Source organism: Acomys minous (genome assembly GCF_964271855.1).
Source record: "Acomys minous genome assembly, chromosome: 12".
NCBI lineage: Eukaryota > Metazoa > Chordata > Mammalia > Rodentia > Muridae > Acomys > Acomys minous.
In genome coordinates, this window is record NC_140493.1 from 22348718 (window position 1) to 22419004 (window position 70287).

Consider the following 70287-nt stretch of genomic DNA (forward strand, 5'->3'; position numbering starts at 1 on the left):
GATTCCAAGGGTTTTTTTTTTTTGTTTTTTTAATTTTTATTTATTTTTTATGTATGAGTGCTCTATTTGCATATATACCTGTATATCAGAGTCCACTAAAAATGGTTGTGAGCCACCATGTGGTTGCTGGGAATTGAACTCAGGACCTCTAGAAGAGTAGACAGTGCTCTTATCTGCTGAGCCATCTCTCCAGCCCCCTGGATTCCAAGTTTGAGAACTTCCTGAGTGATATAGTTAGTTCCAGGCCAGTCTGGGATATGTACCTCCAGACTGCAAGACTCCATATCCCCAGAACCTCAGCCCCCAAATAAAAATGCCACGCATAGCGGCCGAGGCCTTTAATCCCAGCATTGGGAAGTAAAAGCAGGACTGAGATTTCAAAGGTCTTTTGGCTCCACAGTGAGTTAAATCCAGTCAGGGCTCCTTGAGACCCTGTCTCAAACCAACCAATCTTCCTAAGAAGGGAAATCAATCTTACTTCTTGAAAAACAACAACAAATCTTCAGGAAGGTATGATGGTAACACCACCACCACCACCCCCCCCTGCAATAAACACACACCTCCCCAGAGACAGAGTTTCTCTGTGTAGCAGCCCTGGCTGTCCTGTAACTAACTCTGTAGCCCAGGCTAGCCTCGAACTCACTGAGATCTACCTGCCTCTGCCTCCCTAGTGCTGGGATTAAAAATATGTGCCATGTGCCATCACTCCCCAGCATGGTGGTGAGTATCTTTAATCCCAGAACTGAGGACCTAAGGAGGCAGGGGCAGGGAGAGCTCTGTGTGTTCAAGACCAGCCTGGGCTACATAATAAGACTTTGTCTCCGAAAAGAAAAGAGAGGGGCTGGAGAGATGGCTCAGTGGTTAAGAGCACTGCCTGCTCTTCCAAAGGACCCGGGTTCAATTCCCAGCACCCGTATGGCAGCTCACAACTGTCTGTAACTCCAAGATCTGACACCCCCACACCAGCGCACATAAACTAAAATTAAATAAAATATTTTTAAAAAAAGAAAAGAGAGAAAGAAAAAGACTTTAGAGGCTGGAGAGATGACTCAGCAGTTAAGAGTGGCTACTGCTCTTGCAGAGGACCTGGGTTCAGTTCCCAGCACCCACATCAGGTGGCTAACACATGCCTTAATCCCAGTTGCAAGGAATCTGATGCCTGATGCCTCGGACCTTCAAGGGCATGGACATTCAAAGACACACACACACACACACACACACACACACACACACACTACACATCTTTAAAAAGGGCTCCATTTACTTGTTTATTCGCTGCACGTCCAAGGGAAAGTACAGAGACTAACCATCCATAAAAGTTGAGGGTGGACACACAGTGGTAGAGGTGTGTTTTCCTCTTTGCCCTCTGGCATAGGCAGGGCTTAGGCTGCACTTTGTCAGAGCTGCCGGAGGCCTTGCTGTCCTCACCTGGGAGAACACCCTGCTCTTGCAGACGACACAGTGCACCCTAAACGAGTGACTGCACAGAGCAGTCAGGGCAAGCTGCCTGCTGAGCACTGGGCGCCTTCGATGAGAAGCTGGTGACTTCTGTGTCGTAGCAAATTTCCTGCTCTTTTCACAGGCCCATCACAGTTACAAATAGTTCTGTCAAGCAAGCTGGTACCCCACGAGAGGGGCCACCTGCTACCTCCTTGTGCCATTGCCTCCTGCCCCGTCCCTTCCAGAGTGCTCAGAACATGGCTGAATGCAACTGACTTACCCATCCCCAGAACACAGCTTTTCTCTGGGTGCCTCTCTCCAGCAAGTGACTCCCTGCCCTAGGTGAGGTGGGTCCTGGGGTACTCTGAATCCTTGGCCTTTCACTTCCAGCTCCCTCCATGGAGCTCATGATTTCTGTAACACCCCCCCCCCACACACACACACACACCACACCGAAGCTGGGCCGCTCTGATCCAGGCAACTTGGGAGGCACAGAAGAACAGGGAGACTGCAAAGGAAGAGGCCTTGGGTCAGGCTGGCTGGTACGTGCTTGCTGGGTGATGCTGGGCAAGCTGCAAGCCTCTCTCTCTGAGCGTTAGTGTCCTCTTTCCTATGACTGAAGTCAGTCTGCAGCCTTCCGAGGGGCTCAGGGAGGATGCAGCCATCTCCTTGTCCTTGCTTCCAAAGGGTGTGACTGTCCTGTTCCTGCAGTGGGCTCAGGCAAGACAGTTTGCCCAGGAAGTACCTCCAGGCTGACCTGAGCCTGGCGAGAGTGCTGTCGGGAGCAGTCTTCTTCAGAAGGACCCTTTACACAGTCCCAGTGGCAGTGGGCGGATCCCCACCCGGCCATCTGGCCCAGCTCTGTGACACACTGAGGACTCCTTCCAGCCGTTTCCAGGTAGGTTGATCCGAGTTGCTGGTCCAAACATCCACATCCTCTTCCTTGCCTGGAGCCTGGAGGATCTAAAAATGTTTGGGCTTTGCCTGGTGGGGTAAACAAACACCGGCTTCCCTCGCCCTGTGTTCCTGACAGGCCTAAGGCAGCAGAGTGGGCGCCTGTGGGTAGCCTAGACTCATGGTTCGTCTGTTTGGTTTTCCCGGGCTCTCCCTAAGGCTTACAGCACTGGGGCCAGCCAGGTGTGGTGGCGCACGCCTTTAATCCCAGTACTCTGGAGGTAGAGGCAGGCCGATCAATGGGAGTTCGAGGCCAGCCTGGTCTACAAAGCGAGTCCAGGACAGTCAGGGCTACACAGAGAAATCCTGTCTGAATAAACCAGCACTGGGGCCAGAGCCTCATGGAGGAATTGGTTCTGTCTCCAAAAGGCTTAACAGGAGGAAAAGCCACTCCCAGTACAGAAGGCTTAGGATCCTTCCAGCCTCCTGGGTTTGGAGGTGGGTGTGTGCACACACGTACCTTGTAGTATTATAAAGGCCAGCATTTGCATAGCGCTCCTGCTGCACATGTGTGAAGTCATTCAAACCGGGGAGGGGGTTACTACCTTACCACTGATACAGCTACAGATGAGCTAATCAAGGCTCAGAAAGGTTAAGTAATTTCCCCAAGGTCACACAGCTACTAAGTCTTTAGATCCAGGCAGTCTTTCACTCTGTGTGTGTGTGTGTGTGTGTGTGTATGAGAGAGAGAGAGAGAGAGAGAGAGAGAGAGAGAGAGAGAGAGAGAGAGAGACTGACTGACTGACTGACTTACTTTCTGGCCTCTCTGGTCTGTGAAACGAGTGTGTGATGGCATTCTCTCTCCATCTGGCAGATCTGAGGTGAAGGAGGAGGCCTGATACGCCTACCACAGGTTTCCTCCCCAACGAGGTAGGGGATGACTGCCCCACACAGCAGGAAGCTCATGGGCATGGCTGTTACACGGCCCAGGGCTTGAGTGCAAGATCACTTGTGGCAGGGGAAAGCAAGCTTGCTAACGGTAGAGATACCAGGATGGTCCCCAGGAAGGAACCATCTCTAGCTCCAGCCAGGCCCTTGGCAACCACACCCAGGTGAAGATGGTGTGCTGGTTGTTTTTGTTTGTTTGTTTGGTCAACATGATATTAGGTGGGGTCATGAGGGAAGGTAGACTATGGAGCATAGTCTTGGTTCATGTTTCATGTGGGAGGGTCTAGCCCACTGTGGGTGGCGCTACCCTAGAGCAGGTGGGCCTGGGTTCTATAAGAAAGCAGGTTGAGCAAGACATAGGGGAGCAAGGCAGTGAGCAGCACGCCTCCGTGGCCTCTGCTTCAGTTTCTGCCTCCAGGTTCCTGCTTTGACGTCCTCTCTTTGATGGGCCGTGATCGGGATGTGTAGGCCAGACAAACCTTTCCTCCCCATAATCCTTTTGACCACGGTGCTTCATCACAGCAATAGAAACCAATCGCTTTGTAGACCAGGCTGGCCTTGAACTCACAGCAATCCACTCTGCCTCCCCAGTGCTGGGATTAAAGGCGTGCGCCACCACACCTGGCTCACAGCCCCTTCTTATAGGTCAGAGTGTGGGGTGGAGAGCTGTCGGGGAAGAGGTCCTCACTCCAAAGCCACATGCCATTTCTAGCCTGACCTCATAGGGAGACTCGGATTCCTTCCTGTCCCTGATGCAGAATTCAGGCCCGACCTTGCCAGGTCCTCCACTGTAACAGTGGGAGGGCAGGATGCACCCTGTGCTTGGCTTTTGTATCAAGCCACCTTTTAGGAAAGATCTGATGTCTCGACACAAGCTGGCAAGCATTGAGAAGAAGAAACAGGCACGGTGTCTGCTCGTTTATTTACGGTACAAGCAAATAACTTACCAAGCAATTATTGCATGCTGGGAGCTGAGGCTTCCTTTCACTCTCAGCTCAGATACAAGAAAAATGTCAAGACAATTCTGTGGGGGTGCTCAGAGAGAGGGGGGGGGGAGGGGGAGAGAGGGGGGGAGGGAGGGAGGGAGGGAGAGAGAGACAGAGACAGACAGACAGAGAACAAGCCTGGATCAAGTAAGTACCAAGCCTGACAGGCTTCCGGGATGGCTGCACCGATCCTGGGGGGGGGGGGAGAAGAGTCCCCTGCAAGGAGGCGCAAGAGGGGGCTCTCCCAGCATGCATCCCAGCACCCGCAGTCCCCGCTGCCACTCCTGCCCCATCAGATTTTCAAAAATTTATTTTTACTCTGTAATTTGAGGGGCGGGGCAGTGCCTATGGAATGTCCTATCTCCTGGAGCTGGGGTGACAACATTAAACATTTTATTATGTGCACTGGTCCTTTTGCCTGCACGCATGTATGTCAGTGTGAGGGTATCAGGTCTTGGAGTTCCAGACAGTTGTGAGTTGCCATGTGGGTGTTGGGAATTGAACGTAGGTCCTTTGGAAGAACAGTCAGTGCTCTTAACAGTGGAGCCATCTCTCCAGCCCTAGAGTGACACTTTTGTGAGCTGTCCACTGTGGGTGGACTGAGAACTAAACTTGGTGAACCATCTCTTCAGTGGGCGTGTACACACATCCTGTTACTTTTTTGTATGGTTGGGGGTTTTTTTTTTTCTTTTTTCTTTTTTCTTTTTTTGAGAGAAGGATTTCTCTGTGTAGCCTTGGCTGTCCTGGAACTCACCCTGTAGACCAAACTAGCTTCAAACTCAGAGATCTGCCTATTTCTTCCTCCTGAGTGCTGGAATTAAAGGTGTGTGCCACCACCGCCTGGCTCGGCCTGTCACTTTTAACCTGCATACAGACATTAAGGTCTCTCATTCGGGTCCTGCAGTTGGGTCTCCTCATTCTATTTATTTAAGTGCTTTACCCACAGCCTGCACATAGTAGGTGCTCAAGGTATCTCTGTCCTGTGTGCTTCTCCAGGGTGTGGTACAGAAGGTGAATTCCTGAGGGAACACCATCTTTCAGAGCGCAGAGCACCTAGGTGTGTATTCATGGACCCACACAGAAGCACTGTGCAAAAAATGCCCTGACCTGGGGCTGGAGAGATAGGTCACTGGTTAAGAGAAGCTGCTGCTCTTCCAGAGGACTGGGGTTCAATTACCAGCACCTACATGGTGGCTTACAACCACTTGTAACTTCAGTCCCAATGAACGTGACGCCCCCTTCTGGCCTCTATTGGCACTGCATGCACATGATGCACAGACACACAAGGTGCCACTGTTGTCATCATCCTTATTACCTGCAGAAAATAGTAGAGCATGGTGGGTTAAGCATGCGGGCTCTGTAGCCGGATCCCTGGAGCCCAAGTCGTAGCCCCATCACTTACTGGAACTGTGTGACCTGGTCCAAGTTGTTCTCTGCCCCTCTGTGCTCCAGTCTCCACGCTGGTAATACAAGACTAACATACCTTACAGAACACTGACAGGGTGCCCGGGGTCAGCACGATGGTGATTCCATCACGTACTCACAGATAAGAAAATAGGGCAAGAGTTAGGCCAAGCTTACCCAGCTGCCTGGAGAAGTCCTTTTAAATCTCAGAGCCTTTTATTTTTTGGTTTGTAGACCAAGCTGGCCTTGAACTTACAGCGATCCTCCTGTCTCTGCTTCTAGAGTTCTGGGATTAAAGGTGGCTCTCTAAGCTTTTCAGCACGGGGGTGGGGTGGGCGGGGCTTAGTATGTTAGATTATCTCCACACCATCAGGCTTGCTGTCTTGTCTTCCAACACATCTGTCTGTCCCGGATGGTGCTCCTAAGGAGTAGTATCTTTTGTGAACTTCCCGCCACTCTGCGTCACAAGGAGAGCTGCACTGAGGCACAACCAACCTCATGCATGCATCAGTGAAAAACAAAGTCAATGTGTGTGTGTGCGCGCGCGTGCGCGCGTGTGCGCACATGTGCAGGTGACTGGAGAACCTTGGGTATCATCCTTAGAAACACTGTCACCTCCTTTGAGACAAAGTCTCTCATTGGGCCTGGCGTGGTGGTGCACGCCTTTAATCCCAGCACTCGGGAGGCAGAGGCAGGTGGATCGCTGTGAGTTCGAGGCCAGCCTGGTCTACAAAGGGAGTCCAGGACAGCCAAGGCTACACAGAGAAACCCTGTCTCAAAACACCCAAAACAAAAAACCCAAAGTCTCTCATTGGACTGAAGCTCGCAGATTGGTCTAGTCTCCACCTCACTGACACTGGGATCACAGCGTATGCCACTACACCTGGCTGTTTAGATGGATACTGGGGATTGGACTCAGGCCCTGACCTAGCTCCCCAGACATGACACCCCTCCCCCAACCCCAACCCAACCTATGAACCCCATGGTCACAAAGATGGCAAATATGTCCGAAGCCCTAGGATTTTCCTAAGTTCCTCCGAAATTCCTCGTCTTCCAACTGTGTCTCCAAGTTTCAGGAGAGGAGATTAAGGTACCACTGGAAGGCTTAAATAAGCTTCCTAGAGGCCACCTGCCCGAGGCTACCTCCCAGCCACTAGGCCACTCTGCTAGCTGGAAAAGTGGGTACCTGGGGCCACGTGTAAAGAGGCCTGGGAGGTTCTCTCTCATCCAGCACGACCTTGTCCAGGTCCATGAGAGGCACCAGCACCACTGAGTGTACATGGGGTTGCAGGCTGCCATGGAGACCAAGGGTAGATGACAGGCAGCACAAGTGACTGAGGCCAAGGTGCCTTAAAGGCAGGAGGCAATGTAGCGAGGAGTGAGCCTGTCGGTCTTGTGGTGGGTGCTGGGCCAGCAAGCGTGTGTGCGTGTGACTGTGTCACTGTGACAGTGTGACTGCTGAAGGCAGGGACACAGCAGCTCCCTGAGCTGGGGGTGGAAGGCGTTAACTGTGAGAGTGCTGGTGTGGGTGGGTAGCCTCTGGGCCTTGAACTGGGGGTGCACAGGGAGGTAGTAAACACCCTGGGGATGGCAGCATCTTGGTGGCAGCCTTGGGAGGATGCTGCCGGGCTGGGGGGTGGGGTGGGGGCTGTGTGACTTTGCATTTCAACAAATTCAAATTCAGCCCATGCTGGTGCATGGCAGCGCTTGCTGTGTGCCAGGCAACCAGCAAGGAGAGGCAGACTCAGCTTGTAGCTGAAGAGCTCCTACTGTGGATTTAGTAGCTTCAACCTTGGGGCTGGCCTATATGGCTGGATGCTTCCTGATCGTTCTGACGTTTAATCCACACAGTACTCCGTCCCCCACTTAGAGAATGTATGGTTAAGCACAAAGGAAAGTGACTTGCCCAAGGTGACCCAACTACTCCATTAGACAGGGACTGAATCTACGCTGCCAGGCTGCAGAGCCTCAGGCTTTCAGCCTCATGCCTTTGCCAGGCTGCAGATGTCCGGTTGTGGGGTTCAGGGGCCACACTCCTGATCTTGGTCCTGACTCTGCAGACATGCCCCTAAATACAGGTCACTAGGCTATAGTTCCCCTCCAGTTCTTGCCAAGGAGCTAAATTCGCAGCCAGAGGGGGTGCCTGGTTCTCAGAGACCCCTAAAGCTGCAGCCCTTCCCCAAGGACCTCCCTTGGTTCCTGACCCCCCCCCCTCCCGGCGCTGACTCGGGGCCAGGAGAGGAAAGGCTGTCTCCACCCACCTCTTGCACTCTCCCTTCTCCTTTATAAAGGCCGGAACAGCTGAAGGGTGGCAACTTCTCCTGCAGCCGGGAGCAGCCTGCCTGCCTCCCCCGCTGCCTCCTTGAGGGCTCCCCTCCGGCCGCCAGCGCCCATCTTTCTTTCTCCAGAGAAATATTTTGCGCACACACATAGACACACACGCGCAAAAGGGAAAGGAGGAAAAAAAAAAGCCCACCCTCTATCCTCGTTGCAACAAGAAAACCGGAGCAGCCGCAGCTCGAAACCCGCAGAGGACGCCCAGAGCGGCGAGCGGGTGGGCGGATAGACCGACTGACCCGCGCCGCGTCCACCTGTCGGCCCGGGCCGGCCCAGAGTGCAGTGGGCGCGCCGCGCGCTCGGAGCAGCCGTGCCCGCCGCTCGGGCCCCGCGCCAGGGCGCACACGCTCCCGCCCCGCCACCCGGCCCGGGCGGGAGTTTGCACCTCTCCCTGCCCCGGTATTCGGGCCGCTGCTGCAAAGACAACTTTGGAAAAAGTTTTTTTGCGGGGAGACTTGGGCTTGGAGGTGCCCGGCCCTGCGTCTTCTGATCTGGGGGTCCTTTCCAGAAAATGTTGCAAAAAAGCTAAGCCAGCGGGCACAGGAACACGCCTTTAGCGGGCGAGTGAAGAACCACCATCGACTGCCGTGTTCCTTTTCCTCTCGGAGGTTGGAGTCCCCTGCGCGCCCCCACACGGCTAGACGCCTTGGCTGGTTCGCGACGCAGCCCCCAGGTCGTGGATGCTCGCGTGGGTTCGGGATCCGCCCAGGTAGCGGCCTCGGACCCTGGTCCCGTGTCCAGGTCCTCCCCAGCCCCCCAGCGACGGAGCCGGGGCCGGGGGCGGCGGCGCCCGGGGGCCATGCGGGTGAGCCGTGGCGGCGGCTGCAACGGCCTGAGCGCCTGATCGCGGCAGACCCGAGCGGAGCCCACCCTCCTCCCCAGCCCCCCACCCTGGCCGCGGGGGCGGCGCGCTCGGTCTACGCGTCCGGGGCCCCGCGGGGCCGGGCCCGGAGTCGGCATGAATCGCTGCTGGGCGCTCTTCCTGCCTCTCTGCTGCTACCTGCGTCTGGTCAGCGCCGAGGTGAGTTGCGACGGCGGCTGGGGCTGGGCTGGATCCTTCCCTCGTTGCCCCAGCCCCCACTCCTGGCTGCCCCCTCCTTTCCCTGCAGTGAACTTTGGAGCCCCGCAGCGCGTGAGCCAGGCTCTGGGCAATGGGTGGCCCCAAGGGCTGGGAGGCCAGGTCCGGGGTGCTGTGCTCTATGGCGAGGCGGCAGCGGTAGGTTCTGTTTCCAGTGGACCAACCCAGATCTCTAAATCTTTTAGCGTCCTGGGTGGTGTGTGTGTTGCCCTGCCCCCTGCCTCAGAAGCCAGAGCTCTTAAGCCCTTCCAGGTCAGGGGAGAAAGTGTGAGGTGGTATCCAAGGTGCTTAAGGCATTGAGACCTCCTAAGTCCACTTCGGAACCAGCCTGGGCTTTGGTTCTGCCTAGGAACCTGGCTTGTCCTAGAAGTGTGTGCCCTAGAACTCAGAATATCCAGAGATCTTTGGAGAGGGTTCTGGTCCCACCCTAGCTTTTGCTCTGGGCTGGGGTGGGCACCTGGAGGTCGTGCTGGGCGGTCCAAAAGCACCTTGTATCTTGGCGCAGGGAGCCCAGAGACAGGCAGACAGACATACGGTAGGTTCAGACGCTTGAAGTAGAGACAAGACTGGAGGGGAGGGGGCGGGCGGTTCAAAGAATCCAGCCCCTCGGGGGGTGTATGTCTAAGGCCGGGCCATACCTGCGTCCGCGCCCTGCGAGAGGAAGTACCTCTCTCCCGCGCAAGCTGGGTGCGGAGCGCGCGCCTGCAGAAGCCTAGCTGCAAGGGCGGTAGGGTATGGAAAAGTCTGCGGGAACGATCAGGTCGGATCGGTGCCCCTACCCCTCCCAGCCTCACGTAGCAGTGAGTTGGCAAGTCTACCGGGAATCCAGGTGGGAAGGGGGCGGGGCAGGAGGAGGCGCAAGCTGGAGCTAGGCAAGGGCCGGGAGAGCGGTGTGCCCTGGTCCTGTCCTGCCTCCACCCGCTGAGGTCCAGAGCCCACACCTAGTCGACTGCGGGCAGGGCCAGCCGGGTCGCCGGTAGCCTAGCGCAGGGGAGAGGTGGCGGCAGGGAAGGGGTTAAAGCCGAGGGCTCCGAGGCCGCGGCCCGACCTTGGGCCGCCGCCAGCGCAGGTTGTTTTGACCACGAAGGAGCCGTCGCCGTCTCCTTTTGTTCTTGGGGCTCCTCGAGGGCCGCCGACCGCCCGCCCTGGGGGCCCCGCCCTTCCGCGGCTGCCCCCCATGGCCGGAGCCCGAAAGAGAACAAGCTAGGCTTGGCCAGGCCGCTGCAGGCCCCTTGCGACGCCCCCTCCCCGCCTCGCCTGCAGCCCCCCGGGCCGCGGCCAGCTGTTGGGAAGGGGGACGCCGAGAAGCCCCAGCTGCCACCTCCCCGCGCCGCGGGGACCTGGAGGCTGGCCCGGTGCCAGGGCGTCCTGAGAACGGCGGCACCCCGCGGCTGCTCTCTGCAGCCCACCCCGCCCGGCCCCCGACTCGCTCACTCACCCCACGCATGCACACTCCTGGCCGGAGGCGATGCTGCGCTCCCGCGGGCGGGCGCGCAGAGCGACGGGCACGCACTAAGGCGACCAGGTCGCGCGCCCGCCGCCACGCCCGTGCACACGCGGGACACACGCGCACGCGGCCCGAGTACACGTGCGCTCACACCCACGCACGCACACAGGCACGCACAATCCCTCTGTACACTCAGTGCCAGGTGCCCGCCCCCACGCAACAGGTGGGCCCTGGCACCTCACCGCCTCTATAGCGACCCTATTTCCTTCCTGGGGTTGTCTGAGAAGGGAAGGACAACCTAGGATCCTGATCTGGACTCTGCAGCACCCATTTTTGGCCTGGCTAGAGTAGCTAGGCCCCCCTCAAACTTTACCTCTCTGTAATGGTTTTTCAATAACCCCACCCCCGCGTCCCCACTGGCCTGGCCAGTGGTGATGTTGGAGTGACCCCAGAGTGCAGGCTAGCCTGACATTTTCTCTTTCAAATAAACACACATTTGACCATCAAGACATCGGAATGTTGCCTACCTCATGAGGGTGTCCCCTGTACCCGCCCCTTACTTGGTTAATCGTGGCAGGAGTGTGAAGCCCTGCGTTCTGCTGGGCGCTGCTGGGTACGGTACTGCACATCTGGGTGAGGTTTCCTAGGCCTTCTCTGAACCATTCCGGCTTCCTCCAGCAGCACCCCACCACTCTCATGAGTATTTTCATTGAGGGCTGAGGCTCTCGTTCCTCAGGAGGGAGGAGCCTTGTTCCTCCATAGACTATTCTGGGACCCCCGCTTACACTGTGTTTTGCATGTTGATGGAGGTCTTTCCTGATAAGCTTGGGAGTTATTATTACACTGAAATCATGCAGACATGTCCCCATGGAGGCCAGGCCAGGCAAGCTCCAAATCACCAGCGCAGTGAGACTCAAGTAGGACTTGTTCTTGGGGAGACCCCGAAGCTGCCTGTGTTTGGATGGAGGCTTAGGGTTTGGAAGCACACTGGAAACTTTGCCACATACTGGCGGAGAGGCTGAACAGGCTGCTAAGGCCCCATCTCCATCAGCTGAGCTGGCTTCCCAGAAGGTGACTGTCATGTGACTATCTGTCTGCCTCAGCACCCTTCTGCCGGGAAGGAGTGGAGCCCCCACCCCCACCCCCAGCCACCAACCACCCAGTCTCCTTCTGGCTTGCTAATGGTCACAGGGGGTGGGGAAACCCACTTGCTGGAATCCCCCTGCCCGGAAGTGTGAAAGTCAAGGTCAGATAGATTCTGGAGGCCCTAGAACAAGAGTCAGGAAGTACAAGCGTGGAGAAATTACCTCAAGGTGTTTACTTGGGGCTCACGATGCCCTTCCTTGTTATTGATGCCCCCTGCCCCTCCCCCCCTTTTTTTGTTTGTTTGTTTTTCAAGACAGGGTTTCTTTCTTTTTTTTCTTTTGGGTTTTTCGAGACAGGGTCTCTCTGGGTAGTCTTGGCTGTCCTGGAATCACTTTGTAGAGCAGGCTGGCCTCGAACTCACAGCGATCCACCCACCTGCCTCTGCAGGTGTGCGCCACCACGCCCGCCTTCGCCAGGGTTTCTGTGTGTGACAGCCCTGGCTGTCCTGGATTAATGTGTGCTACCACTCCAGCTTTTTTTGTGATATATTTTCCTTTCAAATTTGAAAAGTTGTGACAGGGTCTTAACATAGTCCAGGGTGCCCTCCAACTAACTATGTATGTGGGGGTGGGCTTGAACCCTTGCTCTTCCTGCCACCGCCCCTAGAGTTACAGGTGCACACTGCTATGCCTGACTAGGACAACTTTTTAAGTTTGGATTTATTTAGCTGACTATTACCCGCTTTCTTCCACCAATCTCAAACTATACCAGAGAGACTTTTTGTCTTGTTTCTCACTGTGTTTAGGGTGGGTGCTCATAGCCTGATCGCCAAATAAATATGAGAAGAACTGTGAGTAGTGGGTTAGGCCCAGGCCAGGGGTGGTTTTTTTTGGTTTTCGTTTTTTTGTTTTCAAGTTGGGGGTCTCTCTGTGTAGCCTTGGCTGTCCTGAAACTCACTCTGTAGACCAGGCTGGCCTTGATCTCAGAGATCAGCTTGCCTCTGCCTCCCCAGTGCTGGGATCAAAGGCGTGTGTCACCACCGCCACCACCTAGCTCTGGGATGCTTCATTAGCATGGCCTCCTCCATGAACCCCGGCTGAGGGCAGCCAGCCACGATACAATCCTTTGTGAGCATCGGGCTTGTAAGCCTGCCTCTCCCCATGGTGAGATAGCAGCTTATACTCTCCTCTGTCTTGCGACCCAGACTGTAAATAGGGAAGAAAGAGGTGGAAAGTCAAAGAAGTAGCCCAGGGCTCCATTTCTCCTACCTAAAATATGGAGCAGATTGCTCAGTGCTACCAATAATGGGGACTCTGCATCTCTTGACTTGAGCAGGGTGGGGTGTGTGTGTGTGTGTGTTTGTGTGTGTGATTGCAGTGGGCCACCAGGATGACACACCTGGGAGACAGGTCCTTTCTTCCGGTTTTGACATTTTTCTCTTGCTGGGCTGGGCAGCAGCACGAGGGGGGAAGCTGAACAGGAGAGTCATCCCAGGAACCAGGAAGGGAAATGCTGGGTAGAAAAGCCGGCTCCAGGGGCCTCCGCCTTGTGCCCAGAGAGAGCTTCTTCAAAGAGCTTGTCTTTGCTATCTCATCTAAATAAGGCCTGAGACGCAACCAGGCAAGCAGGCAAGGATCTAGGAGGCCTCGTCAGCTTCTGCCTCTGCCAGCCACAGACAACGCCCTGGGTGCTGGGCAGAGAGCCCGTCTGCCTCATTGCAGTGGCAGCAGGCTGTGGAGTGTGTGTTTCTGTGTGTGTGTGTGCGCGTGATGTGCTGGGCCCAGGTGGAGGGTGGGGTTTGAGCCCTTTTGATCTGCTAGCCTAGCTGGGAGCAGGTAACTCACCTGGCCTCATGCTTGCTCGTGCCTCCCACAGCTGGCTTTGGGGGGCGGGGCAGGGAGGAGGCTGTTTCTCTTGGCTGCCAGGCTGGCTTGGGCCCAACTGCTTCCATGCCACACCCTTTGCCTACCAGGAGCCCAGGTCTGAGATCTGGGGCAGCTTCTTCAGGCTGCCAGGTGTCCTTTCCTACGTATGGGGGTAATCATCGGGTGTCCACCTAGAGGCTTCCAGAACATGGGGCAGAAAAATCAGACTTGAGCAGCTCCATATGTAAGGGGTAGGGGGTTAGGGGGAGGGGCTGTTACAGACAGACACATGGACTCTGTCTGCAAACAGGTGCTTCAGAGTCTCCCCAGAACACTGCATCCTGGAGTGGACCTTGGGCTAACTGTTCACGCCCCCGGACCCAGAAGAGACCCATCAGCCCACAGGGCACCAGGTGGTGTCAGTGTGGGGCTAGGTGCCATTTCCTGTGGCCCAGGGGACAGCAGCTCTCCACCCACCTGTCACCATCCTTGAAAATGTTCTGAGCCAGGGCATATGTGTCATTTGCTGCCTTTGTCGGAGCCATAGGAAAGAATTGGCAATAATGGCAACAACAGTTTGTTAAATGCCTTTATTTGGGGCTGCTCTGCTGTGTACAGTTACATTTACCAGGAACCCCTGGACCAGCTGTGGTTAACCCCATTTAAAGGATGAAGAAGACATCCCCCCCCCTTTTTGTTTTGTTTTGTTTTGTTTTGTTTTTCAAGACAGGATTTCTCTGTGTAGCCTTGGCTGCCCTGGACTCACTTTGTAGACCAGGCTGGCCTGGAACTCACATCGATCTGCCTGCCTCTGCCTCTCGAGTGCTGGGATTAAAGGTGTGTGCCACCACACCTGGCCAAAGAAGACACCCTTTGTTCCTTTTTCAGTGGTACTGAGGGCTGAACCTCACCAGTTCTGCCACTGAGCTACACACTCAAATCCTTCCACCTCCCCTTTTGTTTTTATTCTGTGACAGGGTATTGCTAAGTTTCCAAGGCTGGCCTTGCAATCCTTCTGTCTCAGCCTGCCCACTAGCCAGAGGGATAGGCCTGTGCTATTACGTCCAGCTGAAAGTAAGGTTTTGATGGTGACATTTATTTTGAGCACCCTAGTTCTCACTACATGGGGAGCCCTGGCTTTCTTCTGTTGTGGGTTCCTCACCTCTGACCTTGGGGTATTTGGGGCCGGTGATGTTGTATCCTGTGTGACATCCTGTATACTGTGGGATGGTGAATAGCATCTTTGTCTCCACCCACTGATGCCAGCAGCCAGTCCCTAACCATGACCCACCTCTGCCACTGGCTGGTCATATAGACCGGGGACTGTGCATTTCATTTCTCTTAAGCACACCAGTTTTCCCATCTGGAAGGTGGGACGAACGGTAACGTGTGCCTCAGCATTTCATTGCAGTGGCATGAGGGATCACCCCTGACAGGACCCCACAGGGAAAGGGACAGTCTCCTTCACGTGTTTTAACAGGTTGAGCTTTTCCCGCCTCCTCCACAGTCTGCATCTGGGGTCTTTCCCCACTCAGCCTAAGGCGTGAGATTGTTTCCGTTTGATGGTCTCCATTATTTTGTGGCTAAGGCTTCGGGTGTCTGTCCAGGGCTCTGCTTGCCTTGCCTCACTGGCAGCTCCGGCCGTCCTGCCACAGACATGTCCCGTTCCCTTCGGGCAAGCAAGCCACCGTACACATCCTGGCTCTGGCTACCCTCTGCTCCTTCTGCCACCCCTGGGAAGAGTTAGAACGGAACCAAATGTTCTCTGACATCCTCAGTCCGTAGATGTGAGCCAAGACCAGAGAGAGACAGTGACCAGCTAGCGGCCTCACAGCAGACGGTGGCACTGTGAGGCATGGAGTCTAAATCTCTTGAATACTGGTTCTGAGTCTGCGAACACTCAGGAGCAATGGCCTTCTCTAGACTTACTTGCTTCTAGACATTGTCATGCCATCTCTCTGCCCGTCTTTCCTAGTTCCTAGCTTGACCTTGGGCACCAGAGGTGGGCGTAGCTAAAACCCCTGAAGAGGTTTTCCCAAATATCACCTCAAGTGTCAAGGACCACAAAGTGTTTGGGTTTTTCCAGTTTTTTTTTTTGTTTTGTTTTGGGTGACACTGGGTCTCTCTCTGTTGCCCCAGGCTAGCCTGGGCCTCCTGGGCTCAAAAGATCTTCCTGCTATGCATGATGGTTCACATCTTTAATCTCAGCACTTTGTAATAGAGGCAGGTGGATCGATGAGTCCAAGGCTATCTTCGTCTGTATATCAAGTTCCGGGATAGCCGTCTCGGGACAACATAAGACCGTGTCTCAAAAAGACAAAACCACTGTCTTAGATTTTTCTGTTGCTGTGGTAAAACACCATGGCCAAAAGCAGTTTGCAGAAGAAAGATTCTATTTCAGCTTACGGTCCCACACCATGGTCCATCACTGAGGGAAGGCAGGGCAGGAACCTGAAAGCAGGAACTGAAATACAGGCCACGGAGAGGTGCTGCTTGGGGGTTGACAGCCTGCTTTCTTACACCACCTAGGTCCACTAGCCCAGGGGTGGCACCAGGCACAGTGATCTAGGCTTTCTCACATCAGTCAGTCAATCGAGAAAATGTACCCCAGGCTTGCCCACAGGCCAGTCTGATGGGTGTATTTTCTCAATTGAGATTCCCTCCTCACAGTTGACTAGTTTGTCTCAGGTTGACATAAAAACCAGCCAGCACACAAAGAGATCTGCCTGCCTCAGCCTTCAGAGTAGGGACTACAGGTGGGCACCTGGGCACTATGCACCTGGATCTCAACTAGTACCTGAGACAAACACACACACATACACACACACACACACACACACACACACACACACACACACACACACATCCCAGCTGGCCAGGGGCAGGAGCCTCTTTTCCACCTTAGACAGTGAGAGAGCAGCCCCCACCCCGTACACAAGCCTGTGCTCAGTTACTCAAAGCTCCTATCTCAGTCCAGGGAAACTGAGGCACAGAGTGGTGCAGGCCTCTCAACTTCTCTCAGGCTTTGTGGTCTTGTCATAAGCCTGAGTGTGTGCGCATGCATTCATGTGCATACTCACACTGACATATGTATGTACTACGTGTGTGCACACTCATCATGATGCCAGGCTTCAGAGGCGCTATGGCATCCTGCACCTTTCCTCTGCTAGGGTAATTTTCCAGTCCCCTCTGCCCTCACCTCTCCCCTGGGGCCTTTGGCACCAGGCCCCCTGAGACTCCTGGGTCTGTGGGGAATGTTGCAGCTGTGTGTGTGTGATTGTGGGACCTGTGGTTTCCCTGGAGGAAACTGGCTTATAGTGAAGCCTGTTAAGGTTCTAACTAAGTTTCAAGTGTTTGGTGACAGGCCAGAGGGGTTCTAAAAATAGAATTTGGTTGGGCATGGGGCATGGGTAAGCTTTCAGGTTTCCCGGTTGGGCCTGAGGATTCCCTTGCTTCCTCTTTGGCAGGGACTAAGTCAGTAGCACTGGGACACACGGCCTTCTGAGAGCATGCAACTCGGCAAGCGTTGAGCACCTCTTGGGTTAGGAGGCTGGACTCCACACCTCACTGTCACTGAGTGAAGCCTTTGCTCACATTGGGTTTGGGGGCTCTGGACAAAGGATGTTACCTATTTGAGCCTCCTTTTTTTTCTTTTAAAAAAGTCTGTGATGGATTGATAATTAGGTCAGAATGAGTGTGTGTGTGTGTGTGTGTGTGTGTGTGTGTGTGTGTGTCCATGTGGTGTGTGTACACACTTGCAAGAGTAAGTTTTTTTGTTTTTTAGGGGGAGGGTTTCAAGACAGGGTATCTCTGTGTAGCCCTGGCTGTCCTGGACTCACTCTGTAGAGCAGGCTGGCCTCGAACTCACAGAGATCCACCTGCTTCTGCCTCCCAAGTGCTGGGATTAAAAGCGTGTGCTACCACCACCTTGCACAAGAGTTAAGTCTTAGCTACCAGATGGGGAGGGAGCAGTAGTGAGAAACGAGGTTGTTAGAATTTCTTCAGGATCTGCGATCTGATGGGGGAGACAGATGGAGACAAGCAGGTGGAGCTGAGCACAAGCCTGGATACTGTGAAGGGTTAAAGTGGAGTGTCTCAGCCTGGTTTTGCGATTCAAGCCCTTGGGCCCCTGTGCTCCTGGTTCAGCCTTGAATCTCACCTACTCCCGCCTTACGGTCTTACTTGTTGGAACCAGGTTGGGTTGTAGGAGCTTTGTGCAAGAGAAAGCATGTGGATGGTAAGAGAGCCATGCCTGGTGAGACTTCGCCCCAGTTTACTCAGTCCCTGGTGTCTGCCCAACAGGGGGACCCCATCCCCGAGGAACTCTACGAAATGTTGAGTGACCGCTCCATCCGCTCCTTTGATGACCTTCAGCGCCTGCTGCACGGAGACTCCGTAGGTAAATCGGACCCTCCTCCAGAACCTCAGCCTCCACTGGTGCTTGGGAAAGTGGGATGGGGTGGGGAGCAGGCAGGGACACCCCTCTTGACATATAGGGAGCGAGATCCATGGCACATCCCAGTGAAGGCCTGGCCACGCCTACCCAGGGTAGACAGACGGGTTGGGGTTGGTACCTGGGACGTGGGGTGTGGCAGAAGCAGCCCCCACGTGCAGCCCTGGCTTGATGCAGAGGGTGGGGTTCCTGGGGCAGGGCGGGCTGGAGAAAGCACTCCAGGCATGCCCTGAGTACTTATCCAGGTGTGGGCCCAGCTGAAGAGGGTAGGGCCATAGGAGCTATCTCCCTGTCCTTCTGGCCCAGGGCCTGGTCTGCAAGGTCTCCTGGGGACACCTGGCTGGGACCAGCTGGCAGCCCTGCCCGTGCCCAAGAGTGCACTGGGCAAATGGGCACGTGCTTGGTGGCACACACGTGGCGGGGCCGGCAGGCTGGGCTGGGAATGTATTTATAAATGCTGTCTTCAGAGCAAATTCCATTCTATTCTAACCTCTGGCCTGGTCCCTGGGGCCCTGTTCAGCACCCCCACCCCCACCCCCCTGCACCCGCAGGCCCTTGTCCCTCTGGGGTCCTTGTCTCTTTGTCACTTTGTAATCCTTGCCCAGACGCTATCTACGGGGGAACAGCATTTCCTGCCTTTGTTTCCTCTCTCCGTTAGGCCCCTGGCTCCTTCTCAAAAGCATTCCCGGGCCCTTTCAATACCGCCAGGGCTGGGGGGTGGCAAGGCAGGCAGGAGGGGCCCCAGCTGGGCCCACCTATTGTTCACCAGGGCCCCCACCCGATGTCTCCCACCCGTGCCCGGCTGGCCAACCCTGGCCACACAATGGGGCAACTTCCAAATTTAGCTTTCTTGCTGTTTCTTTCCAAGGCGCTCTGCCGCCCAACTCAGGCAGCCCCCCACACCCCTGGTGGGGGTCGGGATCTTGGATGTGAGGTTTTCAATAGCAGGCCTGTTTCGAGCAACCAGTGTGGCTATTTTTTTCCTAATCAACTTAACCTTTCCACAAAGCACATCTCCCCATCCCCTCCCTTACCAGGGACATTCCAGAGACGGCAGAGCGAAAGGAAGGGAGTAGTAAGGGACAGACAGACAGACGACAGGCTGACGTGGTCGACGCTGTTGGGCTGGACGGAAGCAGACCAGTCAGTCAGTGGCTGATCTGCAGGACAAATTTCTCCAGCGGGATCCCTGGAATGTTAGATGGGGCAGCAGCTGGCAGAAGCCTTTGTCTTTGATGGGACCAGTGGCTTCAGGAAGACAAATGAGCCCTGAGGTGCCATAAGGAGGTGGCAGAGGCTCATTTCCCAGCATCCCTCAGTTCGTTTGTTTGTTGCTCCTCACTATTGAGAGACGAAAGGGGCTGTCCACCTTCAAGTCCAAAGCCTCCTTGCCACCCTAAGCTCCTAGTAACAGACTAGCAGCCAGCCCTGGCCACTGAGTGTCTTGGGGCTAGTGAAATGTGGGGTGGAGATGTCTGTCGCCAAGGAGAGCTGGTGGCACTGAAAGGAAAGGACTCTAGAAAAGGGACTTGTGGCTTCTGACAGGAAGAGGAGCGAATCTTGGAGAATGGGTAGAGAAGCCCGCAATGAGAAAGCCGACCTTGTGTGGCGCTGTAGCAGGTCCTCCCACCCCCATCCCTCTCCACCCTTTCTCTCCGGACCAGCAGGGCCATTGTCAGGGCTCCAGAAGGCTGTGCTGGAGCTACTGGCCCCAAGGGGATTCTGGGAATTTCTCCATTCAGCACTTCCTATGGGAACGCTTTGGAGGGCACTGGGAACTGGCCCTCCTGTGCTCTGGGTCCCTGCTCCACCCTGGAGGCTGAGGAGGGTTCGCTGACAGTAGCAAGGGGGACGGGTTATTTTTAACTCCATTGACATGAGTTCTGGCCAAAAATGGGGCTAAAATCCCAGAGTGAGGCTGGAGGCTCCCAAAGATGCAGTTAGGCCCCGCCAGCCCCACTGAGCCATGGGGCTGCCCAAGCCTTTGCCTGCTTGCCTCTTCAGAGCCTTTAGAGGATGCAAGGGGCGGGGCCTCAGACTGTAGAGAAGCCATCTTTGGCCCAGCTTGGGGCCAGCCCATCTGACCATGCTTTCTTTTGCAGATGAAGATGGAGCTGAGCTGGACCTGAACATGACCCGAGCACACTCTGGAGTTGAGCCAGAAAGCTCATCTCGAGGGAGGAGGAGCCTAGGTAAGACCCAAGGTCCATGTAACAATCCCTCAAAGGGGGGGGGGATCCAGGGAAGAAAAGCCAGGGCACAGCGCCATCCTGGATTGAGTCACCCCCAAAATCCCTTCCCCACTGTTATGGCTGAAAGAGAACGTGACTGTCTTTGACGTTGAGTTGCTGTGCCCTCTGGCCCGGGTTACACTTCGAGAATAGTAGTTTGGGTCTCTTTGTTTTGAAGCAGGGTTTTACTACATAGCCTTGACTAGCCTGGGCCTCACTAGGTAAAGCAGACTGGTCTGGAATTCACAGAGGTCTGCCTACCTCTCTACCTCTCCTTTTACACTCAAGGCTTTTTCGCTCCAGTTCTGGAATAGATGTGGTTAACCCCACGGCATAGGCCTGGAAAGCAGAGTGGAGAAACTGGAATGGAAGGACTGAGGTCACTGAACCCAAGGGCTTCTGAGTGGACCCTCTGTCCACTATGGCCCAGGGCTGCACTGGGGCCTAATTGCGAAGGCGCCAGGCTGAGCTCAGGATTGCTGGTTGCTCCTTGGCAGAAACCAAACCAGTAGACTTTAGGCCTTAGAAAAGCCTTCTGGAGTGAAGCAGATGGCCACTCGCAGTTTCCAAGCCACTGGAGATGTGGCTGGTAGAACCAACAAGATCTCCAAGCTCGCATCTCCACCTGTGAACCTTTCCCTGTAGGTGGCTGAGCACTTGCTGAAGGCTTCACCCACCCTCTTTCCCTTGGCTCAGATGAGAGGCATAGCTCTACAATGACTCCATTTCTTTGAAGGAAAGAGCCACATAAGAATAGACCAGTGCAGCCAGGTGTGGTAGCACACCTTTATTTATTTATTCTTTTTTTTTGGGGGGGGGGTGGTTCGAGAAAGAGTTTCTCCGTGTAGCCTTGGCTGTCCTGGACTCGCTTTGTAGACCAGGCTGTCCTTGGTTTCAGATGGGATAAACTGAGGCTCAGGGTGGTCCAGCCACCTACACAAGTTCAGGTTGTCTGTGGATGGGGCAGGTGCCAAAGAAAACACCTCCCAGGCCTCTCCAGAACAGGCCTCCTTTCCCCAGGTTCTCTGGCAGCCGCAGAGCCTGCCGTAATCGCCGAGTGCAAGACGCGCACAGAGGTATTCCAGATCTCGCGGAACCTCATCGATCGCACCAACGCCAACTTCCTGGTGTGGCCGCCCTGCGTGGAGGTGCAGCGGTGCTCGGGCTGCTGCAACAACCGCAACGTGCAGTGCCGGGCCTCGCAGGTGCAGATGCGGCCGGTTCAGGTGCGCAGACTCAGCCCCACCTCCTCCGCCCCGCCCCCGCCCCGCCCCCGCCCCACCCCGCCCCGCCCCAGCGGCCGACCCGCTGCTGATGGTTACAGAGCTTTGCTGGGTGTTGCTGGCTCCTTGTTCCTGGGGCGCTCCCTCCAAAGTCAGACGGAGCCCAGGATGTGGCTGGATGTGAAATGCTAAGCAATGAGTCCATGTCCATTGCTTTACAGGAACACAGTCCCACAGTGGCCCTGTCTTTAAACATCTGACTCTTAAAAATGTTCTGGACAGCTGCCCAGGTGCCCTCAGTGTTCCATCATACTCAGAGACCTCTATACTTTGGGACTTCATCTGTCTCTTTGGCAAGCTTTGTCTTTAGCGAAGGTGGCAAGCACTAATAGGAACTAGGGGCCCCATGGACAAATGGCCCTGCACTGTGGCCACCTCAGTTTTTGTTTTTTGTTTTGTTTTGTTTTGAGGAGGGGGAGACACAGATACTATTCTATAGGAGGGACCCACAGATCCAGGGAGGCCCTGATGTCTTCTAACTCAGAGGAACAAGACTCTGTATCCTGGTCAGCCTCCTCTTTTCACGTTCCCCTGGGCACATGGCACGGGAAGCTCAGTACCAGCTCCGCCCAGTACACTAGTGCAGCTATGCTCTTTCTGTGCCCTCTTGTCTGTGGCCTCAGGCCTGTCCCTGTGACCCAGAGGACAAATGCTATGCTAAGCTCCCCCCCACCCCCCACTGTCACGGTATCTTCTGTCCCCAGCTTTAGGGACGGACACCTGGCAGCTGCCTTCCCCCTTCCAGCCAGCCTCTCTTCTAGATAAGGCCTCTGTCACTTCCTCCCAGATAACCATCTCCCCTGGCCTTGGCCAGTGCTCCAGGAATGAGGACCGATAGGACTCAAGCTCTAAACCGGAAATGCCTTTCTCTCACTCTGGGGGGCCGGGAGGGGGCTGGGGGGAAGGTCAGGTGGCATCAGGGCTTGCTCTAGCAAAGCTGGAGGCCAGGTCAGCTAGGTCGAAGGGCTTGTTTTGATGGAAAAGCTCCCTGAGAGGACCAGAGGACAAAGCCTTGCTGTTGTTTGGTCGAAGAGCCGTCACTCTGCAGTCCAGGCTGGCTTTGGGCTTTCGAGGAAAGAGTCTTGGGCAGGAGCCTGCCAGGCGCGAGTCTGCTCCTGCACGGGGGCCTTCTACACAGGAGCTTTGCTCGCTCTGCCCTCCAGGTGCGAAAGATCGAGATCGTACGGAAGAAGCCAGTCTTCAAGAAGGCCACAGTGACCCTGGAGGACCACCTGGCCTGCAAGTGTGAGACAGTAGTGACCCCTCGGCCTGTGACTCGAAGTCCTGGGACATCCCGGGAGCAGCGAGGTAAACCACCTTCCTAGGGGCTGTTCTGTGGGGCTCAGCCTACAGCCTCTTTCCCTTGCCACAGCTGGGGGGGAAAAGGGTGTGTCTCTAAATAGGGGTCAGGAGGAAAGGGAGAGCACTCAGCGGGTAGAGTGTTTGCTGTGCAAGCAAGCATGAGGGACCTGAGTTCGAATCCCTGGCACCCACATAAAGACCAAAGAGTGGTTGCTGTGCCTGTCATCCTACTACTGGGAAGCTGTAGAGAGGGGACCCCAGGGGATCACTAGGCACGGGCCTAGCTGCTGGTGAACTCCTGGTTCAGCATTGGGCTCTGTCTTAGAAAATAAGGTGAGGAGCAATAGAGGAAGAGACTCGATGTCAACCCCTGACTTCACAGCTCCACATATGTGTGCACGCGCATGTGCGCACACACACAGGCATCTAAACCCACACAATGCACACACCACACATACACACAAAGACACACAGACACAGTTTAAATGGAGAGCAGATATGTCCCAGGTTAAATTTGTTCCAAACTTTTTTTTTTTGTTGTTGTTGTTTTGAGACAAGGTCTCTCTGTGTTAGCCTTGGCTGTCTTGGAGTCACTTTGTAGACCAGGCTGGCCTCGAACTCACAGCGATCCACCTGCCTCTGCCTCCCGAGTGCTGGGATTACAGGCGTGCGCCACCACGTCCAGCTTGTTCGAGACTTTTGATCTCACGGAAAACAAGTTCTCCCCAGCCCTAAATGAGGCTGTAGCCCTTGGCCTTGCCACTAACCAGTTCCCTTCACTCACGACATCCGCTGGAGATACACAGGTAAAGGCTGGACATCCCTATAGCTGGGATGTAGCAAGTGGGCCTAACGTTCAGGTACCCATCAGATGAATCAGGCTTGGATTCTGCAGGTGTCTGACAGGTAGGTTTGAGTTGGAAAAGTCTCAGAGGCAACCCTTTCTGTAGTGGAGGGACCTGCGGTCCAAAGATGTCAGGACTTGCTCCAGGTCACACAGCCCCTCCTGGGCCAGCAGTGCTCTGAAATTCTCTTCTCGGCTCTTCCCTCGTGCTGGCCTCTCTCCTAGGTAACGCTCTCTGGCTTTCACTCGCCTTTTCTATAGGAAGAATTTTAAATTATTTATTTATTTATTTGGGTTTTTTAGAGATAGGGTTTCTCTATGTAACAGCCCTGGCTTTCCTGGACTCGCTTTGTAGACCAGGCTGCCCTCGAACTCACATACATCCGCCTGCCTCTGCCTCCTGAGTGCTGGGATTAAAAGCATGTGCTACCATGCCCTGCTAGTTTATTTATTTTTATTTTATGTGCATTGGTGTTTTGCCTGCATGTATGTCTGTGTGAGGTGTCAGATCTTGGAGTTACAGACAGTTGTTAGCTGCCATGTGGGTGCTAGGAATTGAACCTGGGTCCTCTGGAAGAGCTGTCAGTGCTCTTAACTGCTGAGCCATCTCTCTAGCCCATCTTTTTGGGTTTTTTTCAAGACAAGGTTTCTCTGTGTAGCTTTGGCTGTCCTGGACTTTGTAGACCAGGCTGGCTTCAAACTCACAGAGATCCACCTGCCTTTGTCTCCCCAGTGCTGGGATCACAGGCATGCGCCACCACACCGGGCTACACTTAACAACTCTTAAAGTAGCAGTGACCTCCTAGGGCCACTATATACTCCTTTACCTCCATAGTGTTGGCGAAACTGAGGAAGAGAGCGGTTTGAAAGCCCTGGGATCTATCTGTGCTTCGTACTTCCAACACTTGGTCGAACTGACAGTTCCCGGGACCCCTGGGCCTGCTGATTCTAACCTCTCTTCCTCCTGGGCTCTAGGAAGCCAGCTCTGCCAGGCAGAGGGCCAGTGCTTCCTGGGAGCCATCGGAGAGTGCCCTTGCATCCAGCTGGTGAGGCTGGGGCCCATCTGCTTGGCTCAGACTGGCTCCCCTGAATGCAGTGTTTTCCTTGACGTGTAGAGATCTGGGGCAGCTCGGATTTACTGGAGGGATAGGGATGACACCCAGGAGGGCCATGGAAAAGTCCCCAGAGAGCTTATACCCCAGAGGCCATGGGCAGGAGGCTAGGCTGGGGCGAGCCTGAGCCACCAATTCACACAACTCACAACTGGTACAGGTTTGGGCCTAAGAATTCCAAAACACCAGCACTGACCTATTCTGTACTAGAGATGAACCTGGAAGTGAGTCCCTCAGTATTCTGAACATTCTAGTACTAACACTTAAGAATTCTTCGTAAGCCGGGCCCAACACTCAGGAGGCAGAGTCAGGCGGATCGCTGTGAGTTCGAGGCCAGTCTGGTCTACAAAGTGAGTCCAGGACAGCCAAGTATACACTAAGAAACCCTGTCTTGAAAAACAAACAAACAGGGCTGGAGAGATGGCTCAGTGGTTAAGAGCACAGGCTGTTCTTCCAAAGGTCCTGAGTTCAGTTCCCAGCAACCACATGGTGGTTCACAACCATCTATAATGTGATCTGATGCCCTCTTCCAGCCCACAGGTGTATATGCAGTCAGAGCACTGTATACATAATAATAAATAAATAAATCTTTAAAAAAAACCAACCAACCAAACAAAAAACAACCCCCCCCCCAAAATAGAAGTTAAGTGACTTCTCATGGCACACAGTACCTGGGATAGCCCAGGTTTGATGAGGGCTAACCTCCTGACTAAGCTGTGGCCCAGCCTTCCATTCTGTTTCTCAGAGTGCCCAGGAATTTGAATGACAGGCCCAGCTCCAGGGGAAATCTAGCCTTGGCGTAAAGCCCAGTGGCCCCTTCATCTTGTGGCTAGAGGAGCCAGAGGTTGGTGACAGCGGTCTCAGTAGGAGTGCTAGCTGGAGAGATGGTGACTGGCCACCACTCACGCTGTACCACAGCTGACCCTCACCCTGCAGTTCTGCGCAAGAAACCAGGCTCCCGGAATAGCTTGCTTGATTTTTCTGCAGTCTGGCTGTGGCTGGAGGAGACAGCTTACACACCTGGGGTACAAAAGAGAACAGTCCCCCAAATGACCTCTCTAGCTAGACTTTTCATGGGGTGGGACAGGGTACCCAAAGTACAAAGGGGAGTTATTCCAGTCCCCTGAAGATAGGTGCCTGGTGGGTACACAACGCCAGCAGGGCCTTCGGTTGGGTAGCCGGATCCAATGCCAGGGATTGGGGGCGGGAAGTCGCATCATCTCTGTGTAGTGACAAGGGCGTGGGGCCACATGGAAACAGCCTCCTGTATCAGGCACTGCTTGGCCAGCCTGCTGCCTCACTCCCAGCTGGAGAAACCGAAGCATAGAAAGGTGCCGTCGAGTCTCCAGAGCCTGCGGCTGGGTCTGACTGTGACCCTCCCTGCTGTCCTCTTCCTCGGCCAGCCCTAGGGCTCACAGCGGGCATTGAGGTACAAGGAGAAGATCCCCATGACCGCCGCTTGCTGACAAACACTTTTTCTTCTTGAGCAGCCAAGACTCCTCAGACTCGGGTGACCGTTCGGACGGTGCGGATCCGCCGGCCCCTCAAAGGGAAGCACCGAAAATTTAAGCACACGCATGACAAGAAGGCACTGAAGGAAACCCTCGGAGCCTAGGGGCATCGGCAAGAGTGGGCAGGTGAGGACCTGGCAAGAAAACCAAGGCTCACACACTGCCTGGCTGTGTCTTAGACTCGGGGTGAGGTGGCCAGCACGGGCATCTGCTCCCTTCAACCCAGGCATCCCTAAGGTTTTCATCTGCCTAACAGCCGCTCTCAAAGGGCGGGGTGCCTTCCTCACTACTCTCCCCGTCACTCCTCCCTTCCAGACTTGGGGCCCTCTGGGAGTCAGCATGGTGACACGAGCCGCAGTTTCTTGCCTTCGTATGGGGGCCTAGGAGCCAAGGGCACCCCCTGAGCCATCTCTGACCATCTGTCCATCTTCTCTGCCCACAGGGTTATTTAATATGGTATTTGCTGTATTGCCCCCATGGGGTCCTTGGAGTGATAATGTTGTCCCCTCGTCCGTCTGTCTCGATGCCTGATTCGGACGGCCAATGGTGCTTCCTTCACCCCGCGTGCCCGGCCACCTCCACCAGCGGGAACCCCTCAGCCTGCCCTGCAGCTCCAGAAGCAGAGGACTCCATTTCCTGCTGCTTCTTCCCGTGACCCCAAGAACCTGGGACGAGTGTGCAGGAGCCTCATGGGGGGGACTGTGGACTGGCCCGAGGAGCCTGGCACTTGGCCTGAGGATCTCTGCGTGTCCTGCCTGGTTCCCGGACCCCTGGCCAGCCAGCAGGGAACATTTTGAGGCAGGCTAGGGTCCATGGTAGTCCCGTGGCCAGGACCACGTGGGAAAGCACAGACCGGAGGAACCCTCATGGCACCCAGATCTGCCACCCATCTCTCCCTGTCCCCTCAGCCCACAATGACTTTTCATTTTATAAGTATGAAATCATGGAAGACATGAACTCCTCTGGCCAGGTGGCCACACGCCTTCTCTGATGGATTTGAGGTGCAGTGTGCTTGTGACCCAGGCCACATCCCCCGCCTTTTTCCATCTCCCCAACATTCACTTCTGTTTCGTTTCCCTACCTCCACTCTGTCGTCTTCCTCATAAGCCCTTCAATCTGCTCCACCACGGGGTGCTTGGATCCCGACTGAGGCTCTGACCGTCCCTGTCATTCCTCCTTAGGGCAGGAGGTACATCTGTTATATTCCACTCCAGCCAAGACTGCTGAGTAAGCTTGTGTGGGGTGTGTGTTGCACATAGGCACTGCATGTGGAGAATTTTGTCCATACCCTAAATATGGCAAACTTGCCTATTGGCGACTTTCTGGCAGATGGTAGGTCAAGCCTCTGAGGAAAGGGAGCCTTGTTTTAATTCGTACCAAGGCCCTGTGTGGACTGGCCGTGCGTGCCCTGACCCAGCCTGAAGCTCAGCATGAGCCTGTGGTGCTGGGGAAACAAGGCTGGGTTTTGCCCATTGCCTCTACTTCCTGGGTCTCGGCTCCAGCTGTTCCCTTTCTGGCAAGTGTGGGGCACTAGGAGATCTTCAAAGGAGGAGCAGCCCTCACTGCCCTCCCCCCTGTTTAAACATTGCCCCTCAGATCTTTTGTGGCTCTACCTGATGGCTCCTTCCAGGAAGCTAGCAGGTAGATGGGAAGTGGGGGAGAGATGGGGAGCCCTATAGTCCTCATGAGAACCGGGGTTGAGGTGCCCACCTTCCTTGCTTCCCACCTCCCCCTGCACACTTCTCCCTCCTCATCCCAGGTCCGCCTTCCTTCAGTTTGTAAAGTTGGTGATTATATTTTTGGGGGCTTTCTTTTTATTTTTTAAATGTAAAGTTTATTTATATTCCGTATTTAAAGTTGTAAAAAAAAAAAAGCCACAAAGCAAAGCTGAGTGAATCTTCCGGAAGTCTTATCTGCGGGTGTGACAGTTAACCTTTCCATGTTGGCAGGATGTGCCAACAGCTTGCTCTGGTGTTCCTTTCACTTGGGGAGGCTAGGTGCCACCGGGCGTCCAATGTGCACACACAGACACACACTCTCACATGCTTGTGCATATTTGGGTGTAGCCTCATAACAGAACCTAACACCTGGGTCCTGGGACCTGCTCACTGGGGTGGGCTCAGGCCTAAATCTACTGTGTTGCTGCTCAACATGACCATAGAAGATGGGAAGGGAAGGGAGTGGTGGCAGCCGAGGTTCGGCCCTGGAGTCCTGTGTTAGAGAGGGGCCCAGCTTGGGCTGTTCAAGCAGCCAACCTTACTGTTCGCTCGGCTCACGGATGCCAGCTTATTATAAAAACTCATATTCTGTGTTCTACTTACAATGTGGAGTTGGCAGGGAGCCCAAGACAGGGACTCTGCCTCACTAAGGCCACATTGCCCCTGAGTTCTGAGTTCCTTATCCCTTGCGTGTGCAAAGGCAGCTGGGAGCTAGCTCACCTGAGGTAGAGGCTCCCATCCTTATGACTCAGCTCACCCACTCACCCCTTGAGCCCTACCACAAGCATCAGTCCCTGCTGGCACTTCCAGAGCCACGTGACTTAAGTCCCAACCTGTGCTAGAGCAGAGAGAGATCTAACCCATAGCGGTGAGTGGAACTGAGACGTTCTGATAAAGAGCTGCTCTTTTCACGAACCCCCCAATATCCAGTTTCCCAGACAGACACTAGAGCCAGTGCTGGCATTTGGGGAGGGGGCGGGGAACTCGCCAGGATGTAGAAATTGAGACAGCTGCAGGGCTCAGAGCATGGGACATCTTGGCAGCTGCTAACAGCTGGACTATTTCATGGATGGTGGTAGGAACTTTCTAGAAGAGCTGCCTGAATCTGCCTTCTTACCCCTGTCCCAGGTAGCCACAGTGAATCTGTGGACACTCAGGGACCTAGTGGGCTTTCAAATCCTCAAGCTTAAAATGGCATCCTCCTCAAAACTCTGGAAGTGTCTCCCCCCTCCCCCAGCCCTCTCTGTCTCTCTCTGTCTCTCTCTCTCTCTGTCTCTCTCTCTCTCTCTCTCTCTGTCTCTCTCTCTGTCTCTCTCTGTCTGTCTCTCTGTGTCTCTGTCTCTGTCTCTGTCTCTGTCTCTGTCTCTGTCTCTGTCTCTCTCTCTCTCTCTCTCTCTCTCTCTCTCTCTCTCTCTCCCCCCCGTCTGTGGATGTTTGCTTGTTTGTCCGAGGGAAGCAGGCAGGGTTGACAGGATCTCATTATGTATCTATCCCTGATGTCCTGGAACTCAACTATGTAAACCAGGCTGGCCTTGAACTTGTAGAAATCTGCTTGCCTTTTGCTGCCTGCGTACCTGGCTCCTCATTCTCTTCCTCCTCTCTTGTCTCGGTGGTAACCCTTAAGGAAAAGCCACATGATTTCTCTTACTCACTACTCCTTAGCAGCTCACAGGTATCCAATGAGCATGTCACAGTCACCCAGAAAAGAGTGCTGAGAACGTCACAGTCTTTTTTTTTTTAATATTTTTATTTTATTTTTGTTTATGTGCATTGGTGTGAGGGTGTCAGATCTTGGAGTTACAGACAGTTGTGAGCTGCCATGTGGGTGCTGGGAATTGAACCTGGGACCTTTGGAAGAGCAGACAGTGCTCTTAACCACTGAGCCAACTCTCTAGCCCGAACGTCACAGTCTTATCGGAAGGTTGGAGTGTGTCTGCCCCGAAGCACAGCTCTTCTGCCTGGGCACACCCACTCAGAGCGTCACTGTTGACAGGAGGCTTCGGATTCTCACTAGCTGCTTGCTTGGTCTAGCATCTTTCTTGTGGGGAAGATCTGTGGAGGGCGAGATTGCGCCCAGTACCTTGTATGTGTGTCCAGTGTCATCTCGCGTGAAGTCTGTCCTCCCATATATCGGGCCTCTCATTTACCCATCTGTCTGTCCATCACCCATTTTTCATTCATCTGCCCATCCATTTGCCCACCAATCCATCACTGATATATACATTCATCTACGCGTTTTCCTTGCCCACTCAAACATCCATGCACCTATCCTCCCACCCATTCACACAGTCCCTCATCAATACATCCGTCTACCCATCCGTCCATCCACTCGCCCACCCATCGTTCATCCATCCATCCATCCGTGTGTCTACCCATTCATCCAACTGCTTACCCACTTACCCACTTATCTACACATCCACCAATTCATCTGTCCACTCATTCATGATTCGTTCATCTTCATACCCATTCATCCAGCAGCCTTTTACTCACGTATCCACCCCATCCCATTCCGTCATCTATCCCGCCCACCCCCCCATCTATTCGCTCACTCATCCACATATCCACAAATTCATCCATCCATCCATTTTCCTATCCTTCATCCCTGATCCATCTGCCCCACTTCTTCCCCTGCTGTGTCGCCCATACTATATTCTGTCCTTGCTACCTCATTCTCTTAATCCCCGAGGACCTTGAAACCCACGGCGGAGAGGACGCAGCTTAGCAATGAACACCAGGTCCCTGCTGCACAGCCTCATTTCCTCCCTCTGTGAGAGTCGCAGAGCTGCCGCACAGGTTAGAGACACAAGGGCAAAGGCCCACCCAGCATGTTTGCCTGGTAAGCGTAGGATTTGTTTTCTGTTTTGAGCATCCCACCACTGGCTAAGAGCAGTGCAGTGAGGTGAAGCCAGAGCCTGATAGTGAACAGAGAGATTCGGGTTCACCGCTGTGATACCTCACGATACATTCGTTCACCACATTCAGGCTATTGGTAGGCGATGTAGTCAGTTCCCCATTTCTCCTCCTCTGGGGCTCTGCTGGTACGAAAAGGCAAAGTCTTCACAGTGTTCAGCTTTAGATAGACCTGACCACAGTCTAAAGTGTCCCCAAGGGCCCTGTAATGACAGGTCCAGCCTCAGCGGTGAAGCCTTAAATAAATATCCATCCATCTACCCATCATCTACACCTCCTCATCTCTCTGTTTGTCCATCCATCATCTACACAGTTGTCCATCCATTATCCCTCCATATACCCACCATCTGTCTACACATTCGACCATCCTCCATTAATCACCCAGCATCCGTTTGTCTGCTCATCATCTACTCACTTACCCATCCACCATTCCTCTATTCATCATCCATCCGTTATCCACCCATCATCTGCATATTCATCCATCATCGACCTGGCATCCACCACACATCCATCCATTCACCATTCATCCATCGGTCCTTCATCTACCCACTCATTTATCCACCCAGTACTGATCTATCCACCGTCACCCATCCATCCCTCTATCCTCCAGCAGTGAAGGATCTATGTGGAGACCCTGGATTCAGAATATCCCCAAATGCCCCTTATGGGGTTTTGATTCCCCCCTGATAATGATGTAATTCACTGTTCTGTAGTCCAGGTCTGGGTTTCAGTTTTGCCTTTCGGTACTGAGGCTGCCTAGAATTCAGTTGAACTGTCAGAGAAGCCATTTAAAAAATAAAATCCTCAGGGCTTGCTCTCAGTTGTTAGTTCTGTTCTGCTCCTGTGGTGCTGAGGATGGTACCCCGAGCCTTGCCATGCCAGATAAGCTGTGGAGTCACACTCTTTGCTGAGCCCCCAGTTCTTGATTTGAGTCAAAAAATCAGGAGCTTAGAATCTTGTCCCCTGATCCTCTCACTGCCACAAATGGAATTCTTCCTCCCTTTCCTTCTAAGGACCAGAGTCTCCGTCTTCATCTTCAGTGTGCTCTCCAGTCCAGGTGACTTCAAATGGCAAAGCTGGCATTTTGTCTCTGGCTGCACACCAGGTGTCCTGGCTCCAGTTGCACACCATAGGCCTCTACTTCTGTCATAACCATGTGTTCATTCTTACAAACGCATCCCCAGAACAATCCCAGCATTCCCAAGTCTCTTCCCATAGCCACTGCCTGCAGCCAGTCTAGGCTCCGGCTCCAGTTTCTTTGTAAGTTGATATTCTTTATCACCAGCAAGAGAGGAATTTTTTTCTGAGACAGGCTTTCTCTGTATCCTTGGCTGTAGACCAGGCTGGCCTCGAACTCATAGCAATCCGACTGCCTCTGCCTCCCGAGTGCTGGGATTAAAGGCGTGCACCATCACACCCGGCTGGCTCATCACTAGCAAGAGAAAGCACTGGTTAACGTGAGAAGGAAGAGATGCTTAATTGTGGCTATGCAAAAAAAAATGTTGTGTGCTTCTCAAGTGGCTAGCAGGTTCAGAGCTGTGCTCTGGGCACATGCTATGTTGCCCTGTGACTGGCACCTCCTGCTCTCAGCAGCCAGCACAGTGCTGCTGCCTTAGGGCCCAGACAAGAAGGCCTTGGAGCCCTCCCTTTGCTTTCAGCCTGCCTCAGTGGACCTAGTCAGTCTGAGTACCTATCCCTCCACTGGCCATAAACTCAAGGCTGGGAGAGTGAAGTTCTCTACTAAAGCCCTGATCCTGGTGTGTTTTCAGGCATACACGAGCACACAGTAGGTGCTGCTCAATCAGGCAATCAGTTGTCCCATAGGTCCAGGTCAAGAGTGAGATGACCGCAGCACTAGGCTCAGGTGCGAAGGCCAAAGGCAGCAGAGGCCTCTGCCATCCAGATGCCTCAGTTCATGCAGAAGTTTAGAAAATAGTAATTAATAAGCCTTTAATCCCAGAAGCAGAGGCAAGCAGATGTCTGAGTTTGAGGCTGGCCCGATCTACATAGTGAGTTCCAGGACAGATAGGGTCTCAAAAGAAAGAAAGGTCTTGAGGAAGCCCTATTCCCAGTTTTCTGAGAAAGCGCCAGATAGATTTCCAAATTGGTTGCACAAGTTTGCATTCCCACCAGCAATGAAGGAGTGTTCCTCTTTCTCCACATCCTTGCCAGCATGTGGTGTCACTTGAATTTTTTATCTTAGCCATTCTGATGGGTGTAAGATGGAATCTCAGAGTCGTTTTGATTTGCATTTCTCTGATGACTAAAGACGTTGAGCATTTCTTTAAGTGTTTCTCAGCCATTCCATATTCCTCTGTTGAGAATTCTCTGTTTAGTTCTGAGCCCCATTTCTCAATTGGGTTATTAGTAGGCCCAGCTATTCCACTCCTTGGAATATACCCAGAAAATGCTCCACCACACAACAAGGATATTTGCTCAACCAGGTTCATAGCAGCCTTATTCATAATAGCCAGAACCTGGAAACAGCCTAAATGCCCCTCAGTTGAAGAATGGATAAAGAAACTGTGGTACATTTACACTATGGAATACTACTCAGCTATTAAAAACAAGGAAATACCGAATTTGTGGACAAATGGATGGGACTAGAAATGATCATACTGAGTGAGTTAACCCAGAAGCAGAAAGACTCACATGGTATATACTCATAATTGGGCACTAGCCCAAAAGGCATGTCCCACGAAAGTCTTCAGTTACCAGGAGATTGGGATAGATATGAAGACATTCTACTGAGACTCTAGGTAAGAGAAATATAGGAGATGGGGGAGTAGAAGGACCCAGAGGGTCCTAGAAACCTACAAGAAGAACATCGTGACAGGTAGATTGGGGCGCAGGGGGATCTGCTCAAACTATTGCACTAACCAAGGACAATACAATAGTAAACATCGAACCCCTACTCTGATCTACCCAATGGACAGGACATTCTCCACAGTTACGTAGAGAGCGGGGACTGACTTTGACATGAACTCTGGTGCTCCATATTTGACCACCTTCCCTTGGTGGGGAGGCCTGATGGCACTCGAAGAATAAGCAGGCTACCAAGATGAGACTTGATAGCCTATGACCATATAGTGGGGGAGGAGGTCCCCCTCGGTCACAGAACTAGGGGAGGGGAAAGGGTGAAAGCGGGAGGGAGGGAGGAATGGGAGGATACAAGTGATGGGATGGCAATTGAGTTGTAATCTGAATAAATTAATAAAATTTAAAAAAAAAAAAGAAAGAAAGAAAGGAAAGCCGGGCGTGGTAGCGCACGTCTTTAATCCCAACACTCAGGAGGCAGAGGTAGGCAGATCTCTGTGAGTTTGAAGCCAGCCTGGTCTACAAACTGAGTCCAGAATATCCAAGGCTACACAGAGAAACCCTGTCTTGAAAAACAAAAAAACAGGGCAAAGTGCCTCCTGTTGTCCAGGATCCCTGTGGCGGCCGGGCAGGAAGCCAGCCTCCATTCCCCTCTGGTAAACACCTGTTCCTTGACCAAGTTCAACTCGGGTTTTTTTTTTTTTTTTTTTGCTTTTTGTTTTTGTTTGTTTGTTTGTTTTGAGACAGCGTCTCTCTGTGTATCCTTGGCTGTCCTGGACTCAATTTGTAGACCAGGCTGGCCTCGAGCTCACAGTGATCCACCTGCCTCTGCCTCCGGAGTGCTGGGATTAAAGTCTCGCATCACTACACCCGGGAAGAAAAACATTTTAAATTGCTTCTAATGCAAATAAATTTAGGATGACTCAAATATTAGAATTTTAATTAACGTCTACCCTACTCTCAGCCGACCTTTGACCCTAGCCCACTCCCATGTTCTACAACTGTCTTGTCCCTGTGCTCTGTCAGCATCTACACTCCAAGTGTCCACATAGTGTATCAGGTTATTCCAGGCTATCTGTGCCCTTTGTGTGCCGTCCCACCCAAACCCCACAAACACCTTCAACACCAACCTCAAGGCTACTGCTAAACGGACCTGAGAGGATGTTAAAATGGCAGAGCTACTGCAGAAAACAGGATGGAAGTTCCATATATATATAATTATTATTATATCACATTATATATAAAACAGTGATAGGACAGGCCTTTAATCCCAGCACGCAGGAAGCAAGGCAGGCAGCTCTTTGTGATTTCGAGACCACCGTGGTCTGTGTAGTAAGTTCTAAGCCAACCAGGTCTACAGAAAGATCCTGTCAAAAAAAAAAAAGAATTTATAGAATTATGCTTTGACCTAGTAATTCCATGGCTTGGCTTACACCAATGAGAACTGGGAGCAGGCCTTCAAAGAGCGGTTTCAACAGTCTGGATCCTAGCAGCATGAATCAATATAGCTCAGACATCCATCCCCGGGTGTCCACCTGCGGACAGTGTACTGTTCAGCCCTGAGTAGGAGGGGCCTTCTGCCGAGCAACAGAGAGGGCCCCTAGGGCCTAAAACCAGGCACCAAAAGCCAAATACAGTCTCACCTTATGTCCCTGAAGTCCCTGGAGAGGTCAGATTCGTTAAGGCAGGCAGCAAGCCGCATGATGGAAGGGTAGCTGCCAGGCCCGGGGAAGAGAGGACCGGTGAGTACAGCCGAATGGGCCATAGAACTGCCATTGTGCTGCAGTCCTGCAGTTAGATGGGGAAGATTTCAAGGTGGGCTGGTAGCGCTGGTTTTAATGAGACACCCCCAGGACCTCTGAACTGTGTACCTGAAAACAGCATCGGCAGTAAAGTCCATGCTCAGTGTACGATCCCGTTTTAAAAGAGAGGGAGGGAGGACCGAAGACTGCCCCGTGGCCCTCCTGGCCAGCATCGGCTTCTCTTCAGAGTCTGTCAAGATGTTCTGACTCTCTTTTTTTTTTTTTTTTTTTTTTTGGTTTTTCGAGACAGAGTTTCTCTGTGTAGTCTTGGCTGTCCTAGACTCGCTTTGTAGTCCAGGCTGGCCTTGAACTAGGAAGGAAGCCTCTCTGAGGCCAGCATCTGTGCACTGGGTTCCATAACCACACCCCATCCCCAAACACTGGTATTGTCCCCTGTCAGCTGCAGAGCTCTGAGGCTCTGGTCCTGCACTCTCAGAGCAGAGGAAAGCCAGCATGGGGGTGTGTTGATGTGGCCCAGGACTCTGTCCTCCTGCCATCAAAGCTTCAGCCCAGGTGTCATTCCTCAGGAACCATTCAACTTGTTAATTTTAGACAGGCTCTCTCCTTAGGTCATTGGAGCTCAGATTTAGAGAAACTGGCTTGCCGTTAACTTCTAGGGATCTGACTGTTTCCACCTCCCCAGGCCTGGGATTACAAGTGCTCCATTGAGACCTGCTTTTTGTTGTTGTTGTTGTTGTTGTTGTTTTGGTTTGGTTTGTTTGGTTGGTTGCTTTTGGTTTTTTTCAAGACAAGGTTTCTCTGGGTAGCCTTGCCTGTCCTGGACTTGCTTTGTAGACCAGGCTGGCCTCAAAAACACGCAGAGATCATCAGCCTCTGCCTCCCAGAGTGCTAAGATTACAGGCCTGCGCCACTGCACCCCAGCTGGAGCCCTGCTTTTTATGTGGTGATGCCCTAACTCAGGTCCTCATGCTTGCGTGGCCAGCACTTTATTGACTGAGCTGGTCCTGGCTGGGTATCTACTAGAAAAAGTGTCTTAGGCGAGTCTGTGACGCTTGGGAACTGCAAGGCAGGCGGGCTGTTTCAGCTGAGAACCCTTGTCTGCGTGCCGAGTCAGCAGAAATGCTCTCAGCCCGGAGATGAATCCCGGTGGATTCCCCCCCGGGACAGTGTGGTCGGGCTAAGTGTGGCCACGTGACTTCATTCTGCCTAATGAAATGTAAGTGGAGGTCTGTGCTGTTCAGGGGTCCGTGGTGAATGTGGGGGACCCTTCCCCAAGATGGCTGAGCCTTCCGTGGAAGTGGCAAGGTCTACTTCTCCTGCTCTGACTGCTGATATGACGGGTAAAGGATCGGCGGCCATTTTGTAGAAATGAGGTGAAAAGGAGGTCGAAAAGGTCAAGGGGTGAGGCATAGTACCTGCCTGTAATGCCAGCACAGAGTAAACTGAGGCAGGAGAATTGCTGCCAGCTCAAGGCTAGCTTGAGCTGTATAGCAAGACTCTGTCTCAAAAAGAAAGAAGAAAGGAAGAATGAATGAATGAATGAAACAAAGAAAGAAAGGACAGAAAGCCGGCTGTGATGGGGTGGAGTCGACTGCCGCTACCTCCTAATTTTTCCAAAGATCTTCGGCTCTCTCCCCCATACTGCTGCAAGCAGGGCTGTCTTTTTCTTTCATTTGCCTGTGACTCGTTGCTGTTACACTATCATGTAGTCTGGCAAGCGTTCGCTTTTATCTGACTTCAAGCTCTTTTCCACCTTGGGTACGATGCATGCTTCCTGAGCTCCCGGCCCTTCCTACCGTGCGCGAGCCGGTGAAGCCACCAGACCCTGAGGGTGGAGGGGACCGTGCTTCGAGGCTGGGAAAGGGGCTGAAGCGTGGGCTCAGAGATTAATCTGTGGACTCAAGCTTCCGCTGAGAAGGAGGGCGGTTGTAGGCCTGTCTCCTGGAAACCTGGACTCCCTGGGGGAGGGGAGTTCGCTGCAGGGGGAGAAGCCAGAAAGCAGCCTCAGAAAAGAGTTTAACCCCAGCCCTCAGTGATGGGGTCTTGTAAAGGAGATTGAGACTAAGGGCCTCGGCCTAACCAAGTTCTCTGGCTCTGGAGTTCATCTGTTTCTGCTCCTTCATTTTATTTTATTTTATTTTATTTTATTTTATTAATTAACAACCAGGAGTGGTGGCGCATGCCGTTAGTCCCAGCACTCGAGAGGCAGAGGCAGGCAGATCGCCGTGAGTTCGAGGCCAGCCTGGTCTACAAAGCGAGTCTAGGATAGCCAAGGCTACACAGAGAAACCCTGCCTCTAAAAAAAAAAAATTAATTTTGAGACAAGGCCTCACACAAGTATAGCCAAGGTTAGCCTTAAATTCACCCACGCAACTGAGGATGGTCTTGAATCTCTCCAGTGCTGGGTTGAAGGTGTGTGCTGCCACACCTGGATTGTGTCGTTGGGAATGGGGCACAGGGCTTTGCGCATGCTCCGTAAACATCCCGACAATTGGGCCACATCTCTAGATCTCTCTTTCCTCTTTTCTTCTTTCTTACTACCGCCCCCCCATCCCCACCCCGCGTGCCCTCTCTCTCTTTTGGAGGGGGAGTGTATGTCTGTCTGTGGTGTACGTGAGTGTGAGTGTGTGCATACGTGACGGGCCACAGTTGACGTGGTGTCCTCTATTGCCTTCCACCTTACGGGTTTGGGTTTTTTTTTAATAATATTTTTTTACACATAGATTTATATTATTACACATATATAAAATAAACTACATACAGCAAGAAGAACCACGAAACAATCAGGAATTATATTAATGTTACATTCATAGTGTTTTGGCTATTCGTATTTGGCAACCTTGCAGAAAACATTTTCCTATCTTGGTGAGTCTAAAATGCTGACTGTAAATCAGTATCTATCATATCTCATGTCCCCCACCTTATGTTTTTTGGTCTCTCACTGATTCGGAGAGGCTGATGGCTGTTAAGCCTACAGTGATGCACTTGTGTCCCCCTTTCCAACACAGGGCTTATGGACAGGTGCTGCTCTTCACGTAGCGCTTGGGGGGAGGGTCCCAAATTTAGGCCCTCGCTCATGTGCAGCAAGCGCTTTACTAATGGAGCCACCCCCTTCCCTCCACTTTCTGTTCTTGAAGCAAGGTCTCACGTAGCCTGGGTTAGCCTCGACCTCACACCACGTAGCCCAGGATGGCACTGAACTCCTGGTGCTCTTGTTTCTGCCTCCCAGGTGCTGAGGTTCCAGGCATGCACCACTGTGCCTCATCATAGTTTCTCTCCTACATATGTTTTTTTTCTTTTTTAGACAGTGCCTTGCTGAGTTTCTCAGGCTAGTGTTAAACTCATCATCCCCCTGCCGCAGCCACCCTGCTGCTGAAGTTGCAGGCATGTGCCGCCACACCCGGGTTCTGCCTCTGCTCCTCCTTCAGTTTTCTTGTTTCTGGCTGACGTTGCCCTGTCATTCACTCAACCCGTCAGCTTTTTATGCTTTCTTGCTGTGCGTCAGGACCTACGCTAGGCACAGGGGGCACCCTTAATAGGGGACCAAGACCCTGTGCTGGGGAACAGGAAGAAGATGGGCTTCAGAGAAATGCACACAGCATGCAGGAGGACCAAAGTTGCCCTACTGTGTGGCAGATACCAGCCCTCATAGTTCTGCCCCCAAAGTGTCCCCCTATTGGGGATACTGTGAAAGTATTGGCACCCTTTCCCTGTCTGTCTGTGTCTTGTGGGGGGGGGGGGGGGAGAGATGTGTGCTCAGCTGTCTGTGGGTGTGGTAGAAGCCTCTGTACATGTGTGTGTATTTGTGTGCTGCTGGCAGGTGTGTGTGTGTGTGTGTGTGTGTGTGTGTGTGTGTGTGTGTGTGTGAGCTGGATTGTATAAAGAAGAGGGCAGGGCAAGAAGAGCCTGAGTCAGGCCTCCCTGGTGACCTCATTGGCAGCTGAGGCCTGGAGTTGTCCCCTACCTGGCCCCCAGCTCTGGGTAGGGTAAGGGCTGAAGCTGGGACTCTGTGGGAAGGAGGGCTGGGCCCAGCTGGAGCTGTTTGCCTTTCCTGGGTGACTGATGGCACGGAGCCGCCGCCTTCCCATGACGGATGCTGGAATGCTTCGCTGATGAAGGCGGAGAGTTCCACTGTGGGGCCTCCCCAAGCACTGCTCCCCCACCTGTCAGGCCTGGGAAACTCTGGGAAACTTCCAGACCCATCCTGACCCCACTCCCAACTGCTGCCTCGCCTCCCAGGGTATCAGGCTAGTTAGAATACCTTCTCCCAGAGGGACATAGGGAACATGAGAGGAACTTGGAGTGGAAAGCAAGACACTGGGCAACTTTCCCTCATGGATGAAACCGGGCTGGGGACTAAGTAGTCATTTGTGCTGCCTACTCGGGTCTCAGTGGTGCTCCTAAGTGGTCATCCTGGATCTAGGGCGTGGCGCCTTGAGGTTCTTGTTTGAAGGGCTGTCACCTCCCCCCAACCCCCCCAAACCCCACCCCCATCACTGTACCCAAAGCTTCCTACACTATTAAGGCCTTAGATAGAGAACTTAGGGTGCCGTACAGCTTGTGAGGGAAGAGGACTTGAGCCTCCATGGCTAGAGACTTGCTTTGTCTTCCTGGTTGGTACCCTACATTATCCCTAAATCAGGTCTCTCAGTCCCAGCAAGACCCCAAGTTCCCAAATAAGGTCTGAAGTTTGTTTTTTACTTACGGAGGCTTGGACAGCATCTGTGTGAGCATGTGTGACTGCATGTGCATGTGTATGTGCACGCATGAGTGTGTGTGTGTGTGTCTAGACCCCAGTGGAGAGGCTGCGTGGTCCCAAGTCATGACAAACTGTGTCAGTAATCTGATGTGGATGCTGATCTCACAGGTGGGGACCCAGGGACACCTGGGACAGTACCTTGTCCCCAGGGGTGGCTCCAGAGATCAGACTCTGGAGTCTATTTCACAAATATCCCATGAGTTGCTTAATCGGTTAATTAAGCAAATGTATTTGGGCTAAAGATGGGCCCCAGGAGTCTCTTCTCAAAGATCCAGCCGCAAGTGAGTCACTGTGACTGTTTGAACAAGATGTCCCTCATGTTCTCAGGCATGTGACTACTTGGTCCCCAGTTGGTGTCCTTGTTTGGAGAGGCAGTAGGTATGGCCTTGCTGGAGGAAGTACGTCACCAGGGATATGCTTGGAGGTTTCAAGAGACACGTCGTTCCAGGTTTTCTCTCTCTGCTTCCTGTTTACGGTTCAAGACGTGAGTTCTCTGCTTCTGCTCCTGTGGCCATGCTCCCCTACCACGGTGGACTCCCAGAGAAATAGGAACTCTAACTAAGGTAGCCACCCTGGAATACAGACTGTGATTAGCCAGGACTGGGGCCTGGGACCTCATGCCCATCCTTCCAGGAGAGGAGAGAAGAGTGTTCAGAGGGGAGGCCAGCAGTGGTAATTCTTGGTTCTGGATCAGAGCTGCAGAAGCAGGTTGCCCAGGCAACCACATGATCCAGGATCCCCTGTGGGGATGGCTGGCAGGCTCAGAGAAAACCAGCCTATTATAAATTGGGTCCGGCTAGTCAGGGGATCAGTGACTTGGAAGCGCTATTGCCTGAAGACCTACTATGAGCATCTGAGGGGCAGGTGGAGCTCACAGACCTTGTCCTTGCTGAGTGGATGTCAGTGAGGGGAAGTTGTGGGGGATGGTGCAGAAGGGGCCCTCAAAGTTCCATCTTGCTTTTATTTGAAACTGAGGCCAGACTAGGAGGCCCAACAACCTGCTAAGTGTGTATTCATGTGTGTGTGTGTGTGTGTGTGTGTGTGTGTGTGTGTGTGTGTGTGTGTGTGTAGGCATACACATGTGTGAAGGCCAGAGATCAACTTCAAGTCTATTCTTTGGAACTATGTACTTTGCTTATGTCTTAATTATAAAGCCACATTTGTTTATTTATCTGTCTTGTGCACATGCACATGTGTGTTGTGTGCTGTGTGTATACATAGAACATGGAAGGAGAGCTCAGAGGACAACTTGTAGGAGTTGGTGCTCTCGTGGGCTCCAGGGCTCGAACTCAGGTTGTCAAGCTTGGCAGCAAGTGCCTTTACCTACTAAGCTATCTTAACAGCCTTCGTTTTGTTTTTTTTTGAGAAAGAATACGTCAGGGAGATGTTGAAGCTTAAACTTAGACTGGCCAGTGAGCCCCCAAGGCTCCACCTGTGTGTGTCACATGAGCACTGGCATTACAAGTGCCTGCCATCATCCCAAACCTGTTATAAGGTCTTGTTGTGTCTTCTGGTTCTGTTGAAAGCACACAGAGATGCTCAGACTGTGTTAGCAAAGTTAGAGTGTTTTAGTACACCGATCCACACCCTGACAGGAGGCAGTATGGACAGACACAAGAGTGGATGCAGAGCCCTTGTCGGAAGCCACATTGGAAGCCAGCTATGTTGTTCGCCTGGTAGAGTGCTTGCGTAGCATGCATGAGCCCTACAGGCTCCATCTCCACATGAAACTGGGTGTGCCGACGCACACAGGGAATGCCAGCACATGGCAGATGGAGGCATGTTTAAGGCCAACCTGATCTACGTAGTGAGTTCTAGGCCAGCCAGGGTTACGAAGTGAGACCCTGTGCATTAGAAGCCACAGGCTCCTTGGGTATTGACTGGTAATTGTACCCTCTGTGTATAGCAGGAACAGTGTCTAGCAGGAGGTGGTGTATGACTGTCAGGATGGGAGCGGGGGAGGGGATGAGTGGTGGGGCTTTTGAGTATGGACCTGAGTGCCATGGGGCTAGGGACCTAAGAGTGTGCTGTGCATCCCACTCCTCCTTGTCAGGAGCATCACGGGCTCACAGCACCTGTCCTGGGAGAAATAATCACAGGTCACGCATCTCAGATGCACAGCCAGGGCCACAGCTGTGGTTGGAAAGAGGCACAGGATGGGGCGCTGGTTATCTTTTTTTTTTCCCCTGTTATTCAAGACAGGGTTTCTCTGTAGACTTGGCTATACTAGGCTCGCTTTGTAGACCTAGCTGGCCTTGAACTCACAGCGATACACCTGCCTCTGCCTCTCGAGTGCTGGGATTAAAGGCGTGCACCACCACGCCCAGCTGTGGCTCTGGTTATCTTGAACCGGGCAAGTCTCTCTTTCCTTCTGACTGGATGCCCTTTCCTAATCCTGGCCATCATGCCAGGCAGGCACCTGCCTTTCTCTGAGAGTCACCACCCTTGACTATAAATTAGGGACATTGCACATGACACCTTTGGTGTCCTGAGTGATGTTGGATGATTCTTTGGTTCTGGCTCTAAAACCTCTGAGGAAAAAGCTAGGAAGAGGTGCTGTGGAGCTGTCTGGGTCAGAGTGATAGGGAACAGAGGGGGCGTGTGAAAACGCCCATTCCTCCCATCTGTTCTAGGTTACAGTAATGACTCCAGAGAGGCGTCTATGAGTTCCCTCACCCCACATCCATCAACACACACCATCTTTACCCCATCGGCTCCAGCGTCCTTCCCTGAGTTGGGAGGCATCTATGAGTCCCCCTGGCCCCCCCCCCCCCCCACACACACTGGCCTTGCACTTCTGGATGCTGATGCTGCTATTGCTTACAGAACACACAGGTACCCCTGATGGCTTGGACTCTCCCTAGCATTCTCAAGTCATTTGGTCCTGTCTCAGCAGCTTTTAATCTTCTGGTGTCAGTGATGCCAGCGTTTCTGTTTGTTTTTTGTTTTAGCGTTAAGATTTGACAGAACCAAGGGACTTTTTTTTTTTTCTTTCCTTCTCAGCCTTCAGAACAATGCAGTCAGCTTTCAGTATCTGACTCTGGCTTCTGCTCGAAGCTTTCTCAAAGATGACCCAGTGGCCCCTGTCTCCTGGCCACAGCTAGACTCCCTGTGTGGCACTTGGTCCTTGAAAGCTGATCTTACACCTCAGTTTTCATTGAGGAATGAGAAGAAGGAAGTGGGGTGATTCTGGTTAACTCTTCCCCCCAAATCCTAAGGTCTTAGTTAGCCCAGGCTAGCCTTGAAACGCCTACGTACCTGACAATGACCTTGAACTTTTGATCCTCCTGTCTTCACCTCATGAATCCTGGGATTCTAAGAGGGCACTACCATGCCTGGTTTTATATGGCTCTGGATTCTGAACCCATGTCTGGGCAACCCATGCTGGGCAAGCACTCCACTGAGCCACATTCCCTAGCTCCTAGCTACACATTTAACTTGCATTTTTATTTATTTAATGTGGGTGCGCGTGTGAGTGCATGTGTGTGTGTGTGTACAAGCATGCCTCCATACATAAGTGGAGGTCAGAGGACCACCTGTAGGGGTCACTTTTCCCCTTCCACTGTATAAGCTCTGGGGATTGAACTCAAGGCATCAGGCTTGGCTACAAGTGCTTTGACTTCCTGAGCCGTCTCACTAGCCCCACACTTTGAAAAAAGTGAGCTTCTAGTGCTGAGATCACTGCAGATGCACATACAGCCACGGGAAATAAGATGTCGATCTTGTGAGTCTATCCAGGTGCTCCATCTTACAAAGCCAGAGAATTATGTCACAATTAGACAACCCAAACCTAGGCTACCACCCTACCCACCAGCCAAGGGGCTCTTTAAGCTGCCCTTCATCCCACCCCAGCTGTGCCCCATCCAAGCCACACTCTGCATCCACCCAGGCTCCAATGTTATGTTCATCTCTGCATCTTTGGTATTTCAAGAATGCCACATGAAGGGAACGCTGTGGCATGTAACCTGTGGGGGCTGGCTTTTCCCACTCAGCAGAACCCTCTGGAGAGTCATCCCGGGGCCTGTGTACCAAGGGCTCACTCCTCTTTATTGCCGAGTAGTTTTCCATAGTGTGAATGTTCCATGGTTTGTTTAACTTTTCATGTGTTGAAGGACGTCTGGGCTGTTTCCAGGTTTAGGGTGTTATGTATAAAGCTGCTGTAAACATTCCTGTACAGGTTTGTGTGTGTGTGTGTGTGTGTGTGAGCATAAGCTCACATTTCTCTGGGAGAAGTGCCCAGCAGTGCAATTGCTTGGTTGTATGGTATTTGCATGCCTAATTTTCAAAGGAAATTGCCAGACTGTTTTTCAGAGCAGCCGTACCGTTTTACGCTGCTGCCAGCAAAGTACATGTGATCCTGTTTCTCTGCAGCTTTGACAATGTGTGGTGGTATCACTATTTTTCTTTTTTCTTTTGGTTTTTTTTTTTTTTTTTTTTTTTTTTTTTTTGAGACAGGGTTTCTCTGGGTAGCCTTGGCTGTCCTGGACTCACTTGGTGGACCAGCCTGGCCTCGAACTCACAGTGATCTGCCTGCCTCTGCCTCCCGAGTGCTGAGATTAAAGGCATGCGCCACCACTGCCCGGCTATTTTTCTTAATTTTTATTTCAGCCATTCTGATGGGGTGTGTAATGATATGTCATTGTGGTTTAAAATTGGCACTCACTGATGGTTAGTGACAGTGACCATATTGCCATGTGCTTATACCATCTGTGCGTTCTCCTTGTGTCTCCTTCTCTGTCTCTTAGCCCCCCTCCCCTCCTTTTTGCAGAACTGGAGATTGATCCAGGGCTTTGCACATGTTAGGCAAGTGCTCTACCAATGAGCTACATGCCTAGCCCTTTAAGATTACGTCTATATTTATGTCTATCCATCTAGTTTATTTTTATTTTACTGTCTAGTAGTATTTGCCTACGTGTATATGTACATTACCCAGTACCCAAGGAGACCAGAAAAGGACACCACAGTCCCTAGAACTGGAGTTTCAGGTGGCTGTGAGCACCATGTGGGCGCTGAGAACTGAACCCAGGTCCCCTGCCAGAACAAGTGCTCTTAACCACTGAGCCATCGCCCAGTCTGCTTTAGTTTTAATTTGTGTATGTGCATCTGTGTGTGTGTGTGCATACATGCACATAAGTGCAGGTGCCTGTGGAGTCCAGAAGAGGGCACTGGATCCCCTGATGCTAGAGTTAAAGGATGTTGTGTGTGAGCTACCTGACCAGGGCGCTGGGAACCAAGCTTGGGTCCTCTACAAGAGCAGTGTGTACTCTTAGCCACTGAGCTATCTCTCCAGCCTCAGCCCTTGATTTTTTTATTTATTTATTTTTATTTATTTATTTTATTTTATTTTATTTTGGAGATGGGATTACTATGTAGTTCAGACTGACCTTGGACTTTCTCAGGCTCCCTGGTGCTGGAATCCCAGGCGGACAGTACCACTTCTGTATGTGTATGCTTTTAATGGCATCTAAAACTCCTTTCTGGAAGGGTTTTTGCTGCTTTGCCTGAGGCCACCAGAGGAGGCACCGCCATCTGTGGCGGCAAGAGTCTGGTAATATGCTTCTTGGACAAGCAGATTTGAAAGTCAGAACCAGTCTTTGATCCACAGGCTGCAGGACAAACGGACTGCACGAATCGGACTCCTGGGAAGCCAAGGGCCTTATCAATAAGCAATGATACTTCAAAATGAAGTTTTCTTTCTGAGTAGCAGGTCCAAAGGTGAGCCTAAAAGATTCAATGACTCAAATTGTCTTCCTGGCTCTGAGGCTGGACTCACACAGCTGCACGGACAAATGGATTTAGGAAACATTTTTTAAAGATTGTGTGTGTGTGTGTGTGTGTGTGTGTGTGTGTGTGTGTGTGTGTGTGTGTCTGGTTTTTTGAGACAGGGTTTCTCTGTGTAGCCCTGGCTATCCTGGAACTCACTGTGTAGACCAGGCTATCCTAGAACTCAGAGATTCACCTGCCTCTGCTTCCCTAGTGCTGGGATTAAAGGTATGCATCACCTCTGCCCAGATTTTTAAAAAACTTTTTTTTTTTAATAAGATCTCCCTATGTGGTCCAGACTGGCCTAACACTCATGATCCTCCTGCCTCAGCCTCCTCAGTGCCAGGATCACAGGCACTGGTAGGCATGCACCACAAACGTTGTACCTGCAACCCTCTTGGACACAGTTTCTACATCTCATTCAATCATCTTCCCTCCCTCCCTCCCTCCCTCCCTCCCTCTCTTCCCCCCCCCACCTCCCCACCCCACTCTGCCCGTCTCTGTGCTGTTGAGCTGTGGGAGTTCTCACATGTTCTAAACACAGGTGGTTGGTTGGGTTAGTGGCTTGTAAGCTTTTCCCCTTGTCTGGACTTTTGTCTTTTCATCCTCCCAACAGTAAGTTTTCCACAGAGAAGCGGATTTACATTCCATGGATTCAAAGATACCCATCTTTCCTTTGTGGTTTGTTCTTCGTTTACTTTTGGAAGACGGAGTCTCATGTAGACCAGGCCTGAGTTTCTGAGCCTCCTGACTCCCGCTCCCAAGGGCAGGGATGCATAGGTATTTGCCATCACGCAGGGTTTCTGTGGTCCTGTGGATGAAGCCCAGGGCTTTGCACACACTAGACAAGCACTCTGTCAGGGGCACTGCATCCCCACCCAGCTCCTGCTTTTTGGGTCAAGTACGAAAGCTGTCTGCCCACCTTTGAGAGGTAAAGATTCCCTTCTAGTTTCTTTCCATGAAATTATGCGTGCATCCGTGCATCCATGTGTGCAAGTGTACATGTTCATGTGTGTGCACATTTGTAAGTAGGTATCCATGTGTGCATGCTTATGGAGGTCAGACATCAATACTGGGTGTTTTCCTCCTTCATAGTGCACTCTCTCTCTCTCTCTCTCTCTCTCTCTCTCTCACACACACACACACACACACACTAATAATAATAATAATAAATAATAATAATAATATTTTAATAATATACTTTAAAAGGGTGGCAACTGATTGAGAAAACGGCACCTGTTTTTCTCTGCCCTCTACACACACCTACACAAGCGTGCCTGCACACACATATGCCACATACAAACAATGATAGAACAAAGCAGTTGTCTCAAGGACCCCACTTGCTTTGGTTTTCCATATGTTCTCTAAAATAATCTTTCCTATATTAAAAAGAAAATGCTGAGCCTTGTGTGGGAATCACCTGGTGTGAATGCCACCTGGTGTGAATGGGGAGGATTGACATCATTACAAGGTGGAATCTTTCATTTATCAATTTGGAGTGTTTCAGGCCAGCCTGGTGACACACATACAGAATCCCAGTACTTGGGAAACTGAGGCAGAAGAATCACAAGTTTGAGGCCAGACTGGGCTGAGACCCAAAGCTGGGCATGGTCTCAAAAATAAAAAAACAAAAAACAAAAAAGTATATATTTATAAGATATGGCTCCATTTATCTGTCTGATTTCTTTCACCAATTATTTGTAGTTTTCAGGCACATGCACATTTGCATGTGTAGATCTGAAAGCAACTCTAGGGCAACATTCTCTGCTTCCATCATGTGGGCCCTGGACTGAGACTTAGGTCACCAGGCTTGACAGCACACGCCTTCAACACACAGAGCCGCCTCACCACCCCACTCCTTTTTTTTCCTATTTTTGTTTTGTTTTTGTCTTTGAGACAGGGTTTCTCTGTGTAGCCTTGGCTGTCCTAGACTCGCTTTGTAGACCAGGCTGGCCTTGAACTCATATCGATCCACCTGCCTCTGCCTCCCGAGTGCTGGGATTAAAGGCGAGTGCCACCATGCCCAGCCCTCCAGCTTCTCAAATGCTGAGATTATAGGCAGGTGCCAGCAAACTAGGCTGAAATCCTATATATGTACTTCTGTTCAAGAGCACGGTGCCAGTGTCTGCTCAGGTTTTGGGGAAAGCCTAATGATTTACCACAGCACTGAGCAGAAGTAGGAGACACTGTGTAAAAGAGTGTAAAAGAGGCCACAGGAGAGATGCTAGTTTTACAAGAAGCTCTTCTTGTGGCAATTAACAGTCTCACTGGTACTACGCTAATCCCTTATGATCCCAAATGCCTACCAAAGGACCCACGCCCTCCCCACATCAGACGCTGTCACTCGAGGATCCAGCCTCAACAAGACTTTGGTGGGACAAACTGTATTTGAACACAGCGGCTGGAGTAAGGTGTCGCTGCCTGGAGTTCTGTGTCTTTCTGCTTCCTGGGGTTCAGAACAGGTTCTTCTCCTTGGGGCTCTTTATGTCTGAGTCTATCTGTGTTCTGGCTGCTGACTTCTTCAGTCTCTACCTGGGATGTCGAGACAAAAGGAAGCAAACGCGATCCCAGGCAGGTCGTCACCACCTTGCTCCTCGGTTCCTGACACCCTTGGCTGCTTGCATCTCTCGGCTTCTTCATAGCCCTTCACAACACTTATGCTTCGTGCCTTCAGAATTATTATATTATTGTTGTTGTTGTTGTTGTTATTGTTATTATTAGTTTTGTGTTGTTGTTTTGAAACAGAGTTTCTCTGTGTAACCTTGGAACTTGCTCTGTAGACCAGGCTGGCCTCGAACTCTCAAAGATCTGCCTACCTCTGCCTCCCGGGATTAATGGAGTGTCCCACCACCACCCAGTGGTGTTGGCAGTTTTTAAATGCTTCATGGAGGAAGCAGAAAAAGAGTATATCTGTTCCTTCTTCCCAGAAGCAGTAAGCTTTTTGAAATTTGTTTTATTTGTTACCCAAGCTGACTTTGACTTCCTAGGCTCGAGCAATACTCCTGCCCCGGCCTCCCAGATGCTGGGATTACACCATAAACCATCATGCCCAGCTCTGTTTTGTTTTCTTCTTCGAATCTAGACGGCTTGGTTTGCACCGTGCCTTTCTATAGAAGCAAGCTGCTGCCCTTCCTGTGCCATGCACCCACCACACTTGTCTTTCTTTATTCTTCCCCATCTGTCTTCTTTTGGCTTATCTTATTTTGAGGCAGGGTCTCACTCTGTAGCTCAGGCAGCTGACCAGAAACTCCGCTGTGTACAGTAGGCAGGAATCCTCTTACCTTTGCCTCCCAAGTGCTAGGGTAACAACAGGTCCCATGGTCCTAACTGTCAGGGTATCTGTTGCTTCAATGAAACCCCATGCAAAGCAGCTTGGGGAGGAAAGGGTTTATTTGCCTTAACCATCGGTTCACATTACTGTTTATCCTCAAAGGAAGTCAAGACAGGAACTCAGGGCAGGAACCGGAAGGCAGGAACTGATGTAGAGGCATGGTGGGGTGCTGCTTGCTGGCTTACTCCTCAGGGCTTTCTCAGTCTGCTTTCTTATAAAATCTAGGACCACCAGCCCAGGGGTAGTGTCACCCATAATGGGCTGGGTCCTACCTCATTAATCATTAACGCCCTACAGGCTTGCCTACAACTTGATCATTTTTGTTTTTGTTTTGTTGGTTTTTTGAGACAGGGTTTCTCTGTGTAACCGGGCTCTGGCTGTCCTGGAGCCAACAGCCCAATCTTATGGAGACATTTTCTTTCTTTTTTCTTTGTTTTTCAATATTTTATTTAATTTTAATTTATGCACATTGGTTTGAGGGTGTCAGATCTTGGAGTCACAGACAGTTGTGAGCTGCCATGTGGTTGCTGGGAATTGAACCCTCGTTCTTCCGAAGAGCAGGTGGTGCTCTTAACCACTGAGCCATCTCTCCAGCCCCCTGGAGACATTTTCTTAGTTGATGTTCCCTCTTCTCAGATGACTTTAGCTCGTGTCAAGTTGACATAAAACAATCCTATACAGTCACCATGCCCGGTCATCACCATTATTTCTTTTCTTTTGTTTTTTGTTTTTGTTTTTGTTTTTTGTTTTTTGTTTTTTGTTTTTCGAGACAGGGTTTCTCTGTGTAGCCTTGGCCATCCTGGACTCACTTTGTAGACCAGGCTGGCCTCGAACTCACAGCGATCCGCCTGCCTCTGCCTCCCAAGTGCTGGGATTAAAGGCGTGTGCCACCACGCCTGGCTTACCATTATTTCTTTAAATAATTTGTCTGCTTCTTTTTACTAATTGCCATATATGTATTTATTGAGTATTTGGGGGTGTGCGTATGTGGGGTGCATGCCACAGGACAAGTGTGACAGCGCAAGTGTGAAGGACAGCTTGTGGGAGTTGGTTCTCCTTCTACTAGGCTGGTGCTGGGGATCGAGTTCTGGTTGTGAGCCTCGGTGGCAGGTGCCCTTACCCACTGAGTCCCCTCACGGCCAGGCTGTTGCCTTGTGTGTCCCCTCCTGGGAAACACCTAGGCTAGTGTGGCTCTCAGCAGCTTCAGGAGAGCCCCGGAGCCATCCCTGGACCTGGATGCCAGGTGTTAGGGCTTGTGCCCAAGAGCAAGCTGCCAAGGCATGGGCATGGGCTGCCACAATTGCTCTTGCTTTAGCATCTTGCCTTCTGGGATGCAGCAGCCTGAACAAGCCTGCCCACTGCAAATGCTAAATCCTGGTGGGAAACTAATTAAAATCATCTTAGGAGTCCTCTGGTAAGGAGGAGATTATTCTGGCAAGGTGACCACTCTCCTTAGATCATGTTGGGGCTTGTGCGTCTTGACATGTGGCGATTAATATTGTCAGCCTGACAGGGTTTAGAATTGCCTGGGAGACGAATCTCTGGGCCCGTTTATAAGGGTTTAGCTTGATTAGGTTAATGAGGGGTGGGTGGGTAAGCCGCTCTAAACTGTGGGCAGCACCCTCTCTCTCCCTGACCAGCGGCCTCCCCAAACCCCCACCTCCATACCTTTCTCATCATGATGGACTGTGCACCCCAGAACTGTGTGCCAGAATGAAGCCTCCTTCCTGAAGTGGCTTTTGTCAGGCTCACTGCCCCAGCAACAAGAAAAGCGACTGATGTACTGGGTTCCCCTGCTGACAGGAAGGTGTTCTGGTTGGTTCTGTGGTGGAGGACCGAGGGGTGGGGTGGGGAAACACCCAGGAGCAGGAAGACATTCCGGGAGAGAAGCAACCCAATGAGAGACTTGGCATGAAGGATGGTGGCTCCCAGCACCGCTCCAGCACACTGTAGGTGCTCAATCCTTGCCGCTCCAATAAAGTGGGTAGCACGTACCTGCAGGCCTCCCATGAGGATGGTGGAGGCAGGAGGATCAGAAGTTCAAAGTCATCCTTGGCTGCTTATGAGTTTGAGGCCGGTCTTGGGTACAGTGAGACCCTGTCTCACAAACAAAACAAGACAAAACAAAACCCCCATTTCCAATGCTATATAAATACCAGTAAATAGCCCGTACACCATAGTGACCAAAAAAATTTTAAAAAAATTTTAAAAAGGTATATAGATTCAGAACAAAAGCAGACTCTGCCTCACTAACTGTCTGGAGATGGCTGTGAGGGCTGAGACACTTGGGCCCTGAACTCACTGGGCTCTCGCCCAGGAGGGATGCAATCAAACTGTGTTTCTGAAGGCTCCCTAGCTGCAGGACAGACTGTGACAGACCCAGGCAGAATGGGAGGTGACAGAGCAGTGCCGTGGGGTGGGGTGTTTAGAGATGCTTCAGTCAGAATTGATGAGAAACATCTGCCCTGCCATGCGTGTCATGACAGAAAAACAAGATGTACATGGTGACACTCAGGGGGCAGCCAGGCTGGTGGACTGACGAACATTCAGCTACCAGCCGCCCCTGCAGCCAAAAGTGGCTTTGTCCCTCCAGGCCCTACCCAGGCCTGCTGGTCCGAGATGCTCTGAGGTCACCATCAGGACACTTCAGAGAGCGCTCAGTGGAGAATCTGAGTCTCCCGTGGCAACCGGGACACAAATGTCCCCACACACAGCAGGCTGGTCTCAAGAAGACCTTGTGGCCCAGAAGGGCTGGCAGCTGGGGAATCTGGACTTGGCTGGGCTAGACAATGACCCCCTGTCTGCAGTTTCCTTGCCCCCCATGAGCCCAGCCTTGGAGGGGATGACGTCCTGCTGGACAAGTGTGGAGACAGGCCCTGTAGAAACTGGTCCTGGAGAGCAGCAAGGACAGGGTGGGCAGTAGACCTGAGTTCCTCCCAGGGAGCAGGGAACCTCACGTGGGCACCCGGGTTAAGATTCTATGGACCTTTACTGTTGTTGTATAGATGTAGGCGTGGGGGTCAGAGGGCAGCTTTGCTGAGTCACTTCTCTCCGTCCACCTGCACAAAGGGTCCAGGCATTAAAACCAGATCTTCCGCCCAACATGGCAGGCAGTCTCCTTCACCCACAGAACCGTTTGGCCAGCCCCCTGTTCAGGTTTTGACAAATACTCCTCAACCCGACGCCCATTATTTGCTTGTGAGAGTCGTTCCTGCACACCCTGTACTTCTGGGACATGGTTCACTTATGTGTTCCTAGTGTAGTTTCGGGGTGAGGGTGAGGGGGACCCTGTTTGACCCAGGCTATAGGCAGTGCTGGGGTCCGAACTAGGGCTTCAAGAATGCTAGTCAAGGTTCTGGAGAGATGATGGCTCAGTGGTTAAGAGCACCTCCTGCTCTTCCAAAGGTCCTGAGTTCAATTCCCAGCAACCACATGGTGGCTCACAAACATCTCTAATGTGATCTGATGCCTTCTTCTGGCCTGCAGGTGTGCACGCAGGCAGAGCACTGTATACATAATAATAAATAAATAAATCTTTTTTTTTTTAAAAATGCTTAGACAAGCACTCTCCCGGCAGAGCTCCGTCTGCAGCCCTATTGACAGGCTAAGTGGCAGCACAGTTGGCTTCCACTGGCGTGGCCATCAGCTTCCCTCCTGCTCTCAGCTACATGCTTGGCTCTACAGATGGGAGAGTCCTCCAGTCTTCCTGGGGTGGGGGTGGGGGAGTGGCCTCTGACAGACTGATTCTTTCCTTCATCTTCCAAATAGAGATGCTGATTTCCCCAAGTTCAGGAAAACTGGTGGGAGCAGGATTTAATCCTGGGTCAAGTTCCCCTCTGTATGTTTGATATCAGGCCTCGGGGGATGTCAGGGGATGAAGAAACAGGAGAGGGGGTACTTGACCGACTTCCAGCTTCCAAGGGATGATGGCTACGGCCTCACACATGTCTTGGTGTAGAAATGGGCCTGGCTCAGTGCTGGAGGGAGATAGGTTTGGGTATTTTACTTATTTTTATTTCATTTTTAAATTAAATTTTTTTTTTTGAGACAGGGTCTCTCTGTGTAGCCTTGGCTGTTCTGGAATCTCCTCGTAGACCAGGCTGGCCTTGAACTCACAAAGATACACCTGCCTCTCCCTCCAAAAAAAATTTTTTTTTCAAGACAGGGTTCCTCTGTGTAATAGCCCTGGCTGTCCTGGAACTCTCTTGGTAGACCAGGCTGGACTCGGGCTCACAAAGATCCATCTGCCTCTGCCTCCTGAGTGCTGAGATTAAAGGCGTGCACCACCACGCCCTGTTTTTTTTTGGCTTTTCTAAACAGGGTTTCTTTGTGTAGTCCTGGCTGTCCTGGAACTCATCTTGTAGACCAGAGTGGCCTCGAACTTAAGAGATCCACTTCCTCTGCCTCCCAAGTGCTAAGTTAAAGGTGTGTGACACCACTGCCTGGCAAAATGTGTGGCCCAGGCTGACCTCAAACTGGTGATCCTTCTGCCTCCACCTCCTTCAATAAATCCTACCAGTGTGCACAACTGGTCGGTTGGTTGTTTTTTGAGGCAGGGTTTCTCTGTAGCCCTGGCTGTCCTGGACTCGCTTTGTAGACCAGGCTGGCCTTCAACTCACAGCGATCCACCTGCCTCTGCCTCCTGAGTGCTAGGATTAAAGGTTGCACCACTACGCCTGGCACAACTGGCTATATTTTATTTTTCAAGACAGGGTCTCACTATGTAGTCCAGGTTTGCTGATACTTACTATGGCCTGAGACTCTGAGATGCACCTGCGGGTGCCTCTGTGTGCTGGGATTAAAGTCAGGGCCACCATGCCTGTGTAAGGGAGAACTCTTGAGAAAGTAAGGGTTTACACTTTGGCCTGTGGTAGCACACGGGGATATTCTCTTTCTTTGTCCCCCACCTACCTGCCTAGGCAGGGCTCCTTCTACTTGCTAGAGCTGTGCTGTCTCTCTTGGCCCCTGAGCACATCCTTTTCGGTTTTGTTTTATTGTTTTTTTTTGTTGCTTGTTGTTGGTTGAATGTGGTTTTAGGAAAATGCCGGTCACTCCCCGAACCCTGACCTTCTCTGGTGTGATTTGCTCAGCTCACTCAAGTCTCCAGCTGCACCCAAGTGGTCCAGGCAGGCCCTGGGTTTACACCAAAGATGGCTGTGGGGATGCAGCACCAAAGGTCAGCTGGCTCTACGGGCTGGAATTAGAGCTGATGGGAGATCCTTCCTTTCTGGTGCTCAACCATTTCCTGTCAGATAGAGCACAGACTCTAGTTGGCTCTGGAGCTAACTAAGGACAGTCTTGAGTCCCAGGGACATGCCTGGAGTCTTGAAGCCACAGACTGTCATTGTGGGATAGCCTTGCCTACATTATTCCTTTCCCCTCTCTCATGTGGGATAGCCTTGCCTCCATTATTCCTCTCCCCTCTCTCCTAACAAGATTCCTGTCTAGCAGATGCCATCCTATTCCAAGATGGACCCTGATTGGCTCAGGCCAATTACTATATTTACTATCCCTTGGCCAGTATGGAGTTCACGGAAGGACACATGACTCATGCCTGACCAATCAGAGTAAAGGTCTCTATTTGCACTCTGAGAAGCAGGCTTTCCCTGTGTCCACTGAACGCAAAGGAAAAGAGCCCGAGATTCAGACCTAACCGGTGGCTGTTTGAGACCTCCTAGGAGGGCCAGCCTGGAGTGAGAGTGAGTCTGAGCACGCACGCTCAGTGTGGCTGAGACACGGGAGCAGAAGGCTGAGGACCGTCACCTGGTTGCCCTGTTGGGTCAAACGGCACTTGAAAGCTCAAATGCCCCTGTGCTTTGCAGCTGGTACACAGTTCAGACATTTTTGCTGCTGGCTTTTTGTGACACCTGGAACCTGAACAAAGCCTATTACATAACTAAGGACGAGCATCTTTGGCATCTCCAACAGGAGGATGGCTCTCAGTCCTGCCCAGCAGGCCATGCCTGTGAGGGGGGTGTGACCATGAATGTCTATTTCCTGTCATCAGGCTCTGAGCCACCAAGCTTCTTAGAGACCTAAGGCCTTTGTCTTCATTTTCCAGATGGGAACACCAAGGTTGTTTGTTCCCCAATCCATTGGCTGTATATGAGTCCCTAGGCTTCAGACTTTGACCTGGCTTTCTGGGACTCCTGTGCTCCCCACTTCGGAGCTCCCTGGAGGCTAGAATCTGTACCCCTAGCGTGGGTGTAGCATGTACACAGCCTGTAATAGCCCTGAGTGGGACATCCTCCGTGGCTCCCAGTTACCTACAGTGCTGATCGCTTCTACCTCTTCTCCATTACTCTATCTTCCCTTGCAGAGGGACCATGTCACCTCTTGTCTCTATAAAATATGTTGGATGTTACCAAGATGGTTGGTTGGTGTGAAAGAGTAATCACGATGTAGCCCAGGCTGTCTTCAAACTCCAGACCCTCTTGCCTTGACCCATCCCTCCTGAGTGCTGGGATGACAGACTTGACAGTTTGTCAAGGGAGAGTCACTTTAAATTTACAACCTTAGCCGGGCATACATGCGCTGAATCCTAGCTCTCAAGAGGCAGAAGCAGGCAGATCTCTGAGTCTTGAGGCCAGCCTGGTCTACAGAGCAAGTTCCAGGACAGCCAGGGCTACACAGTGAAACCCTGTCTCATAAGACCAAAAATAAAAATTAAATTTAAAACCTTAAGGGCTGGAGATATAGCTCAGTGGGACTAGTTGGTAGGCTAGCATGCCTAAAGGCTCCGAGCTCTGTTCCCAGTGCTGTATAAAATGAACTCACGGTCACAGATCTCAACTCGGCCCTTGGTGTTTTTCCAATGAGCCACCAAGCTTAGTAAAACCAAAGCCTCAACGGCTCTTTCCTCCTATCTCACGGAGTACACACTTGAGAAGGCTCAGCAAGCTGGATTAGATAAGTGTCTGAGCCTGGGGTGTCTTCTCTCCTCCCACACCCAGAGCACGCCAAGAGCATCCCCTATGCAGCCAGGCCACTGTGGATTTCCTCACAGTATGGAAGCTCCAGCAGGCTTGAAGTCTTGGTACCCAGTATCACTTCTGCCACAGTCCTTAGATGCAACATGGTTCCAAGACTGTCCAGGCTCAAAAGCTAGGGAATGAGGGCCCATTCTTTGATGGCGTGGTGGCAGGTTTGAGGTGGTGGCCCTCATCTCCAGGGTTCAAGGCATCTATCTACTTAGGTTTTCCAAGTAGCTGGGCTACCGGCATGTACCACGGTGCCTGGTGAAGAGGTCAGCACAGTGAGGGATTTCCCTGGGTATTCTCTGACTCTTGGAGCCTGGTGGAGACAGGGAGGAATGCCAGAGATGACCTTGGTCTTTGCCTTGACCCTTGACCCCTGACCCTCCTCTTTTGATGCTACATGCATGTGGGATAGTCTCAAAGTGTGGACATCCTCACAGACCAAGCCTTGTCCATCATCCCCTTCCGTAAGAGCACAGCAGCTGCCCCGGGGAGATCTGGGAAGGATAAGGACTCCAGTGTGGGGCTGCCTAATGTTTTGTCTGGCTTTCAGGGCTGCACAGCTACCCCATGTGTAGCACATCCTTCGCAGGAGCTATCTCCTCCTGCCTTCTGAGTTTCTCTCTCTTGCTCTTCTCCCACTCCCACACTTGCTACCTCCCTGCCCCGCCTCCCCCCCCCCCCCCCCCGCCACCCCAGGCATTAGCGAGCACTGTGCTATGGTTCCCCTGCCTGGTTCTGTTGGGAACCCAGCTCCCTAGCTGCTCCTTTGGGCTCCTCTCTTCACCCTCTTTGCCTCCAGATTGGGATCTGAGCTAGCCTCAGGCCTCTCCCCTGCACCCATTGCCAAGATGGACTCAGCCTTTCTCATAGGGCGATGGTCACTCACAGGCCAATGCTGGCCAAGTGTGTGTGTGTGTGTGTGTGTGTGTGTGTGTGTTCCAACTGGGACCTCAACATGGGTATTTGGTGCTTGCTGGGTAACTCCTGGCAGGCGTCTCAGATTTAACGTCTGTCATGTCACCCTGATGCTGCCTACCTTCAGTGCCTACTCTTTCTTGTCCCCATTCCAAACCTGCCCCTTCCAAGCTGGCCCCATTCAGTTGTCTGGAGTTTCCAACCCCCTGGGCTGGCCTTGACTTTTGCGTTATCCAATGGGCATTCTCTCGACCCGCCTTCAAACCCTGGCTCCTGCTGGCTCACCCGAGGCCCCAACCTCAGCACCTCCCTGGCCTCTGCTGCCTCTTCCCCAACGCCGAGGACCAGCAGGGACCTGCCCTGACCTCACTTGGGCTGTGCATCTTCTGAACTCAGCGTGTGAGGTCCCCTATCCAAAGTACTACCGGTTGTGTCCCCAACATCATCAGTGACACCAAGCCACCTCTCTTACAGTGTCCCCGCTGCCTCCCTGCCTCATCTGTCACCCCTCAGTCTTCTGCTTCTCTTCAATGGCTGCTGTCCAGCCTGCACTTGGGAAGACGTTTCCCCACAGTACCAGAGGTATGCATATCCTGGACAGCTATCCAGAAGTGGCTGTTTAAATGAATGAGTGAGTGACCGGGTGCTTGAATTCTTTCCGAAGGCAAGAACGCCCACTTGACTTCCAAATCTCTCTCAGGCCAGCACTCCAGACTCCTCTAGAGAATTGGAGCCTGCTTGTCATTCCTGCTGTGGCTAGCGGGGACTCTAGCCACACAGTGCAAAGCGGTCACCTCAAGTCACCCCCTCCCCCCACCCCCCCACCACTACCCTCACCCCACCACATTCATCTCGCTTGGCTCTTGCTGGGTGCCCTCCTGAGGAGAACCACATCTCCCCTGTGTCTGGTGACTGCGCCATCCTCCTGACAGCAGGTGTCACTTTGCTCAGCCTCGCCTCGCCACATAGAGGTGTACAGGCACTGTTTGCTAAGTGGAGCGAAACATTTGATTCGGTTTTCTGTTTGTTTTCCATTAAGTCTTAATTTATTTTAGATCATGCTTAATGTTCGGGCCTCCCTTTCATCTATTTCCCTCTCTTTTCTCCTTTCCCCCACCTCCTTTTTACATATGTATATATACTTCTTATTATTATTATTATTATTATTATTATTATTATTATTATTATTATTCACAGGGTTTCTCTGTGTAGCCCTAGCTGTCCTGAACTCCCATTGTAGACTGGGCTGGCCTCAAACTCACAGAGATCCGCCTGCCTCTGCCTCCCTCAGTGCTGGGACTACAGTAATGTGACACTGTACCCAGCATGTATGTATGTATGCATGCATATGTATATATATGCTTTTTAAAATTTGTTTCTGTGAGAGATTTGCCTGCATGTATGTATGTGCACCACACGCACAGCTGGTTTTTGTAAAGGTCAGAAGAGGACATGGGATCCCCTGGAACTGGGGTTATGGATGGTTATGACCCTGCATTGGGTACTGGGAACTGAATCTGGGTCCTCTGCAAAAGCACCCTGATTTTTTTTTTCAGACAGTGTCTCATGCAACCCAGGCTGGCACCTAGGTAGCTGGTAGCTGGTAGCTGGTTGCAAGGTAGCTGAGGATGACCTTGTGTGCCACTATGCCCCATTTATGTGGTTGAGTCCAGGCAATCTGGATCAGTGTCTACCAGCTGAGCTAATCAAACCCAGTGTGCTCACATTCCCAGGAGCTCAGGACCACCACCCCTCCCGCTGAGAATAGAATCCAGATCCTTTCTGGGTGTTCTGCCAATTAGGCACACTCTCAGGCCCACTTACTCTCTATGTAGCCCTTGCCGTCCTGGGACAGAAACTGTTCTGGATGGTAGATTAGGCTGGCCTCATACTCACAAGAGATCCACCTGCCTCTGCCTCCCAAGTGATGAGATTACAAGGATTCCCTACCCACTATGCCTGGCTGTCATCATCATTACTGTTAAAGGAACACACACACACACACACACACACACACACACACACACACACACACACACACACACACGGTTTTTCCAGGCAGGGTTTCTTTGTGTAGGCCTGGCTGTCCTGGAATTCACTCTGTAGACCAGGCTGGTCTTGAACTCACAGAGATCTGCTTGCCTCCACCTTTGCCTCCTGAGTGCTGGGATTAAAGATGTGGGCCACTACAGCCTGGCGTTACATATTTTTTAGTTAAAATATAATTATGTTGGAGCTGGAGAGATGGGTCAGCAGTTAAAAGGACTAGCAGGTTCAATTTCCAGCCCCCACATGGCAGCTCACAACTGTCTGTAACTCCAGTTCCAGAGGACTCAACATCCTAACACAGACATTCATGCAAGAAAAACACCAAGGCACATAAAATGCAAATATTTAAAAAAGGAAAAGTTATATATATATATATATATATATATATATATATATATATATATATATACACACACACATATATATATAATTTCCCCCTTTCTCTTTTCTCTTTAAACCCCTCTTATAAACACACACACACACTTTCTCAAATTCATGGCCTCTGGCCTTTAAAAAATTTTCATGCATGCGTGTGTATATGTGTATGTATATATATACATATATATATATATTCCAAAATATAGTAATACAATCTTCTCTGTTCGTATAATGTTACTTGTATGTATATGATTTCAAGGTTGACCACTTGGTATTGGGTAACCGACTCTTCCCGAGGAAGATTACTTTCTCCCGCTCTCAGCCTTCCTTAGTTGCCTGCAGGACTTTGTCTGGGGTTGCCGTCCTGTGAGATTCCTCCCTTCCATGGTAACATGGCTGCCAGTGTCTCCCTTTTCTGGGTCTCATGCTTGAGCCTTGAAGAGACCCCGTGGGTGTAGCTTTCCTGACATTCCTAGGAAACAACCTCACGCAGACATCCTGTTCCTCTGGCTCTTACTGTCTTTCTGTCCCTTCTTCCTCAATGTCACCCAAGCTTTAGTTGTCAGCTGGGCTGGGCACCACAGGGTCACATATCATCTGGATTTTGATCAGCTGTGGTTTTCTTTAAATCTCTTGTCTGTTACAGAGGGAAGTTTCTTGGTTAAGGAGGGAGAGCTAGACTCCAGCTAGACTGTGGAGCAAGATGTACACAGAACCTGGCTGGGCAGAGGGGGGGGGGATGTGGTGACCAAGGGCCCTGTAGGCTGAGGGCAGTGTGCTTGGGGCTGTCTGGACTGTGCCAGGACACTGGAGGAGGGTTCTTCACCAGACCTGGGCAGTTGGACAGTGAGTAGAGGGGGAGTATCTGGAGTAAAGGGAGTATCTGGAGTAAAGGGAGTATCTGGATTTTTTTTAATGTCTCTTGGTATTTTGCTTGCATGAATGTTTGTGAACTGCATTTATGCATGGTGCCAATAGAGACCTCTAGAAGAGAGTGGCAGATACCCTGGAGCTGGAGTTACAGGTGGCTGTGAGGCCCCGAACGGGTGCCAAGAACTGAACCCAAGTTCTCTGGAAGAGCAGCCAGTGTCCTTAATTAACTCCAGTGCCCTGGACATCATACATCAGCCGCGGCTGTCTAACATCCTTATCCATTTACTTTTTTTGGTTGTTGGTGGTGTTTTGTTTTGTTTTGTTTTTCCCCGAGACAGGGTTTCTCTGTGTAGCTCTGGCTGTCTTGGACTCAAACTCAAAAGAGATCTGCTTGCCTCTGAGTGCTGAGATTACAGCCGTGTGCCACCATGCCCGGTTGGTTAGATGATCTTTCTTGAACACATGACAATCCTCCTGCCTCTCCCTCCCAAGTGCTGGGATGACAACGGTGCACCACTGTGCCCAAATCAGTTGCATCGTTTCATTATGACGCACTGCAGCAGGCATTCCTCGCTCTATCCCGGTGCTTGCTGGCCCTGTCCTCTATGAATACACTTCCCGCATCCCCAGCCCTCGGGGACTCCCTGCACACGCCCTGTGACTCCCAAGTTTTGCAACTGAGGTTTCCCTAGGGAGAGAAAACAATGCACTGGGCACGTGCATCCAGCAGGGTGAGGCTCCAGGCTTTTCCTCCTACTGTCTCTCAGAACAGACAGATAGCTGGCCAGACAGACAGGACGGGCGGCTGAGAGGCACCACGGGGAGGTGGAGGGGTGGCTTTGGGGGTGACTGACCTTCTGGGACAGATAGAACGGAGACACTAAGGTTATCGAGAGCAGCCACCCTGGCTGACTGGCTGGCTTGAGGTCAGGACAAGGGGACGAGGCGGGGCTCCTTCTTCTGGTCTTCTGGATAGTCCCAAGGGTGTGTGCATAGGTAGACAGACAGGCAACCAAAGGACCACAGACAGCAGAACAGGATAATCACAAAGCTCCAAGTGCATGCTGGTCAAGTGGAAGTGGGATGTCCAGATGCTGGGTTCTCCTGGGGCCTTCCTGGCTGGGCGCAGAGAAGGCCAATCTCTTGATACGGCCCACACCAGAGCCCCATAAGCCGTTGAGGTGGAAGATGGGACAATCTAATGCAAAGGAATCAAAGGTTTCCAGGCAGGAGAGCGTGTGTAGGGGTGTGTCTGGATTCTGGTACTTGACATCAAGCTTGCCTCTCTTGCTCCTTCCCTCCCTCCCTCGCTCCCGGAAGGAAGAGTGCCTGGGGCCACCTGTCCACAGCCTCCCGCTTTGGCAAGATGCATCTCTGAGGGAGGCAGATCCCAGGGAGCAACAGTGACTGGCTTCTTCCCACACTGCTAGGGCTCTCATGGGGGCTGAGATGGGGGCAGATGGCAGAGGACATGGGAAAGAGTAACCGCAGCTTCCAACAGCTCTGCTGAAGGCTGCCGGCAGCTGGCCGTGGCTAACTGTGGGGTCTTAAGACAGTCTCTCCAAGGACCCTACCCCACCCCAAGTGCTTTCAAGGGTTGATTTCAGAGCCTGATGCTCCTCACCGTTTCCAGGCCCTCCTCAGGCAGAGCTGGCCCTCAGTAACAGTAGATACAACTGGGCGTGATAGTGTGTGGCTGTAATCCTGGTACTCAGGAAGCAGGGCCGAGAGTTCAAGGCCAGCCTGTACTACACCACAAGGCTGTCTCATAATAAGTAAATCAAAAGGGACACCACCGAAAGGCACAACGCCAGCCCTGGCTTCCTGCCCTTCATTAGGGAGGGGCCCCCTCAAGGAGTCTCTTACAGTGTCTTAGCTGTCTCACAGTGTGCAGTGGCGGGCACTCAAATGCCACCATTCCGCAGCCAGAGTTAAGAAGGTCTCTCTGGCCTTCCAACTGTGCCCTAGTCACTCTGCCCAACCTCTTTGGGGACCACACCCACACCCTACCCCGACACCCCCAACTTCTGGCACTGGACTTCAGCTTGTTGTACAAGAGAATTGAGTGGAGGGTTGAAAACGTGAGGGATCCCCTGTTACTCCCAAGCCCAAAGGGCACCCAAATTGGAATTCTACTCTGTGGGGCCAGTCTGGCCTGGCACCAGGCCAGTGCCCCCCAGCCACACAGCCAGGCAGCTGGACAGGACAGTTGCCAAGAATGCCAGGAATGTAGGCGGCCGTGTCCTTCCCGGTCCTCTTCCTCCCCCCCCTCCAGCCAGAACAGGATATTTCCTATCCAGGGAAACCAGGTCCCTTTATGGGAAAGCCACGGGGCAGCTGGCTGCATTGTCCCTGTTTGGATGGGTGAATTAGGATGGGCGCCCAGAGTCAAGGTCTCCAGCACTGCTGGGTGGGTGATGCCTGGGCAGTGGGCCTCTGTGTGGTTTTAACGACTGTTGAGGGCCTACTATGCGTGGCGTTAGATGCTTCATCTCACAGCACCTCTGGAGATTGTAAATTTCTCAGGGGATGGTGGCACAAGCCTTTAATCCCAGCGCTCAGGAGACAGAAGCCTCGTCTACAGAGTGAGTTTCAGGACAGCCACAACCACAGAGTAAGACCCTGTGAGGTGTGGTAGAAGAAACGGGAACTGAGCTGGGCAGTGATGGCACCCCCTTTAATCCCAGCACTTGGGAAGCAGAGGCAGGTGGATCGCTGTAAGTTCGAGGCCAGCCTGGTCTACAAAGCAAGTCCAGGACAGCCAAGGCTACACAGAGAAACCCTGTCTTGAAAAACCAAAAAATAAATAAAAAATAAAAATAAAGGGGGGGGGGCAGGGATGACTGCAGCTTGGGGAAGCTAAGACATCAGCTGAAGGCTCTGACTAACAAGCATCCCTGGCTGACCTTCCTAAGGTCTGCCACTGAGCCAGGTGGTCTCCATTTATCTGTGACAACTGGGGCCCTGTCCTGGCTCCTGCCACATGGGATCTCCCACTGTCAAGTGGTTTGATTTGGAGCTGAAGGTGAATGTGGACAGTTTGTCTCCAGATGGGGCCTGGCACCCCAGCTCCAGCCCACCTTGAAGCTGTTGTAGCTGGTTTCCAGGGCTGTGGGATTCAGGTTGCTCAGGAAACATGCAAGGGCTTGGAGTGCTCCTCCAGGCTTTCCCATACTAGCGGCTGAGCAGTGGCATAGAAATGGGCGTTTGGGAGGTAGGGGCAGGTGAACTCTGTCGGGCCTCCCGCCAGCCCCGTGATATTCTGGGTGCACACTATCTTCCTCGGCTAGCTTTCTCCATTCCCGAGTCGGGGGTTGCACCCTGAGGGCTTCACCATAGGATTCGGGTGACACCCCCAGCCCCCTCTCCCTCAGTTTTTCATTTTCACATACCCTTGGGATACGCAGGTGACAGACAGGGCGAAGTGTGGAGCTAGCTATGCTATGTATGGTCTGTGCTTTCCGGGTCCCCCAGGCAATTTAGCTGACTGGGAGGCCAAGGGGTCATTTCCACGGGGATGCCTCCATCAGAAATCAGGAGGCCAGGTGATGTGTTCACAGGGAAAGCTGTCACTTGGTGAGTGATCTGATGCTGGTCTCAGATACCCACCAGAATTCACACGGAGTCTGGGCCTGAGTCTGGATCCCGGCCCCTCCTCCACTCCAGGCTCAGCGTCTGAGCTCTGGGGGTTCTGTCCTAGTGAGCAGTCCCGGCACCGGCTCCGGGTCCCCCTGGGGGGCCAGGGTCAGGTAAACAGGATCCCGGCCTAGCTGCCTGACCTTGCTTACCTCCCGAAAGAATGCGAGGCATTCTTCCCCGTCTCGGGCTGAGTCACCCCGCAGCAATGTACCCACAGACGGCCTCCAGCAGCCCTCTCAGACCCGACCCCAGCCCCTTGCCTTCTCACCGGGTGATGTCACCCACGTCGCCCCCTCCCGGGCCCCCTGTGGAGCCCACCGAGGGCTCCAGTTGCTATGACGACGGCTCACAACAGGAAACGAGGCCTGCGCTAGGCAGAAACACAGGAAGCAGCGCTGGGCAGCATTGTCAGCCCGTAAAAAACAAAACAGGACAAAAAGATTTAATGAGAACAATTAGCCCAAAGAAAGAGGAAAAAAAAAAAAAAGGCCAAAAAAACAAACAAAGTCAAACAGCCTGGAGACTGGGGACAGGGGCTGGCACGGCTCCAAGGACCCCGTGTTTTCCCTCCCACACAATGTAGGTTAAATAATAGTTCCTTCTCAGAAGAGGCTCCTTGGGGCGCGAGAGAGTCCTTCCCGGTGGCTCCCCATGCTGCCCCAGGTGCAGAGCTGACAGCTTAAAGGGCCCGACCCCCGACCTGCCCCGTCCCACTTTGCAGAAGGGGTGCTCAGCTTAATGGAGAAGAGTTCGGTTCAGAGGGACCAGTGTCCTTGGCGTGACATCAGTGCAAGTGACATTCTCTTGAGACTTGTTCCTTCTCTGTCTCCCTCATTGGTATCTTCAGCATCCTCGGCATCTTCCTTCCCAATTCATCCCAGTGAGCTGGTACAGCGCCGGAGATGTACATACTTGAGGAATGACTTAGTGCATACATTGACTTCCTTGGAGGCCGGCGTCAGTTCAGCGGGAACTAACTCGCACCCAGAGATGGGTAAAAGACCGTCCATAGGAACCAGGCACGCTGGAGTTGGGAAGATTTGGTGGGGCCTTACAGAGGCATGCGCTTTCTGGGGCCTTAAAGAGGCATGCGCTTTCTGGGGCCTTACAGAGGCATGCGCTTTCTGGGGCCTTACAGAGACATGTGCTTTCTGGGGCCTTACAGAGGCATGCGCTTTCATGCCTGCTTGTGTCGTCTCCCATCATTCTCTCTGGTCGGTAGGATCCCTTCTGAGGAACTGATCGGAGTGTGAAGGACCTCAGTAGTAGAGTTGGACTCTGGACACGACGCTATTCAAGCCATCCCCTGCAACGAGGCGCCAGCAGGCACCTGAGGTGGCCCAGAGTCCCTGCCAACGATCAGCAATGGGAGGCTGTTCCGAGCCAGGCTGGAGAGTGCCGGGCATGCTTAGACAAGAGGCACTGGAGAAAAGAGACCAAAAGGAAGACACGGGCATTTGTTTGGGCAACAAAAGTGTATTTGTTCAACTCGTGTACAACATGAGCACAGGTGCTGGCAAGAAAGCCCGGGGTATCCTGGGAGAGACCCAGACCCATGGGATTGCAGTGGAGTCTAAAATAAGGAGAGATGACCGGAAGGGGCCTAGAGTGTGGCACCTGACCCGAAGATCCTGGCTTTCTTTCTTTCTTTCTGGGACAGGGTTTCTCTGTGTAGCCTTGGCTGTCCTGGACTCACTTTGTAGACCAGGCTGGCCTCGAACTCACAGAGATCCGCCTGCCTCTGCCTCCCAAGTGCTGGGATTAAAGGCATGCCCTTTCTTTCTTTCTTTCTTTCTTTCTTTCTTTCTTTCTTTCTTGTCTTTTGAAACAGGGTCTCACACTGTAAGTGGCTGGTCTGGAACTATCTATGAAGCTGGTATGTAGACCAGGCTGGCCTTGAACTCACGGAGATCCCACCCGCTTTGCCCTCCTGAGTGCAAGGATTGCAGGTGTGCACCTGGCTCAAGGGTGGCTTTTGAGCAGGTGAGTGGTAATGATGTGTGTAAATAGGTCAGGTGGCTCTGTGGTGACGCCTCAGGACATATCAGGGCAGAGGACAGAATGGGAGGTCAGGGAATCTGGGGCAGCTGACTTCCTTTCTTTTCTTTTAAAGTAAAAACGACAAAAGCCATGTCTTTAATCCCAGCACTTGGGAGGCAGAGGCAGGTTGACCTCTCAGCTTGAGGCCAGCCAGGGCTACAGAATGAGTTCCAGGACAGGCAGGGCTACATAGTGAGAACCTATTTCAGGGAAATAAATAAGTATTTCAAGAGGTTAAAATGCTCAATCAACTTCACTTAATAACAAACATTTTATCAGGTGTGGTGGCGCAGGCCTTTAATCCCAGCTCTTGGGAGGCAGAGGGGATCGCTGTGAGTTCGAGGACAGCCTGGTCTACAAAGCGAGTCCAGGACAGCCAAGGCTAACCCCAAGAGACTCTGTCTCAAAAAACAAAACAAAACAAAAACCCACACTTTTTACCGCAGCCTTTGTTCTGTGTTTCATTCCCTTAATGATTCTTGCTTCAGTCCCTTTGCAAGTGAAAAAGCCAAAGCTCAGAGAGACTGGAGCATTGGTAGGAAGCATAGAACGGTGGAGCTACATCCCAGCCATCTCACAACACAGATAGCTCCCAAACCCGGGAGCACTCAGGAAGAACAAAGGATGAGCTAGCCATCCAGGTGGAAGACAGACATCGAGGAGAAGGTGGCCCAGCTGCCCAGGTGCTGGAAGCCAAGGCTGAAACAGACAAGGGAAGGTCTGTCTCAGGCCAAGCAACCACAGGCTATCCCTTAAGAGAAGTAGCGGAGGCCAGGGGGTTCAGTGTGTAGATGTGTATGTATGAGGGCAGAGGCGCAGCATCAGAGACAGATGGTTAAAAGCACTGACTGCTCTTCCAGAGGTCCTGAGCTCAACTCCCAACACCCAACGGTGGCTCACAACCATCCATAACTGTAGTCCCATAGGATCCCATACTCTTGTCTAGTGTGTAGACATACATGCAGGCAAAATATTCATATATGTGTGTATTTATATGTATAAAATGAATCTTTTTTTTAAAATCCAGATTAAAATCCACTTCAAATGATTTAATTAAGGAAAAAAAAATCTCGCCTGGTCTACAAAGAGTCCAGGACAGCCAAGGCTACACAGAGAAACCCTGTCTTGAAAAACCAAAAAAAATAAAATAAATAAATAAATAAAAAAAAGAAAGAAAGAAAAGAAAAGAAAAGAAAATCCCTCAAGAACTTGAGTTTTAGTTTATTCCAGGTGTGGTAAGTTGACAACCATGAACGGCCATCTCCCCCACCCCCCGCTCAACCTCTTATGGGAACTGGCACCACGTGCTGTAGGAAGGTCTACAGAGAGGGCTGGATGGTTCTGGAGCAGGTGAGAAAGGGCAGGCAGTACAGGAGGGCCACAAGGCTCCAAGGAAGTTGAGGACAAGACATCATCCCAAGTGGTGAGGTGGTTCTGTGGGCAGGGACACTCACCTCGAAGCCTGTGTTCAGTCTCAAAGATCCAAATGACTCTGGGAGGCGGTTGTCTGACTTCCACATATGTGTAGCTGTGCCCACCCCAAGTAATTCAATAAACAAACAACAAACAAACAAGAGACAGGGGCCGGAGAGATGGCTCAGCTGTTACAGGGTAGGCCTACAATCAAGAGAACACTCGCTGCTCATACAGAGGACCAGGCTTGGTTCACAGCACTGTACATCAGAGGACTCGCAGATGTTTATAATTCCTGTTCCAGAGGATCTAGTGCCCTCTTCTGGCCTCTCTGAGCACTGCACATTTATGGTGAACATACAAGTTGGCATGCGGGCCCGCCCACAAGACATCGCGAGGGGCCGCGGAAGGACATGGATCTGAAGCCGTTAGCTCTCATCTTGCCTCTGCACCACCCAGAGATAAATCATTCTCCATTTCCAAGCCTGAGTTCCTTCATCTCTGTGGCGAGGGAGTATGACTACGGGTACCTCACAGTGTCAAAACTTTCAGGGCTGACGGTGCCTGGAGTCTGGGTTGGTGCTGGCAGCCGCCTTTCATCCCAGCCCTTGGGAGGCAGAAGCAGGAGGAATCTGAGTTCAAGGCCAGCCTGGTCTGCCGAGCAAGTTCCAGGCGGCCAAGGCTACACCAAGAAATCCTGTGTTAGCCGGGTATGGTGGCACACGCCTTTAATCCCAGCACTCGGGAGGCAGAGGCAGGCGGATTGTTGTGAGTTCAAGGTCAGCCTGGTCTACAAAGTGAGTCTAGGACAGCCTAGGCAACACAGAGAGACCCTGTCTCGAAAAACCAAAAAAAGAAAAAGAAAAGAAAAAAGAAACCCTGTGTTAAAGAGGGGCTTGGGGGAACCAGTCTCTGGGCCTTAGTTTCCTCAAAGAAGAGGCTGTCAACAGCCTATCTCTCCTGGGGTGCCAAGGAACACAGAGTGCATGGGCTAAAGCTTTGCAGCTTCTCTGGGCCTCAGCTCCCTTATCTGTGAAATGGGACTAAGAGCGATTCCTGCATAAACCCGCTTATAACAAATGCTGACCGCATGTGGGGAGGGGTCACCTGGCTGAGTCCAGTTTTCTACCGTTGTCCTCTGGCACTGCTTCGTCCACGGCCTGCCTTTCTTAGGGAAGAGCTGACCTGCAGGGGAGGCATTAAATCTAGTGGTGAACTCAGAGGGTCATAGGAGGCAGAGGATCCACCCACCTGCAGAGTTACTGTGTATTCTGCTTCTGTGTTTCATGCTGGGTCCAGCTCTACTCAGCAGAGAAGATGGGAGAGCAGAGCTTGTAGGAACGTGTAGGGCCAGACACCTGGGAGCTTAGCGCCACCTGGTGGTGAGTGTGAGTTCTGCAGCCCTGGAAGGCTTCAGGGAGGCACTGTGGACCTTTGTTTTTACTGGTTATTTACTTTGGTTTTCTAGCAAAGGAAAGAGAGGGGTGGCTCTAGCCTTCTAGTAACTCTCTTGCTTCTGGCAGCACGGTAGCTCCCCATCAGCTCTCTTCCCCTGGCGCCTTGTTGAAGACCAAGGTGGAGGTGTCAACCAGACCTGCTCTCTTGGGAGAAGCCCCAAGCTGACAGAGAAAAGAAGCTCCCAGATGACAGCAAGTCAAAGCTGTGATGGAGGGATGCTGGAGGCTTCGCTTCATCCAAAGATGGAAGCACTAATGACTGTGGAGCCTTCAATGAGCCAAGGACAGGGTGAGAGGGGCCAGCGGGAACCCGACAGTGTAGCTGACTTGGAAGCCCCAGGGATGTCTTGTCAGTGGGATATGGAGAAGCCACCTTACCTAGCCTTTGGGGAAGCATGGAGGTGGCAGAGATTGACATGAAAAGTGCAAAGGACTGGGCTGTGAGTGGAGGGGGCAATAGCAGCTTATACAGGATCAAGGAAAAGAAAATGCCAGTGAGAGGCGAGCCAGAAGGGGCAGGGGCACCTCTTGGGCATCAGGCCAGAATGGTTCAGCTTTCCAGGCTGGGTACCTGAGAAAGGTTAGGGGAAGAGAAGGACAAGAATAAGAGGAGGAGGGGTCAGGCTGCAGCCTGGGAAAAGGAGGGTGTCCCTTGAGGCTGGGTGCTCTGTCTGAAAAGGTTGGAGGTTCCAGGAGGATGCACCAGCGAACAGTGATGGGTGTAGATGTCTTTAGGGTGAAAGTCACTGCTCCTGGTGGTCTGTTCTGCTGGGGCATAGACAGCGTCCCTCACCAGGCAGAGATAGGGGGGGACCTGTAGGATGGGTCCAGTGCAAGATGAAGACACGGAGCCCCTCACTCAACATCTGGTGTGAAGGTTCCAACATCAGAGCCGGGAAGCACAGGCAGGGGGGCAGGGGAATCCTCTTTGATACCCTCAGAGCCAGCATTTGACTTGACCTCCTTTCCTCCCACTACCTGGCCACCTCCCTCCATTCTGCCGTGGGGCCACAGTACAGCCATGTTTCCCTTGGCCCTCAGCAATCCTAGGAGCCATCAGCCCAGCTGGGTCACAACTCTTCAAAGGCAGTTGGTTACCTCCCCCACTGCTTTGTAGATTATATCCTTTTTTTGGGGGGGGGTCATCTTTTTTGTTGTCTACTTTAGGGACAAATTCACATATGCATAATTTGTCGTCTCACATTATTACCATAGATGTACAATTTTTTATTTTTATTATTTATTTTTAAATTTATTTATT

The 70287-nt window shown here is 52.1% G+C and overlaps 1 protein-coding gene across 3 annotated transcripts; it reads left to right on the forward strand.

Moving 5' to 3' along the window:
- Window positions 1-8896: 8896 nt before the first annotated feature.
- PDGFB (platelet derived growth factor subunit B) lies at window positions 8897-28112 on the forward strand. 3 transcript variants are annotated; one of them, XM_084750681.1, is made up of 7 exons: window positions 8897-9030; window positions 17788-17884; window positions 20041-20130; window positions 21190-21395; window positions 22616-22760; window positions 26201-26347; window positions 26664-28112. In XM_084750681.1, the coding sequence occupies exons 1-6, from the start codon at window positions 8968-8970 to the stop codon at window positions 26323-26325; spliced, it is 726 nt and encodes a 241-aa protein (XP_084606807.1). In that variant the 5' UTR covers window positions 8897-8967; the 3' UTR covers window positions 26326-26347; window positions 26664-28112. The 3 variants fall into 3 exon arrangements, with proteins under 3 accessions (XP_084606807.1, XP_084606808.1, XP_084606806.1); XM_084750682.1 differs by lacking the exon at window positions 8897-9030 and adding an exon at window positions 9088-9225; XM_084750680.1 differs by lacking the exon at window positions 8897-9030 and adding an exon at window positions 9266-9887.
- Window positions 28113-70287: the final 42175 nt, after the last annotated feature.

What these genes read in the sequence shown, in the direction of transcription:
- PDGFB (XM_084750680.1), top strand. Translation starts at nt 9,822, where the DNA reads ATGGAAAAGTCTGCGGGAACGATCAGGTCGGATCGGTGCCCCTACCCC. An exon ending in CCTCCCAGCCTCACGTAGCA is followed by an intron (nt 9,888 to 17,787) that starts GTGAGTTGGCAA and finishes TCTGCCCAACAG; the next exon opens with GGGGACCCCATCCCCGAGGA. An exon ending in GCTGCACGGAGACTCCGTAG is followed by an intron (nt 17,885 to 20,040) that starts GTAAATCGGACC and finishes TTTCTTTTGCAG; the next exon opens with ATGAAGATGGAGCTGAGCTG.